Genomic DNA, 72,089 nt, shown 5'->3' on the forward strand with positions numbered 1-72,089 from the left:
GCACAGCTTCTCCAGAGCAGCTGAATGAGCTCTGTTGACGAAACAACTGTTTCATTATTGGCAAGATTTAATATGATTGTTTATTCTGACCCCTTAAGTTCTGCTAATGTTTACAAGTCTGTGTTTTTATATCATAACAGTAAAAACTTATTTAATTTAATCATAATGTTATAGCCTCCTGAGACCCAGAAAAAAAATATTTTTGAATTTAGTTTTTTTTCCATGTCATCACATTGTTTAGAACATAATAAAAAAATGGTAAAAATGGTAATATTTTATTAATATGTTATGATATGTCCTCTGTAGTGGACACCAGGACTCAAATAAAATGACATGAAATGATATGTATAGGCAAAAACAATGGGATTTTATTTTTATTTTTTTAATCACCAATACATTTTGGGGTTTCAGGATTTATTTGAACTAAAATTTGTATAAAGATGATTCTCAACTATGTTATGAAAGATATAACGGAATGAACTGATACACCATTTTACTTTATGCAATATCTAAGTAAAATGGCCATAAATTAATATTCCCATTCAATGCAATTTATCTATTCACTGTATCTAATATGCACATTAATGTATTCTTGGAGCAACATTTAATGAAAAAAGAAGTGTAATAATTGGAGTAATAATAAGCAACATTTTAATAATAATATCTAATATTTCATAGGAATATTGATGTATAATGTATTTCCAAATTCACGTGTGTCTCCCAAAATGCCTAATAAACATGATTTAAGTCCTGATGTCCTCTACAGTGGACATGTATGAAATCAATGCCCTGTTCTGTAACAGAAAGTCATTTTTTGATTTGAAACTCCATAACGTTTTCCTGAGATGTTGGTTTATGAAATACAATTTGAAAAGTAGTCCGATTTGAATTATAATTACAATATATTATCATATTTCCATAAGAGTGCTACATTTGATCACTAAATTATTGTCAGATATTTTTAAAGACCAAGGATAAGTTGTTTTCATGGTGAAACCTCCAAACACTTGATATCTGAAGTCCTGAATGTGCTCTTTACAGGACACCCAGGTCGTTACATGTGGCATGTATGGTGTCAGAGAAACTCACTCAAATATAATGTCCACTACAGTGGACAAAAGTCTATTCCTGGGTCCCAGGAGGATATTATGTTTATCGAAATAAAACTGATAAAAATATAGACCCAGTACCAGTACATTAAAGGGATACTTCAGGATTTAGCATTAAGCTTTGTATTAGTAGAAAACCTGTAGTATTTTCGAATTACCATGCTTTCCACCCTCATATCCCCCTGAGAAAAGAGATTTATGTATTTTTTGTCTGGAAAAAATCCTCCGATGACGCAAAAATCGTCATTTTGCGTCATCGGAGGATTTTCTGGCCAGAGGCTAAAGACTACAGCCAGTAGATGGCGTTGTTCCGCATGTTTTCAGCCCGCCCATAGAGGGTGGGATCTCACTCACAGAATGTATACAGTGTCAGCCGTCTTTCTTTGGAAGCTAAGCTAGCAGGCTCTTGTTCTGTGGAGAAAGCTGAATAGTAGAGTAAGGGGCTGAGTAAGTAGGGGTTTACTATCTTCCTTTTCCCGGACTTGTCCGGCGGGCGAGACCGTTCAAAATGTCCGGGATTCAGCTTTTGCGTTCTGCGGTCGCCATTCATTGTTTATATGCACACCTTTTGTTTCAATCTAACTGAATTCATTCCGATTGGTGAATCTGAATGTAGTGTTTACATGAACGCTAAACAAGTGATCGGTTGATGTGCGTTTTACCCTTGCTAAGAAAATTCCTGCTCCTCCGTGAGAGATGGGAGACCCTGCGCGTCTCTGTAATGACGCCACCGGCCTCGCGCCGTTCTCCCGCGGCCATCAGCCTCGTCCTGCTCACCACAGTAAACATGATGAATGAATGGCGACTGTAGAACGCAAAAGCCGAATCCCGGACATTTTGGGCGATCTCTAGAGATCCCTGGCAAACTCATCACGTAGGCTAAGTTAGCCTTGTTGTTTTCAACTGCGCACTCTTACCGGTAGGCGTGGCCTCCTAAGGCAGCGAAGCAAGTGCATTCTGGGAGTTGTTGTCTTTCATCCACATAAGCCAAAAATACATTTTCTGGCTTTTCTCAGTCTAGAAAGCTCCAAATTCAAAATTTTCTTCACATTTCTTCTACTTAAATGACCTATTTTAAATACACATTCATCTTCCCAGAGGTGAAGTATCCCTTTAAGTACTGAATGAAAAGTGTTTCTGTTGCTACATAAAAATGTATGAAACGTCAGAGTATTTGACAAATATTAATCGGTGATAAAGTGCGTGCAAACACTGCGTCACTACAGAAAGCAGAAATTGTCCGACTTGACGGGTTTTGTTTTCAACTCCTTTCCAGACTGCAAGCAGCAAATCTCATCGATCGGTTAAATCCAGCCAAACTCGAACCCACGTTGACAAATTCTAAATGAGGGAGCATGTGCCTACAGCTACTCATTTGCATAAAACACACCCAAACCATGTCCATATTCCTACAAATGAATATGCATATGCCTTTTCATCACTAATTCTTCACTGTGTGTCTTTAGTAAATGCTGACAGCAGTTTAACACCAAAAGAGGGTTTGCTCTGGGGCAAACTGTTAGTAAATCTGGCCTTTTCTCTTCTGCTCGCTCACGCTCTCTCATCCAAGAGCGTGCGCTGCATGAATTTCAAGTTACTGTAAGCAAACCGTGCCATTCTCAAAACATGTTAAAAGGCAATAAATAGCATAGTCTACATGTGTTTCTGATCTCTCATTTAACAGTGTCGCCAGTGCATTTTATCATGCCATTTCATTTACTGTTACTTTAGCAAAATCACTCTATTGTTTCATTTTCTGATAAAATATAAAAAACTGCATAAATTAAAAAAGTAAAACTAAAAAGGCAGGAGTATGTGGTTTCTGCACACTTGTGATTTCAGATGGCAGATTTACTGTAGTGACTGTTGAGGCAAAAGACGCAGTTTTGAATATGTATTTTTATGCACTGGCTCATTAATTCATTTCTTACAAAAAATTAAACGAGGAATCCTCCGTGGCGTACCTTAAAATGTTCATTAAACCACCAGGAGGAAAACAGAAGAGAAGTATGCACAGAAGGATGTAATGAGGGAGAACATTGACGCATATCTTAGGACCCAGGCAGCTTGAAATCTTTGAGGGAACAATTCATTCTGAGCTGAAGCTTAGTCAGTTAGAGCCAGAATTTGAGTCAAAGTTTGGCAATGACTCTAAACAGACAAGTAGCAGCTGAAGAAGCAGATGGATTTTCACATTTTGGAAAGGCATAGTCCAGACCTAAACACATCTGAAATTATGTGCCATGACCTGAAGTGAGCAGTTGATACAAGAGAGTCCAAAAATATCTATGACCTGAAACAGTTTTAGAAAGAACAGGGACAGGAACATCTGGTTGGAATCATGCCTTAAGCTCCAGCAGGTGCCACATGTTAGTGGTTCACATGTTTTTGTAGAGCCAGTATTGAATCAATAGCTTTCTTCCAAAACATTGTCAGCTACCTTGTTCCCTATTGCTTACAGTACATATGCAGCTGCATTCTAAGGTAGCCTCCTAACTACCATGAAACCTTATAAGTGTCAGTGTTGGAATGTGTTTCAGGCAGCAACTCTGCACACAAATATTGATATCAATAGGATGTATGATGCTAAGCTAACTGTGCAATACACCAAGCCTTAAATACATAATCACACAAATAATCGATATTTAATGACATACTGTTCAGAATTGAATATAATCTACATCTTTCTTTCTTCGGTCACTGTCTTGAATTTGTTCAAACAATTAGCAGCATCTTACTGTTCAGTTATTGTACTCTTGTGTATTAGCCTATATTTTCATGTTTTTATATGATTATTATGAGTTATGAGTTATAAGTTGTCAGCCTGGTCTCATTGTTAATACGTAGGTATTAATACGCAATTTTCAAAGATAGAAAACATACTTCTTGTACATTTGGATAGATGCTCAAACGTATGATATGGACATATCTGCAACATTTAAACGTAACATTATTACGATTTTACAGCTGCAAAAGGTTAAAAAAATATATATAAAATATATTTTGAGCCACTAATCCTACTCCTACCCCTAAACCTACCCATAACCATTTTTTAAAACTACGTTACGTTAGGCTACAATTATGAAGAAAAACAACAGACATGTGTAATCACAATAACTGATTTATTGCAAAGTCGTTCACATGACGATGTGTTGCAGTCGCAGTCCTCTCTGGCAGTATACAATAGTTTTGTATGAGGTACAGATCAGAATTTAAATTATTAATCCATGAAAATGTTAATCCGGTGTGGTGAACAAATGAGTCCTACTGAAGAGATGAGTCCGAGCTTAGGACCCAAGCAATCAGATTGGTTCAAAGCACGTTTTATGGGTAATCGCTTTAGTGCCTGGTTACAAATCATACAAAATCACTTTATTATAGACGACATTTGTACTACGTTATAACGAGTCATTAATGTATTTTAACTTATATGTTTCATAAACTAGTATTTAACCAAAGCTATAGATTGTGAAATTAAAGGAACCGTATGTAAGAAATGTATTTCAATTAATCATAAAATGGTATGATATGTCACTAGACATTAAGAAATCATGTTCATTTCAAATACTTATATCACTGACAACAGTAGTCCGGCCAGGATATTGTCATTTAAAAGTGAAGTTGCAGCCCTCAACTGATGTTGATGTTGTCATCTTGTGTTTTGGCCTGATGCTTCACCCTCCACCTATCTACTAATCACAAAGTCAGTAGTGTTTCGGCATCCGGGTTGCCAGCTCTGCTCTAGTTACAGCTGCAGCTACAAACGTGTCGGATAAAAAATGTCTAACGTTACGAAACCTAAAAGACCTCGTTATGAATCCGAAATACGTCATGACAAAGTCCGAACTAAAACAAGGATTTGTATAGGAGATGCCTTTGAAAGATGGAGACGGCTGAAAATGGAGAACGGTGGGGGGTGGAATACACCGCTCTACAGTAATTTGAAAGTGATTGCAGTACCAGTTTTGGCCACAATCTTACCTACGGTTCCTTTAAACATTTCTCGTTGTTAGTGTGTTTTTTAGTTAGCTTAGATAGTAGCATAGCATACAGCTAACGTTATCCGATGATCGTGCTAGCTGAGCTTTACCTGAGCTTATACTGCCTTACCGTATTCACAGCAATTCGTAATGCAATTATAATTATGTCATTATTTTTTAATCGTAATAATCAGCACAATATGTTACAAGTACACTTTTTTTAAATTAAGAGAACCATAAAATAATGTTTATTTGTGTATATTAACAGTTTAGACAGCTCACGTTAGCTACAAGTTATCAGATTTAGATCAGGCATACTACTGGTATACTAATGGGGTCCTAAGCTCGGACTCATCTCTTCAATAGGACTCATTTGTTCACCACACCGGCTTCGCCATAGATATTATATAGAGACTATATGATGTCTATGGGCTTTGCTCTCTGTGAAGGCGTGCACGCTTCTCCATTTCAAATGTAGTTCACCAACTGAAACACGGCATGTCGCAATTTGTGACGAAGCAGGGGAGAGTCAATGAGCGTTTGATTTCACTGCTGTAAAACATGTCATAATGCTTCTTGAGGGCGCAATTTTTGAATTTGAATTCATCATGAGCGCAGGATTTGACGTTTACGGTTGCTGCTGAGAATGGAGATGAAGATCGCTTGATAAAGGGCTGAGTTTGGATCTCTTTCTTGCAAACGTATGGATTACAAAGATTTGGATTACATCAAGCTAATAAAATTAATATCTTGTGTGAATTTATGTTGTGTTTTGGTGTATTATGGTTCTATAGGAGAAAACGCCTTTTGTCTCACTGTAAATAAACTAAATATTACAAAATGGTTAAGCGATTAAAGAAGGTATTTTTAAGGTTTTAAAGTGTATTCCTTTTTAACACCATGTAGGCTAATCCTCCGAAACTAGTTTGCAGCAGAAGGCACAAACAGAGCGAAATGTTATTATTTCTTAAAAGATTAACTTGCATTTAATAAATGCGACTCAAAACGTAATTGATAAGACAATTGAATGCAATATTGTCAAAACATTAATGCCACGATTTTAATATGCATAAATAGGAATACGTACAAATTTGTACTTCGGTAGAGTTGTTCATACGTAAATAATTTATGTTTTTGTGCTGTCAATACGTAAATATTTTTTATGTTTTAGTGCTGTAAATACATCAGTATTATATGTGTCTATAAAACGTAAGTAAATGTACGTGTGATAGAACTAAATACACACGTATTCTCATGAGATCACGTTGGTTATGCAGCCTGTAAACATGTTAGGCAATTCCTTTTTGCAAGATGTGTCTAGTAATGGGCTTTAATGCTACATTTGTATTTCAATGTTGCTCGATTCCTCTGCTTCATTTAATTTAGCCATAAATATTGTTGAAAATTCAGCTCTGCAGAGCTCATTATGCGATGATGGTCATCTCAGATTTTGTCAAACTAATCTAAGTTTAGACAATACTGTCTAACTATCTGTCACCACTATAGAAGTGACTGAATATCTTGACAAATTCTGGGAGAAGACAACCACATGCCTCAATCCTGATGAAGAAGATGATTGCGTAATCTTGGCAAGTCTGTCTCTTTGGCCGCCGCAGCGAGACATCACTGTCTGCTTTTCACAGATTCAGTGTCAGAGGCACCTTTCCATTCCAGCCAACGCCAACCAAACAACTTTAAAGCAGGCTATCATCCTGATAACAGATGACAGCTCAGAATTGGCAGCCTTGTAGAGGAAAACCAAAGAGCCAACCCTCTCAGACTTAAAGGTATTTCTCCCAACAGTTCAATTATGCTGTATTAGTATTTCTTCTTTAATCTGCACAGAATCAAGGTCAGTAGGTTCCCATCGCATTTCCATCCAATTCAAAACACCTGTTCACATGAGTTTAGCCCCACTGTCAAGGTTAGAGCATTTCCCATCAGAGTGTATTTTAAATTCACATCTTAATTTGTTTTACTTCTGCTTGAGTGATAAATGAGGGACCTGTAGGGACTCTTTGAATTAAACGCTTGTGTGCTTTTAGATGCCTGTGTCTATCCGACTTTGTTATAACCAGTGAAATGGCAAATACCCATGTCACTAAACAATTTGTTTACGCTAAAGAAATGAATTCCATTAAACCCTATTACCCCCAGCAAGAACTGAGTGTACCACAAAAGGAACCAATTAACATTTCACAAAGAGTGTAAAAAGGTTAAGCGTTCTCCTTAACACTCCATAATGACACTGTACAATGATTTTTTTTTAAAGCCTGTTGAATGCAGGGAAGTAAAATATAGCAGACGAGACGGTTACATTGGCGGCAATTTTTTAATGTGCCATATTAAACATTTACCATAATTTAAAGAAGTAGAGTCATGACACTTACAGTTATCACTATTTGTAAAAAAACAAAAAAAACAACAACAACAAAAAAAACCAGTCAGGACATAAATACTGAACTTACTCTGTACAATACACTCATGTTGCTCATAATATCTTTGACTGTGGTCTTGAATTTTTCATATGATGCCAGCCGAGTATTGCAGTGACATTAATGAAAAAGACAGGTGTTCCAGTTTAATAGATGTTTGTTTACTTTAAGTGGGAGCAAATGGAGATGAAACCACAGCTTTCTAAGCTCCTGCTTGAGACACAACACTCCTATTCTTTTTCTATTTAACTATCCAAACGAAGGGCACCACAAGTATTTTGAATGTAGTTAATTTCTAATTTAACAGCTCGTAATGAATAATGTGACAAAGGCTCATCTCCAGCTAAACTCTTTACTACTGGCTTATTGAGTATATTTTTTAATATATATAAAATACTGTTTCGCAAATAACATATTAAACAGCTGAGATGTCGGGACTTGAGTTGTTTATTGACAGTCTTAAAATCTGTGAATCGAGTTTTTTTTTAAAGGCTCTCGCTTTAGGACTGTAATGAATGTCCACTGAAGGCAAGTTGCAAAGAACCCAAGTGCAGTTTATTTAGAAAAACGTGATCAAACAATGGCATGGCATGGCATGGCGCTTACCAAACAGTGGTTACAGGAAACAATACTTGACAAAGTCAAGTCAAGTCAAGTCAAGTATATTTGTATAGCGCTTTTCACAATACATATTGTATCAAAGCAGCTTCACAGTACAAAGACACATGGCAAACATGAGGGCTTAAATACACAAGACTAATAACTAGACAAGGGACACCTGTGAACAATGAAACAATGAACCAATGACAACATGACAACACAGAACACATGGCAGGATCACATGACTAGAACGGGATCACATGGCAGACATGAAACAAGAACATGAAACAAATCTCATCTCATTCTAAATTATGTTTTATAAACAAAGTTCGGGAGGAGCACGTTCAAATAATCAATCCAATCTACTTGTCATCAAACAATTCAACCCGATCTCACGGGAAAACGTACAAATTCTACGAGGTGGCTAATTCGTACGAATTCATATGACCTCACTCGTACGAATTAGTAAGATTTTTGTAAAATCTTACATATTTTACGAATTGCCCAATTCGTATGAATTCATACGAATGACCTACCCCTGACCCCGCCCCTAAACCTACCCATCACGTGGGTTTAGACAAATCGTACAAATTCGTACGAGTGAGGTCGTATGAATTCGTACGAATTAGCCATCTTTTTATCATTCGTACGAATTGGTCGTGAGATAGTGTTGAACAATTACTATGTCTACCCAATCAGCATGAGAAGAAGCATATATATATTCACTCTGTCAACTCACCTAACATTCCTTGACAGTTTTTCAGCATCCCTCCACCACCCCTCCTCACTCTTGGCTCATTCTTTTACAGCCAGGAATATGGGGGGAGTACTCTGGGTTCGGGCCGAATACCGAGCCCGGAGCCCTCTCCTCGGACAGCATGCCAAATACGCTTTTATTCTATCTGACTTATTTGTAAGTGTGAACTCGTGAAGTCTGGTTCTAGCTTTCATAATAAATATTCCAACCATTAAACCTCAGGAAGAACATTGTCTCAGTTGGATGTAACTATGTTTCCTGAAATGATAATAGGTCTACTTTACACTGCTATGACTGCCAGTCTAGTCCTTAATCTATCAGCGGAGTCCCACAGGACACATGTTGATGTTTAGGTATCCTTCAAAGTGCCCTTTATAATTATTTAATGGTGCGTGCATAAACGCTTCTGCTCCTAAGTGAGTCCAAATAGCATATGGCTTAGAATGGCATGCAGTGAAGGCTTTTCTTTTCATTTCTGCTCTTATTTTGACAAAAGACAATATAATATACCACTTGTTTTTCTTCTGTCATATTTTTCAATAAAAGAACATGAATTTTGTATAGTAAAATAAGCGCTTGTTTAAGCCTGAGTGATAACAGTCCTCTTTAAAAGCTAATCCAACTAATTTGTTTGGTTTATAAAATAAATACTGAAGGCAAACACAAGCAGGTAACATGCACATATTTATGTCCATATTGAATATGCTCTATGTAATGTCTGAAGGATGACTCTCAATAACATATGTGATTTTACGAGCTTACGGCATGATTGATTATGCCTCAGAGAAATCAATATTGTGCAGTCCACAGTAAGAGAAAATGTGGACATTTTTCAGTTTTATTACGTAGCCACAGGTACTGACATATAACCAGACATAGTGGAGAAAATGTTTTTATGTACTACAAAGTCTGCCCAAAATATTGCACAGCCCTGTGATGTGTGCAATGGCATAAAGAACAAATTCATCTTGACAATGTATCAGTCCATATCTCTGATGACTTTCATGACTTTCTTATTTCAAGAATGTTCAACATAGACTATTACAGCTAACATCTATCTCGCATTGGAAAACATGTAAAAGAAAAAACAATGGAGGGAGAAAAATCAAACCAGGTCTTCTAAAACAACTTAAAATGTGTTTGTGAGTTATTGAATGATTGATGACCTTCACTGTGTGTGTTCCTTGTTCTCCATTGTAATTTAGGAGATATGGCATGCTAAGTCAAGACAATTAAATGATTGGTTGAAGGGGGTGGTTATCAGTCAGACTGGTAGAATTCCTAAAATATCCGTGTATCCATATATCCCTGTTGATTTTAGTCACTCATTTGTCCTCAAATTATCTTTTCTTAAAACCACTACTGATAAAGGCACTGACCAATAAACACACGCTACTATCTCTCCTTTCAATTACCCTGATCATTTGATGAGGGGCAAAGAGAGTCTTGATAAGGGCTGTTTTCTTTTCTTTTCTTTTTTAAAGAAAATGTAATTACTCATGTGTTTTGTTCTTAAAATCAATTTTAAGAAGCGAATATTGTTGTTATACCATACAATATAAATGAGAACCAGATAGTGACACACAGCTGTACAATTTAGCAATATTGCATCACAAGAATCATTGTTTAAAACAAATGTGTGCGTGTTCACGAGACCACCACAACGCATGTGGTGTTGTGCTGATGCAAGAGCTGATGTTGTTGTGTGAACGTGCATTGGAGATTAAGTTTAATAAACTAGTAAATTATGTTTGTTTGTTTTTTGCCAAAAAAAAAAAAAGGCATTCCTGTTGGATATGAACAAAACAGCAGCAGATCAACATGCTACTTGTTTTCTTTCCAATATGGTAAAAACAATGGTTTGAGTAATGTAAATGTAGGCTAATTAAATAAAATGTGGAGTATGTATACAAGAATGTTAGTGACAGAATGATTGACAGGCCAGTTTACGGTGACAGAATGCACGTAACAAAAAGAGTACATACTTTTAGGGCGTAGCTTAAGTAGGCAAATTGGGAGCATCAGTGTTGTATATAGTATTCAATCGTCATACTTCAATAAAAGTAAATATACCTTCATGGAAACTGACTCAAGTAAAAGTTAAAATAGCTCATTATAAAATTACTTAAGTGAAAGTATTAAAGCTACACTGAGTAGGAATATCTCCCATCTAGCGGTGAAATTGTTTATGACTACCAACTGAATATTACTTTCTAGCCCCTCCCATTCCGAGGGCTTTTAGCTATGGTGGCCGTATTATTTTAAATCTGCTGGCAGTCGCGAGTAATCTCCCCCTCGCATTCATCACGGTGCCACTGAGTGTCAAAACGCGAAAGGCGAAGCTTGAATTTCCAGGTATGTCCCTATTTGGCTAATGTATTTTCAAGATGGAGGTGCAACATGGCTGCTGCCATTCGAGCGACTCGCTTGTATGTATTCTAAATGGCAGATTCTACGCTTACGAGAATACTTGATTAGTTGGTAGAAGTAATTACACATTAATGAGCATATATCATTTTGAAAGAACAAAGTGTTTTTTGCTAAGAATCAACTTAAAAAATTACATAGTGTACAGGTAAATTTGATAAATAATGTCACAGCTGATTTTGCTGATGGCAACTGAGTAGGTCAGCTTTAAAACAGAGTTAAAGGGATTGTCCCCAAAACACCAAATATGATTGTTGTTTTTTTCATTTTTTTTTTTTTTCATTGTGTGAACCAAAAGTGTTCTGTGTTCCACAGACGCATAGAGGTTTGGAACAACGTGAAGGTGAATAAAAAAAATGGGGTTAAGTCATGAACTGCTCTGAATCTTTCAGAGATAGTGTCTTACTACAAATAAACTAACATAAAAATAACATAGCAAACTATGTAAGGAACAGACAGCAGAGAGATTTGGGAGTGGGCTTTTTTGAATTAGGCCTTTATGCAACCAACACCCTAAAAACTGCATAACAATTCAAAACACTTAGGAACATCTTAGGAATTCTAGAGCAATGTCATAGAACAACCTAGCAACAACACAGCAATAAGCTCAAACCCATTAGGAACACCTTAGCAACTGCATAGCAATGCAAACCACTCACATTTCCTTTAGAAAATGTAAACATAAATGGTTCATAGTGATGTTTAATTAATAGTGACTATTTGTGTTTAAAACTTAAAATGTAATTAAATTTAAAAAAATTAAAAACACGTTATTTGTTATACCAGGTTAGCCATGTTACTATGGTAAGTTACTATGGCGATGAACATTGCTAAAAGCCAAACCACTTTCATGGTGCCTAAAACCCAGGGTTGGCGCAAACTAAACTGAAACATACCTGGCTAGCCACCTAAACCGGCTTCATGGTATAGGCCCCAGTTGTACAGATTCAAAGGAACCGAATTGATCAAAATATTTATTTACGAACTGGATATCGCAACCGATCCGCATAGATTTTCTTGATCATGGGTGATTCTAGGATTTCAATATTAGGGGGGCTCAGTCCCCATGTGGGCATTTAAAAAAAATAAAAAAAATAAAATAAATAAATAATATATATAATTGTAATTGTCTAGATTGGCATTATGTGGGTAAAAAAAAAAAAAAAGCAATATTTTTTCAACACATGTAATGTTTTAAACTATTATTTTTTTAAACTATACATTTGTGCAATTACCTTTTAAAGAAGATCTACATTTATAATTTTCATTCATGGAGATCACATGGAAAATTGGCTGCAGAGGACGATTTATTAGCTCATTTGCCATTTCCATTCCCTTTTCTTTCCGCGTGCTTTTGGATTTATTAAAATATGAGGGCTTAAGCCAGTGTTCAAAACTATCTGCTTGCCTTAGTTCGATTCAAAAAGGTAAACTTGTAATAATGTTTTTAATTCCAGTGGTACTGGTGGATTTCCGCGGGAAATTCGAGCATATCTTTGCGTCATTACGTCACATCTGTACACATAACGAAGGTGTCTCGGCTAGTAGGCTATATTGGGTGTGAGGATGTTGGAGGTGGAGATTTATAGCCTTTTCTCACAGCACTTGATATAATTAAACTTATCAATTTGATGGCGGATCCAGAAAGGTTCAAACGAGAATCACCAGTGACAACTGGAGATTCACCCGTTGTAAAATGCAAAAGACTTTGTACTTCGAAGTGGCTATAGAAAAGAAGAGACTGCAACCGGGCCCATGCGAAAACAAGGATAAATATCGGAAGGGCATTAGTCACGCAATGCTGATGCATTAGTCACGCAATGCTGATGTTTGTTAACATTAATAATTTGAGAACAAAGTATAATTTGCACGGTTTGACGTGATATGATAAGCGATTGTTAGATTTAATCAGCGCGATTTACTGCTATGCTTTTTTCCCTTAGTTGGTCAGAACAAAAGTGAATTACTTACTTATTCAGATGACATTTTCCAGTGAAAATTCTTATGTTGGTCATACTTCCAAAAAAGTAGAATCTGTGATTCCGAATGACAGTATCCACACCGGCGCGATGACATTCTCCTCAAAACATTAGATTCATCCGCGCTGTGCTGTGCCAAGGCACAACCCACGTAAAGTTGATAATTCCGTAAATAACTGCAATTGCAGATTTCGAACAGAGATGGGGACAAAGAGGAAAAACTACAGACTGCAGCTTTAAGTACAGTACTGAAGTATTTTTCTCAGCTTGTTGTTCAAAATGTTTTTTTTTTTATGAAACTTACCCTCATTTAAGTGTTGATAAAAATAATGCATGTAGATAGAATAAAACGTTTTGTTTGCTTGTTTGTATGTTTTTGTTTAAAGGCAGCGCTTCTGTTCTTTTTCTTTTTTATTTTTGTATTGCATGTTCAGATATTAATACAACAAAATATTCTGGGGGCCATGAAAGTTTTGTGAAAATTATAAAAAAAATGCTTGCAGTGGCTGGCAACAACAACAAAAAAACGCTGGTGGGGAAAGTTAAGGGACACTTTTATAGAGAAACAATAAGTGTTCTTTGTACATTTAATTTGTCTGAATGACGCAAGTCTAAGGTATTCTTCTGATTCATATAAGCTGCAAATGTTAATGAAATAAGAGTGCTTGGTTTTTAGATTACAAAGTAATGACTATGCATATGAATCTCTCATTAGTGAAGGGATCTTTAAAGGTGAATCATGCTGTGCGATCTAATTTTTGCATGAGACTAATGATCTCAGATGCATTGTCCCTGTTGTTGCAGAGTATGACTAAGAAGTACAAATACTATAATAAAATCAATAAATATAAAATGCTTTCATCCACTAGATCGTGTATCACAGTTATAACTTTAAAAAGATGACTCCAATTCCATTCCCACTAACATCAGCCAAAGTTGTGGGTTTAATTTCACCCCTGACAACAGCTCTTCCATTAAAAGCTTCAAGCCTCCATCAGTGTCCTCACATGCCAGGATGCTGGAATTAATCACACAACTCACGAAAAAACAATTGAGTAAAACTAAATTAGCAAAGCAGTGAGAGAGGCTAACACAGCCTGTCCCATTGACACAGAGGCACTGACGTCAAAATAAACATATCTAGCGCTGAATATTCCCTTTTTGGCAGACCAAGTATTCATAAGGCTGAGCATCTGGGTCTGTGTTAATTAACTTGGCATTATCCACGTTCATTTTGTTTAGCACCGGGCTCATGGGTCTGTTTTAGAACAGTTAATTTAGGCCTGAGGAACATGGGGATGCCCGTGCCTGATTTGCAGAGAATGCAGTCAGTCCTCCCAAGTGGCTTAGGCTCTCCTGGAATTTCGCAGTAATTTAACTGTGCTGTCAATCACGGTTTGCTCAGTGTCCCTCTATGTCTCTGCAGTAACAGGAAAAGAGAATAACAGAGATGGGGAAGAGGAAACAATGGTCATTGCTCACATTTCCCAATAGCAGAACAGGTGTCTCCCTCCTAATGCCAACAACTTAATATGGAATTGGATGAGATGCAGTTGTGTCCTGATGTGGTATTTTAAACACCAACATATTTGGAAAACTCCAGAAATGCCCTTATGTTAATTATGAAAGTATGTTTCTGTATTACAGTTCCCAAACAAAAATATGTATGTTAAAATTGACAATAGTAAATGTTTCAAAAGTGTGAAACACTACTGTGTACATTATGTAAAGGCCAGTTGTTTAGCAACAAATGACCAATAATACACTCAACTTGCCTTGATAAATATTCATGTGCTTTATACATTCTTATAAAACGGTTAGTTCCAGTCCTTGATTTCGATTGGTCAATAGCTGTGTTTTATTCACAATAAAACACGGCTATGACCGCTTCACCCAACAATGTTTAAGCAAGAAGGTACAAGAGGCTATGCTGTATCTTGAATAAGTCACGTCTGAAGGGTGTTGTTAGTCACGACGTGAAGCCGTGACTTATTCCCGATACAGCACTTGGACAACCTGTCACTCGCATGAAATCACAGTAATAGCAAACCACAATTATCCAAGTGTCTAATCAATTCCTGATGGACAAAATCAAGTCCCGCCCTACATTTTTTCTTTCCCAATAAGCTGTTTCACTCAGATATGTATCACAATGCATCACAAAAGACTTTCGCAACTTCCATTTCATGCTGACTGAAGAGACCGAATGATGTTTATCATTCAAAATTAAAATTCTGAAAGACTACAAAATTTACAAGCCCAAATAATGTGCACAAGCAAGACAAGCACTTAACACATCCAGTGTGCTGTGTTCGTCCAGTCAATGATCAGCACCGTATATATGCAAATAAGGATACAAGTATGTGTATGTAAATAACCCTGGGTAAAGATTGAACCGTGTGAAAAAGGAAAAAGATAACACAGTATTCCGTTAACCCAGAGTTTAGAAAGACCTGTCCCAGGCTTAACAGTTTTAAGTGTGAAAAGCCCTAAAATCCCTAAACAGTCAAGAACATCTTGAACATTCAGGTCATAGTGATTAATAATTGTATTTAATATTTTCAGCCTGCTGCATTTCCTGACCTATTATTGCTGTAAAGATGCACTTCACTAGTCCTGGCAGGTTTTCGTGTCAATGGCACATCTCACCGTTTCTTAGAGACATGCATACTTTTGAATTTGAAGATGCAGTCAACCTATTCTCTATGAATTTCACTTTAATTTCAGCAGCTGACAATGCTGACCAGGTCTCCACAGTGGAAGGGTATTGTTAAGAAACTTCAAGCAGTGATAAGGTTAATAAATAGCTCCACGGCACTGAAATGCCATGTCAATTTGCTATGTCTGCCACATCTTCGACTTGGAAGGTGAGCTGCCTTCATATTACTTGAAAGTACAGGCAATGCCTGAAACTGGTTATAAATTGAATTTTAATGGCACCATATAATATGCTGAGCCATGCACTTTTTTGCCAGCTCTCTTCTCAACGTTGTCACAAAGCAGTCATTCTTATGACCCTGAATTATTCCCGTCATTGCAGACTTCAAAGATTTATCCAAACAACCTCTGAAGCGCACAGCACTCGATTTCCATGTGCAATACGTAAAATTGAGTTTTAATTTAGCAATGCCAAATAATTTTGTGTTTGTTAAAACCAGTGCATTTTCAGAACAATTATTTGGGGGGTGTTTTGACTATAAATCTAGAATAACATTTGTTTGTTCAGTTGTCAGGCTACCACTCAGACTATTGATTGTGTGGTTGTTTGAGAGAAGGCAGTGAACTGTGTAATGTTTTTTTTTGTTTTTTTCCTCTCTAACTCAAAGACTATTCGCCTCCAGATTAGGACCACTGTTGCCTGCCGGGTTTCAAAATTGAACAGAAAACCTTTTCTAACAGAAGTATGGCGCATCACTCCCCTATCATTTCATATTTTCAAGATTTAAATGCATCTATCTTTCAGGCAGACCTCTTTTTTTGTTGCTCCTTCTTTACGATTATAACTTGTGCTTATATGTTATCCCACTGTATAGGACAATTACATATGAAACTCTGTAATGCTAAAACTTAAACAATGCATATTAAAAAAATATGTCAGGACCACTATTCTCGATGACAATTAGCATACTGTACAGTTTGGATTGGCAGTATGGTTCTGTTCTGAGCATCCCATCCATGCAGCCAAGCATGGAAAAAATCAGGGAAAGCAGCGATAACCCCATTTTACCTTAGGGTAAACAGAAAAGAACCATCATAAATGTTTGCAGATATCATGGTAATACTGTACAATAAGGTTCATTAGTTAACATTAGTTAATGTATTAACTAACATGAACTAACCATGAGCAATCCATTTGTTACTGTATTTGTTAATCTTTATTAACATTAGTTAATACATTTATCAGCTGTTCAGTGTTAGTTCATGTTAGTTCACAGTGCATTAACTAATGTTAACAAGATTTTAATAAAGTATTAGTAAATGTTGAAATTAACATTAACAAAGATTAATAAATGCGGTATACGTGCAGTTCATTATTAGTTGATGTTAACTAATGTAGTTATTGTAAAGTGTTACCGATATCATTAATGTTGTTCAATAATTGAATGTAAAACAGAATTCAAGAAATGTGTCTCGAAGAAGAATATCAGAAGGCCAAGTCCTGACTGGATGAGAAGAGGATCTGAGGATGGAGGAGGGTAATTATCTCCTGAGCAACCCGATAAAGCTGCTGATAATACTGAATGGACCTTATATATAGGAATGCTGTGATAGGCGTCGTTTTCCTATACCGTAGGTAGACATGGATCAGCTGAGAGTCAGCTCATGCGAGTTTAACTGATGTGACCTGCCAGAACTAATGTACGCTTGATATGTAAGCCCTAAATAACAAAATATCGAAAAATAAAATAAATCATTTGTTACTTGATAAAAAAAATCTAAATCATGCAGTATTAAAATAAATGAGTACTTTAATAATACATTTTATCATGAAATAAACCATCATAAGGGAACAGAAAAGAGTTTTTTTTTTTTTTTAAATACATTGAAATTAGCTGCCATGCTGAGCAATGAGATTAATATATTGAAGATTGTACTTGAGTTGAAATCAATATCATTATATCACATCTTTAGTATATTTAACACACATCCATAGGGACATTTTACAGTCATAAACAGGGGTCTAGCAGCTTTTATGATGCAAAAGAATGGGGGAAAAATCCTTTACAACCAAAGTGTCTGCAGATTTTTCTCAGCAAGAGAAACTCAATGCCAAAATCAATAGGAACATCTCCTTTGAGGTAAACTTAAAAACAGTATGAGTACATAAAAGTAGGGAGACTTATAATGCTAAAAAAATAAATAATAAATAATAAAAACCTTCTGCAGTGATAGGAACAGATAAGATGGTGCTGTAATTCACCCTATGATATCATAATGACCAAAATGTGCTTTTCATTTCAATACTCTACCCAGTAGAGTAGTTGAGTCTATCATAAAATAAATAGAATGCGTTAATCTATCGGAGGTATTGTGTGCTTCTCATCAGCTCAGAGGGTACGGAATAATTCCGCCTGTTTAAATGTAAAGCAGATAACAACTCTGGATGGTGCTATTCTGGAAAGTGATAAACCAGGAAGAACAAACCTGGGGTGAAACAGTGCTTAGTCCAACAGAGCTAAATTAATTTTGCTAGCTCACGAAATGGAGTAACAGTATCTGAATCAACTCTCTTCTATATTCACCACAGGATATTGAGGAAGGCCAAGGTCAAATTACATCAAAATCTGAAAGCATTAGACTCCATTGCAAGAGAAAGTTTTCCAACTCAGTCAGAGATAATCTCAATCTCCAACTGTGCTCAGCAGGGACTAAAAAGCTTAAGAAACTGATAGGATCCTCAGACCACGTAAAATTGGTGCTTTAGGCAAGAAAACAGATGACTTGATTACCAGTAGAAATGCAATGGGTTCAATGAGAGTCTCAAATAATTTGCTTTTAAGATGTGATGTCATGGCTGTTGTGTTTAGGGTCTACTATAAGCACACTGTAAAGTGAACGTGATGTTTTTTTTTTGTTTTGTTTTTTCTTACCTAAATAAATTACTAAATAAAAAATAATCTAAATAAATTAGGTTGATTCAGTCATAATAAATGATGTGTTGACTTGGATAAAATCAGTTAATTTAGATGTTACCTCATGAGGACCTTTAGGTCCTTCAGGACTTTGTTAGGTTTACTGAGAAATAGTTTTCAGTGTATAAAGTGACAACTGTTGCAATACTAACTTTCCATACACTTAAAAGGATGGATCACCCAAAATGAGTATTCTGTCATAATTTTCTCGCCCTCATGTCATTTCAAGCCTTTATGCATTTCTTTCTTCAGGAGTATACAAACGAAGTTTGTTCCCTCTGTCAGTAACTTCGACGTTGTGTAGAAGTACTGACACTAGGGGTCTTGGGAGCCCCAAATACCTCTGATACTTCAGAAAAGGCCAATGAGAATCAGCGAGTGGAATGGAATTTGCATGCCATTCCCCTGTTATATGAGTATAAAAGGAGTGACGTGCATCCACTCGTTCAGATTTGTTCTTCGGAGCCAAGCAAGTGTCTTCTCTACACAAGCTCATTTCATTTACCTATGGAAGAAGCGAGTTGCTGGTGTTGCGGCGCATTTAAGCGGTCTGTCTCCAGGCAGTGAATGGATAAGTGCAGAGAGAGTTCCCCTGGGTGCTTCAACAACATAAAATAGCAGCTTTCCTCTAAAAGAGCAAAACACAGACCGATAGTACATCTTTAAAGATGCCTTTCCGACTGTGTATTGTGTATTTAAGGCTCCCACCTTCTCCACCGCCCAGAGTACGTATGATGCTGAGTTGGTGGCCATGCTTGCCCGTGCTGCCGAGAGCATCAGACAGGCCACCAAGGTCGCGCTCATCGTCTGCTCGTCACCTTGGGCCTTTGTCTGCGGCTTCCACCCCACACTGAGCTGACCGCAGGAGAGTGATGCATCCTGCTCATCAGACGAATGAGAACCCCAAGAAGGCTTATTCGAAGTGTCCCTGAGACGGGCGACCCAGGGATGGCAGGCATTGCTCACACTGTTGAACACACTGCTCCTTCCCCCGGTGCAGGGCCGGGCAGAGAATATTTGGTTCCCTTATGTTTTTGTTTTGCAGCTGTCCCAAAGGGCAGTGGTACCCACATTTTCAAAGAAAGAACAGATTCCGCACTCTCTGGGTCAAACATCTTGCAGCCTGATCATGGTGGATGCGAGCTCCCGTTGCATGTCTCAACTCACCCGCCATTTCCTTACTTTGGAGTCAGCAGCGACTAAAGACAGGTCTTGTTGTTTGCGCCCTACTGGCTCACCCAGACTTGGTTCTCGGAGCTCATGCTCCTTATGATAGCCCATCCCTAGTGAATTCCCCTGAGGAAGGACCTCTTTTATCAGGAATGGGGCACAATTTGGCACCCACACCCTGGCCTCTGGAACCTCCACCTCTGACTTGAGTGGGCTATCACCAGTAGTGATAGAAACTATCTCTCTGGCTAGAGCCCCCTCTATGAGTTGGGCCTATGCCTTTAAGTGAAGTCTGTTCGCTAACTGGTGTGCTTCCCATGGGGAAGACCCACAGAGATGCACAGTCAGGTCAGTGCTTTTATTCCTGCAGGAGAGATTGGGTGTTGGCTGTCCCCTTCCACCCTGAAAGTGTATGTGGCCAACATAGTGGCACACCACGACACAATGGATGGTATTTAGGGAAGCACAACTTGATCATCAGGTTCCTCAGAGGTGCCAGTAGGTTGAATCCTCCTAGGCCACGCCTTATTCCCTCAGGGGATATCAATGTAGTCTTGCTGGGCTGATAGGGAGCTACCTAATACCTCCAAGAGATTCTACAATCTTCCTGCGTGTTAAGTTCATGTGATGTATTTTCCAAATACTTACCTCCCTTCTGGTAGGATGTTGTCTCTGTGGTGTTCTTTCTCCCATCTGGGAGAGTGAGCACTCCTCAGCGTTCTAGTCTGCAACCGTTGTAGATAAAAAAAAGAACATAAAAACAAAAAACAAGAACAAGACCAGAAAAGGTCAAGGACGTCAGGCTGAAGTGACCTATTCCTATTGTAAGTACTGTCCTTTCAGTCCCCGAGTGGTACAAAGGACTACACAGCTTACTAACAAACTAACAAACCAACAAACCAATACTAACTATACTAACAAACCAAACCAAGTTAGGTTTTAAAATGCCAACAAACATAAGTGCATATCCACAGGTTTTACTGAAACTCTGTCAAGTAGACATATTTCAGACACTTGTGGCACTATTTGATTAATTTACGCATTAGGATAGATCGTAGTTGGTACTATAGTTTGAACATTGAGAAGCCATTTGCACTTGATTACAGTTGAAAACGTAAGAAAAACCATTAAGAGGCCTTTGAATGATGGATTGGCAGAAATACAACATTCCATCTGTTACATGTCTTCCCAAGAGCTATGACTCTAATCCTTGAAGTCCACAGATGTATTTATGTACTGGACATGCATAATCAATTATTGGGTCAGTAGAAATATTTTTTTTTGGTTGATTAGGCTAATACACCTATACACAATAAAATGAATGACTATGGCAAAAGTTTCTGTATGTAATCCAATGGCTCTGTTGCAGTTCAGCACCATGGACAGTTCCAGCACAGCGTGGTGCTCAGAGAATGTCCACTCGGGACATTGCCCATGTATCTAATCCATCACAAGCAGCTCCCTGATAACACACACAGGACTGATGCGTGTTCCAGCAGATTGCCAGAAGACAAACAATCTCACTTTGCCAACCTCTGTAATGGATTTGTGCTGCATTTGTCCATGGTTAGTGAGCCATTTTGATTGGAGTCAGCTTTGGTTTTAACCAATACTTTAACGCCAATAAAAAAATAAGTTATTCCCGGTCTGAAATCCTATTGGCTCTACATCAAAGCATGACTGTAGTGAACTCCTGCTGCTTAAATGTCTCTTGTCTTTTTCTGATTTATACTGATAGTAAAATTTGGACATTGTTGCAACAGACTGAATCAGAAGTATGATTTTTAGTTTTTGCCACTTCAGTCTGAATCACTCCTACTGCACAGATATATCGGGGCTTTATGCCAGGGATAGACTTCAGCACCCACACATGCCACTAACATTTCAGAATAACCTCAAATGAATCAGGTGATAAATTTATATGCCACTCTGTAATTTTTTTTTGGAAAATTCAGTGTAAATGCCACAACAAAAACCTGTTAAAAGCATCCTTGCATCTCTTCCTGCTTTTCAGACAAAAAGGGCTTGGTCTTTATACTACTGACCAAAAAAATAAAAAAATAAACTACATTACCATAGGAACACATACATTACCAGAGGAACAAATGGTTCCTATTAACATGGAATGTATGCCTCAATGGAAACACCGCACAGTTTGCCCCACACTGTAAAAAAGTGCTTTTGCCAATGCTGATGTTAACTAGCGGTGTCCTGCCTATTCAATCCAGCGTTTCTAAAGAGTCACTGGCATGTATTAACGACACACTGACGGGAATATTGTTCTTTGTGTTGTTTACTGTATCGCTTGTTTATACAAGGGGTTTGTTACCGCCGGCGCTCTCTGGAAGACTACATTATCCATCACTGCCTAGAACTACAGCAAACTACAGCAACTCAAATAGCTCAGAATACACCACACCTTTAGGGGTTTTTTTTGTTTTGTTTTTTTCTCATGGTGACTCTCCCTGCATTCCAAATGGCATTATGTTATGTATTTTAAAAATAATACTTTTTTATTGTGAATATTTTTTTATTTTAAATTAATTCATTAATGATTTAAGTAATAAATTAGACATTTTTTTGAAGTAGAAATCTGCTTTGAAAGTTCAAAACACTGTTAATTACAATAACTAGGTTAGCTGGAATAAATATTGTTTAAAAAAAAGGTACAAAGACTTGACTTGGACTTGGCCTTTAGGGACTTATTGTCTGGTATTAATTATTTTTATAATCAACTGTATGTTTTGTCATATCAAATGAGATGTTTGCTCATTATGTATTTACACTAGTTGAGGAGTTCAGAGAGAGATGCCTGCCGCCTGCACTTTTTCTAAAGGACGAGGCAAACCATTTAATAGCAACTGTCAATATTAATTATTATCTTAATTATTATTTCCAAAGATTTAGAACATTTTAGTAATACTTATAGTAGTAAAACTTTGTGGTGATTCCAATTGACGTCTGGTAAATTACCATTTTCATTTTCATTTCTTGGTTATTTTTTAAACTGTGTACGTTTTACATGTATTTTACATGTTCGGACTCATGAATGCATTGAATATGGAGTATCCAAAAGAACTGAAGTATACTTTCAAAGTAATTCAGAAGATTTTCACGGATCTTGGAGGTACCTTCTCTGCAAGAGTGCAGTCACTGAAGTTTAAATTTAGCTAAATGGACAAAGCCATTTTGCAAATGTCATGGCAAAATTTGAGTGACATTCCTCCACTGGACACTGTTTCTTCTATACTTTAATAGTTAATGATTAAAAAAAACAATACTGAACTAAACCTTCAGGCTAATGTTCGTTAACGTGCATTGGTAAGTATTATGCATTGAGATAACAAATTCAAGACTTGCTACTATAATGTCATTGTTGTTCATCGGACACAAACTGTAAAAAAAATAATAATAAAAAAAAAAAAAATCTGTCTCTTATTTAATTAAAGTATTGAAATAATATATAATAAATCAGTATAGGCCTATAGATAATAGGCTCATGTGTGTTCAGCCAACTAAAAATAGTTTGTTCTGTTATTCATTAGCTAAACATAATTTCTTTTAATTTTGTAATTTTTTTTTACACAGTGCAAAGTCTCTAACTTCAAAAGTCTCTTCCGCAAATATGTCTTCAAGAACAATATGATTCACAAAATACAATGATTACAAATGATTATGAATGTAAATAAAAAATAATAATATAGATACATAATACTACTGATTATGAATACTAATAAATACTAAAAACAATATTAAATGAGGAAATTTTAGTCTTCATAGTGAAAAAGTTATTAGAAGTAAAACAAAGTATGACATACCTCATAAATTATAGATTAAATCTATAAATATTAATCAATGCAATGCAATACATATTACAATAAAATATAATATTCTCTTTTTTTTAAGTAAAAACTATAGATTAGGCCTACCTTAAAATGTATAATGTGCATTTCCAGAATTGCCTGTGCGATTCATCTTTTTTTTTTTAATCAACTATATAAATTGGAATGTTTTATGCTGCATGTTATTTTATTTAGTTCATGTTTACCTTATGGCATTTTGACATAACAGTGTGCTCTGTTTTATGATAAACTAAATTTGCTGGGGAGGCTCATTTTGATAAACTTTCTGGCTTTCTATTGTACAGTTGTGTTATAAAACTACATTTTACAATAACAAACACATTTTTATAGCTCATATTGGTTATTAAATTAGCATTAAGCTATATGATTTAATGACTAATGACTATAAAATATACAGTAACCAAAATGTCATTTCACAATATGCTTGTAACATTGTCACAGCATTTTTATGGCAATGGCAACCACGGGTGGCACTTTTTAGCTGTATAATTTACAACATTGTTTTACAGTGCATTATAATTTATGCTGTTTGAATAACACTTCTTATAAGAATTATTCTATTCTATTATTAATTTAGAAAAGGAGAACACCCCAACACTGCCTGCACAAATAAATGACATGGGGTTCTAACTTGCTGACCCAGTGGACAGCTTAAGCATTTTAAACTTATGCGGAAAATTATTATTATTAATTTTTTTTTTAAAGAAAGAAGAAGAAGAAGAAGAAAAGAGAATGAAATATGAAATCGTTTTCTTTAAGCACTTACTTACAGGGATCTCTAGATTTTGGTAACAGCCTGTTTATCATTCCACCCTCGTTTCGGGTTTTATGCATGTCCTCCGAAAAGCCATTACAGAGGGCTACTTGTGTTTTAAGCATGTGACTTTGGTGAGAGGGCGCGCGCTCGCGTCTGCCAGCGTCTCTATCCATTGAAATTTGGCTCTGTCTCTCTCACACACGGACAACGATGTAGAGAGTAGGAGGGTCAAGCAGAGCTATGTGACGGGACTGACTTTATAGAGGAATATCCACAGGCACTTCAAAAAGAGACTAGGAAGCCTCAGTGTCGCAGTCCGTTGGCGGATTTTAAACTGAGCCACGCGCTTTAACTGATAGCTGCGATCTGTTTCTAACTGTCTGTGCTGCTAGTGGATTTATATTCGGCACTAAATGCGGTTATTTCTTCTTCAAGGAACAATTCAGAGCTCTACACGGATAACCTTACCATCGCTTTATAATGGGGACGATATGTTACCGAAGTTGGACTATTGTGAAGTAGCACCAATTTAAAATAGCCTAAGTGCTGCCCGAGCGACCTTTCGTCCATTTCGCCAAACAGTTTTCATTATTTTCGTGGGTATTACGCTGGTGCCCGTTAAATACTCACATAGGCTATCGAAGAAAAAAAAGAAAGAAAGAAGAAAAAACTGATTTTTTTTATTTATTTTTTTTTTTTTAAACTGAACAGATTCAGCGAAGAATGGGACCAGTTCGGATGAAGTTTCAACACTGATCTACGTTGTGGTGAGTTATTTTTGCTTTTTTAATGCTGGTCTGGTCGTGTGGACATGGTTTAAATTGTTGCCAGTTGACTATGCAATGATAATCGTTGCCTCATACTGCAGCGGGGCAACTTTGAACAAATGCAACATGATCGTCACAACGTTTCATGAATGATGAGCATGCAGCAGCCCATCAAGTCTACACGACTCCTTACACAAGTAACAACTGTGATCCCTCATGACCATTCATGTATTTATGCCATGGTGCTTGATACACAGACTCTCTCTCTCAATACACACACTCTCTCTCTCTCTCTCTCTCTCTCTCTCTCTCTCTCTCTCTCTCTCTCTCTAAACACACCATGCTGGTATTTCTGTAATACTGCCGAAATATATATTTTTTTAACTTTCTCAAACAAGATAAATTTTCCAATTTTATTTTATTTTCTTCGTTTTAAGCATAAATACTTTTTTTTTTGGTCACGTATGCTTGAAGCAAGAAAACTTAATTCAATATTATATTCTCTGAAAACAAGTCTTAATATTTTATACATTTGTGCTTCTTATTAAAGTAAATACAGGGGAGAGGAGGGGTTCAGATATTTTCCTGGAAAGAAGACAAAAATACTGATTATTTTTTTATATTATATTTTTTTTTGCACCTGTGATGCAGGTTACAGGTTATTAGGGTTAATAGGCTACTTCGTTTAATTAATATTTTACACACTAATGAGTCTTTAGCTGATTCTGTAACTGTCAGTGATGCATACAATACCCATGAACCATTTTTCAAACATATAAGTTTGCTGCCAGGTAAAACAGCTGCTAATATATTGCTAAAATGTGTGTTATTATCAACTGCACCTGTTATTAAAAATAGCATATAGCTTAATTGGAACTGCTTTAAAAGTAAATTACATTTAATTACAGCAAAATCCATAATGCGAAGAAAAAGAAGAAGAAGAAAATGTTCCTTACATGACAGCAGTTGGGTAGTAAGGGTTTTGATGAAGAAATAATGTGGTGTATGTAGTGCACAATACAGTTGAAACCACTGTGCCATTATCACTGTCTCTGAGCAATGGAGAGAGTGCAGAAAAAGCCAATGATTTTGGCAATAGTGTTTCATGACTTCATTATCCACAACAGACATGCTGTAAAGAATCTTTCTGATAGCGTATCTGCTCTTAAGTGGATAGTTCAACCAAAAATTAAAATTGTCATCATTTACTCACCCTCATGTATTTCCAAAGACTTTCTTTCTTCTGCAGAACACAAAACAAGATATTTAAAAATAATGTTGGTATGATCGCTGACTTCCATTGTAAGGACAAAAAAAAAAATCTCAAACTATATTTTATGTTCCACAGAAGAAAAGAAGTGATAGAATGACATGAGGCTGAGTTAATGATGACAGATTTTATTATTATTATTATTATTTTTTGTGAACTATGCCTTTGAAGTATGCACTTACTATGTATACTAATTAATAAACATTTTTTATTCATTCTTATTATTATTATTATTATTTTGTCTTTGTTAACCTAACTTAATCATCTTATTGCGTTCTTGAGTCTTTTTTTAATTAGTTGGATCAGACAATAGATATTTAAACTGCACATTTGGAAACTACATTTCTTACTGTGGTTCATGGAGGCACACAAACCTTATGTATCAGTTACTGCGGAATGCTGTTACCCCTGCACAGTGGATGTATTTGCAAAACACAAAACAGTCACTGGCCCCACAATACTGACAATCTAATGCTGCATTCACATTTCCCTGTGTGAAGGGTCTAACTAAGTGTGTGTGTGCCTTTGTATCCCAGCTGTCTCTCATCATTGCTATCCGCTGGCACAGTTTTTGCCATTTTCCAAAAACACCATTTAGAGCTTTTGGCGGCCACATAAAAGACAAAAAAAGACCTTTTAGCGCGCACACACACGGACAATTACACAAATAAGCACAAACATCAGCATCCAGTAGTGTGCTAGCTCAATGGCTCATTCATCCTATACTGATGTGCGATATAGCCATGGATGATAGCCCAAGAGAGCTGGTGAAACCTTTCCTAGTCTTGTAAATATGCCTCAATGGGGCCTTTTTTTTCTTCAAATGGCTGTCTGCAGGTAAAGTGGCTCCCTAACAAGTCCTCAAATTAATGAATGACTCATGCATGAAGGCCCTTCTGCAGCAATTCCAGCACATCAGAAATTTCACAGCAACGACTGATTGGTTGAACATACAGCAAGCAGACAGGCCCGAACATGAGCGAAGCTTTATGATGGCGAGCCGTAGCCCATTATTTTATGATAATGAGCAGGATCACCGTATCCATCCTGATGCTGAGATTTCAATGAGACAAACGTGTGAAAAGACAGGCGCAGGAACATTGGCTCTCTGATTAGAGCTTGAAAACAAATAGACCCTCAGGAGTATGCAGTTGAAAAGAAGGTAAAGATGTGACATGACACCTTTCAACTAGGCAAACTAAAACATTGATGCGTGTACGAAATGACAAGCAATAAGAGAAATGCAAGAAAGCAATGCTGCTAAAAGGTTTCAGCTGTCATCGGGAATTTCTTGACGCATATATATTTTTTTTGATTTTTACAAAACTATGTGTCTTTTAAACCTCAGTGTCACATTGGGTCCTAACCAAAAGTGACACAATAAAGCCACAAGCATTCACTTCCATTGAAATTTGTGTTTTTGTCCTAACAAGTGGTAAGCGTCAATTGAAAGGTCAAAATCCTGTGAAATCTTTAATTCTAATTGGCTAGCATTATGTTGCATTGCACATAATTTTTACTTTCAACGTGGACATGGTGTCAGATGTGCAAAATTGATTTATCATTACAACTTTATGTATGCAGCATCATTCAGATAATTTAAATCCTACAGATTTCTATAAATGTTTTAGTTTATGGCTTTAAGTTTAAATGTAAAGTACTTTGGAAGGCTTTAGTTTTCGTAATGGCCTTTGTTTGAAGAGGAGACTCTATGTCTGGCTGAATTGAGAAAAGAGGACCATGGGTTGTTTTCTGAGATTAATTGCTGCTTTTTTCCCTGTATTGCGCTAAGCCTTTCTCTGATATGTGGCCAAATAAAAATGTAAAATTACGAAGTTTACGATCAAAAAGGCAATAATTAAAGCAGCAATTATATTGAAGAATTGTGAACATTACCACTGGCTTGGTGCACTATTACTGTGAGGTTTATTTCTAACCTGTAATCAATTCTTTGTTGGGATTTACGGACATTAAATGGAATGCACCCCTCTGTTTAATAGCTATTATGGTTAACTGATTTACTATAAACCTTTACACTTTGCACATGTCCTAACCTGATTAGCAATAGCTATTTAAACTGGACAACTCGTAAAAAACAAGTTATAGCCTTTTACATGGATCATCCAAACAAATGATTACATGCATGATCAAAAAAATGTCTACCTTGTTGTTCATGCTTCCTAAAAGATCAAAGGCTTTATTAATATAGATTTGTATAACAATTATAAAAAAAGACTAATTATTGCACCCTAGAGATATGAACTGAGTGTTTTCAAACCCTCATATTAAAATGTGTGCCATGTCCATAGAGGCATTATACTCTCAGGGACATTTGGTATTAAATGTGTCTGCCAAAGTGTTGGTGAGCAAACAATGCTACATTTATTCTTTTTTTTTCGTTCTTGTGTTTCTTTATCTCTTTGTTTGCTTTTTCCACAATACTTTGGGTCCTCCATTGTCCTTTTAAATAATGCTCTGAGTAATGTGCAAAGACATGCATATTTATAAGATTGTCATTTATGGACCAAGAGGATGCAACAAGCATTTCTTTTTTTCTTTTTTTGACATATGAACACACAAGATCAGTTGTTTACTATTGGCAGTACACTATAATGTACCTGAACATTCACAACAGATTGATATCATTTATTATGATGTTCAGTGTTTCATCTAGAATCTGACAATTATTTTAGTTTCATGGCTTGTCTGTTCCCAGAGGTCCATTTCTCATTGTGACAGCAAGATAAGAGGGAATATTTGATTTGCATTTAACACTCAACACATTGGCTGTCGTTCCTTTTCCCCCTTCTGGTCCCATGAACTGATCTAAGCTAGTATTTCATATTTATTTTATTGCCTAGGATATTCTCTTTGATACATTACACACCACAAATCTCTTTGTACACATCCTTTTGTTCTCAAACGAAACACGGATAAATAATTATGACTTCCAGTCGCATTATTTCACTAAGAAACCTTTTACCCTCTGGCACACAATGAAAGACACTGTTGATTGTCATGGGTTAGAGAATACATATCTAATTAAGAGTAAAAGCTCATTAGTCAGCGGAAAGAGGAGGGTGTGAGGCTTATCGGTTCCTGTTGCAGATTTTGAATGTGGTTTCAGGGATGACTTGAAGTCAAGCCTGAAAGAACTAGAATTACAAATAGTGGGATCCTACTGTAAAAATTGTAATACAACCCTGTAATCAACTCTCACCCAAGATACACACTTTTGCAAACAGTCAGACAACGCTCCATCCACCCTGCGGACACAGATGAAGAGCAGGAAATATCTCAGAGAATGTAGCTTCATTTGCATGCTTCCAGCAGAGACAGCCAAAGCTCATTGCAATTGCACAGGTTGTTAATGAAAGAACTGAACAGATGCCCTGAGTCCAAAGTGCACTTGAATCTATCCTCTGAACATGGTTGACTCAAATGCCATTGAGATCTCAAGTTTGAGAGATCCCAAATCTCATCATCTTAACCTTTCAAAACAACTTCAATAATTTGAGCTTGGTTTTACTTTTAGTTCTTGTTCTTAGTAATTTAAGTTTATGGTTGGCTTTATGGAGTTGTAAATGGCAATGGAGGATTGATGGTTTTCTGAGGAAATAAACTTCTTTAATATTAAAAGGATATTCTGGGTTCAATCCAGGTTCAAAAGTTCAGTCATCAGCCTTTGTGGCATGATTTCTACAACAACAACAACAGCAACTAGAAAGAAAGAATTAAATAAATAAATAAATAATAATAATTTTCACTGGAGGAAAAAAAGGAAAAATCAAGCCACTTATAATGGAAATGTGAAGCTTATGATGTTTATTAACTCTTCTGTTTAAAATTGTTTATTTGAGCTGTGAAGCTGTTTTAATAATTTCAAGTAATTTTGCGGTTTATAGCGTTGTGTTGCAATTGTAAAAAAAACTTTACAATTGGGGGGGCTTAAATGTAGTGTAGGCAATTTCGGAGAGGCTAGCCTTGATAGCAAGATATCTGCGAAAGCATAAGATTTTCATAAGAAAAAAAAGATTTCAGCGTTGATAGTGCTGCCATAGAAACACATAATTCTGAGTCCGAGGACGTGAACAGCTCCTGGTAGATCGTCACGGGTAGCCATCTCTTAATTACTGTAATTACAACATTACAAGCAGCATAAGCTTGCTTTTTTGGTTCAGGAGGAACAGTAAAAGGTAAAAGTCTGCTTTTTGTTTGTGGCATTGGGTGACTGTCTGTCTTCTACTCTGCATAGCCTCATGGAACACGCTGATGACGTGATGTCTGCTTGAGCAGGGTGCGCGGAGGTATGGAAATACACATTGACAGGCAGGTAGGACATCCTATCATTGCATTCGGACCAAATGCAATAATTGGACAAAATTTTGTACTGAGACTTCCACAAATATGTACCTTTGAATATTTAGACCATTTCTATTATTGATTGCTATCAGGATGTGAATAGTTCCAACCAGTATAACACAAACTGTTGATTGAAAAACATTGCCTACCCTACCTTTAAGTGTACTGAACCTGGCATATTACTTTAATATCAGTTTGATAAGAATACAATTGTTTTGAACAAGCTAACTTAGCCCTTTTGTTAAACTTGTGATGATTAATCATTTGTTGACTAGTGGGTTTCAAACTAAGTTTGTTGTTGAATTCACAATTCAACATGCAAATTAATTTTACATTAATTGTCATTTCCACTGCAAAACACAAAGAAACATGATAATATAGGTCAGTAAAGCGCACCTGTAGAAATTGATACAATTCCTCAGTTAAATGCATGTTCTAAGAAATTGTGAAAGATATTTATTCGGCTAGTTCTGAACACCTGTAGTCATTTCATTCTAAAGATTCCCATTTCAGCGACCTTGCAGGGATGTTCATCTTCATTGTAGACAACAAAGGGAAGGATATAGCATTTTTAATACCTAAAATAAAAAAATAATTCTCTGTTTGGTGCTAAATGGATATTCTTTGTATTATCTGTTTGGTTTTAGTCAGTTATTTATTTATAATCCATTCTCAATCACATTATGAGTATAATCTAAAATGACTGAGTTGCACCGCTGCTTAATGAATATGACTCAATGTGCTTGAGCAAAATGGTATACCGTTTAAAACAGATTGGCTTTTTGTCATTCAGACAGCTATTTTGTCTAGTCTGTTTCTCTCTTATTACCAGGCATGGCTGTAGTTTTAAAATGATTTGTCCCTCTAGGTGAATACTCAGGACCTTGTCATATTCACCATTTACATGACAAATTACAATACCAGTGTTTGTATTGCTATTGCAAGCCCTGCAGGTTATGATACAAATACTCTTGCAGCATCTAGTTTAAATGAAAAATTGCCATGTCATGTAGCAAGGCTAAGATTATCTTCTAAAACTGTATACATAATGTTCTCTCTATAAAGGGCTTAAAATACCTTTTATTTATTTTTTTAGTTCTACAGTGGTTACACAAATTTTAATCCAACATGCCTCTAAATAATTGTTTTTCTCTTCGTTCCCCAGAAAACTAGCTAATGTTTTGATGTTCTCTCCCACCAGACCTTTGCTTAATTTGACTCATGCAGATACTTATTTCATTTCTTAATTATCCTCATTTATGTGTTTACACTTTCTCCTCCATCATTTATTTCTCTGTTCATCCCACATATTTTATGCATCAATTTTCTTTCATTCCCTACACACGTCACACTTGTCAAGTCAAGTCAAATCAGTTGTATTTGTAAAAGCGCTTTTCCTACATATTGTTCCAAGCTGTGGTTTAATCAACATTAAGTTGTGTAGGAACCAACAGAATTGTCACTTTTATGACATTTTATACCAGCCTGAGGAGATTTCAAGCCAGTTTGGTGTTCAATTATATTTAAGTGGCACCATTGGTGCTTTTCATGCGTCCGCAGTTGATGATAAAAAAAATGCATTTATCTCTCAGGCTAGATGTTTTATTTGTGGTATAAAAATATACCTCGGCTCCTCTTTCAGGGTGGATCGGTTTAACAGCATTTCATGAAGTGTATTGTTTTTGTAACCACAGATATTGTCTGATGATGCCCCTGTAAAAAGGGAATGACACATACCTCATATTATTCCTGCAAATAATAACCAAAATCCTGTTACACTGCACTGGGTGGGGTAGATAATGTGATTATAACAGCAGATTGCTTTGAAATGAACAGTGCTCTCAATGAATACATGTTTACATGTGTTTGAAGATAGCATTCAGGTAAAGATCTGAGCTGTTGATTCAAGGGTGCAGGTTTGATTTAAAAGAATAGGAGAGTTAAAGAGATCACAACCTTGCTTTTGAGTAAAGTACTTAAAGGGCACCTATTATGACTCTTATCACAAGATGTAAAATAAGTCTCTGATGTCCCCAGAGTATGTATGTGAAGTTTTAAGCTCAAAATACCCAACAGATAATTTTTTTACAGCATGTTTAAATTGTCATTTTTTGGAGCTCAGAAAAACATGCTGTTTTAGTGTGTATCCCTTTAAATGCAAATGAACTGCTGCTGCCGGCCCAGGGGGCGGAGCATCACGAGCTCGCGCTCAGAGCCAGGACAATCTCATCTGATAATATCAGAAAAGAAACTCTCAGTTGCGGTGTTCATTTCGACTCGGAGTCGGACAATAATGCCCACAGAGCTAGAGAATATATGCTGTATGGAGATAGAACAGGTATAGTTTAGTTTAATTATGGTTATAACTTATTTGTCATCTGCTTTTATCCACTATTAATATAAGCCTGCTATAGCAAACCCTGTCCGAATGATGACCAAAATATACTGATGAGTTCAGTGAAGTTTATTGTACATCACACAAAAGATGAGCGTTAGTTTTACTCCAGAGAATCACTGTAAGAGCTGAATAAACACAGTATAAGAAGTGAGCATTAAAGTCGTATCCATAAACTCTCTCTCTCTCTCTCTCCCTTTCATTATCATCAACATACACAGCGAAGTACACAAAACACTCGTTACAACTAACAGTAAACAAATATATACACACCTTTTCAGTGGGTGCTTAATAAACTGGTAAACCTTATATCCGTAAAATGACTCGATGAGCTGTCATAAAGTGCGCGCTCTCACTTTCATTTCTGCCGTGGTCAGTAACGTTAGGCCTGTCGCTCCGGAGACCGTAAGCTGGATCACAAACAGTACTGATCCATCCTCGAGTAACAACGAGAGTAAATGAAGACTGCTATGTTCATTCTTACATCCAACAACAAAACACCTCAATCGCTTAGGAGACATTCTTGTCTACAGCTGCTCAAGCGTCGAAGCAATGGCAGACTCTGTGTCCAGCTCACTCAGGGCGGGTCTATGCTCAAACTGCAGTGTCAATCAACAGTCGTGGGAGGGGCCTGTGCAAAGTGACGTCACATTGCCTGAGACAGTGCTTATGATTTATGGGGATAATAAAAAAAGCACTGGTTGGATTTTTATCATTATAGGGTGGTTGTGTACACACACTGCCAACACACATTTATGTTCAAACACCATGTAAAAGTGAATTTTGCATAATAGGTGCCCTTTAACTACAAGAAATACACTGAAATCAGTGTCTTTTTCTTTTTCATAAAGAGCTAAGCTGAAATAGCTCAACAGTACAGAAGAGACCATGAGCCAGAAGCACCATCTATCTCAAAGCTTTGCTCTGCCCTTGTGACTTACATTACACGCCTTTTAATCGTAACTTTTTTTATGTTGCCACTTTCCAAGCAGAAAAGATCAACAAAAAAAAAAAAAAAAAATGGGAACACATATAACAATGGTTTGCTCTTGGGAGAAATGTAAACAGTGATTTTACACAAAAGCAAAGCGCGTGTTACTCAAGGCAGAAAAATGGCAAGTCAAAAGAATTGCTGATGGAAACGGGGAGGTTGCGGCATTTGAAAGGCCCTTTTTTTGTGGTGCACTGTGGCGCTGAAGTGCAGAGCATTGTAAGATCCCTACTGAGTGGTTACTGTGTTCCACCGAGACGTCCTCATCAATATGCATGGAGAAGTACGGATGTCTGCGTTGAAGAATTAGATGTCATGCAGCAAAAGCCTTGCTTTTAAATCTGCTGTAATCACAGCAGAAAGCATTGTAGCCCGGATCGGAGCTGTATTCACACCGTTATGAATGTGTGACAGCATGTAACATACATTATATTCTGTGGGAGATAAGGGTGTAGATGCATCATCCAAGAATGGCCTCCCATAGGACTAAATGCCAAAGGTGGACATCTTATGATTATGACTTGAAATGTTAAGCTTGAAAATATTTAATGAGCTGATATGCTGACCAACAACTTATCCCATTACTATCTGCTCTGCAATAAATGTAGGCATAATAGCGCTTCTGTTTTGATATGCACATCACAGTAATTAGAGGTTAGGCTATACTAAGCACTGACGCACAAGTCAGTGTGGTGCATTTATATTTCATGTTACGTTAGGGTCTGTATTTTCATCTGTATTTACATTTCTTTCCACACTATTCCATAAGTATGAGTATTTTTGAACGTCGCCCACACATATGGTCACATGACACGCATGACTTGACAGACTGTCATCAGAAAACAGTAACGAGACTCTTTTCCAACATCTGGTTTGGTCGTGGCCGTGAAGAATGATTGACAGCACTTGGTGGAAATATGGAAATAATAACAGGGTTAGAACAAGGGGCGGGACTGCGGGAGATGCTGAGAACTAACTACTGAAAGAGATGTCGAAAATGTTCTCATGGCATCTGTTTACCATTGCACTGAATTTCAGTGCCTGCATTTAAACAACTGGTGCTGTTGCCTTGTTATACAGTTTGCACTTGAAGCAAAAAACTTGTGAAGTTACAAATAATTTGGATTAATACAAGCAGTAAAAATTTTTTAGGGAGAACTTCTCCATTTCATATACCAGCGCAGTTGCACAGCGGATGCTCAAATTGGAAGCATGTGAACAGGAGGATCTTATTATTTCACTTACATTCTTTTATTGTTAATTTGGTGAGACTTTGTTCCTCCGAAGTACTAAAACACTCATTAACATGCAGAGAACATTTTTATGTGAATTCATTACACTTCTCACTTACAGACAATTACTAGATTATTCCCACAAAGAATCATGGTACTTTTGTCCCCTGTCTGTGTTGACAAGATCTCTCCAGAGTCCTAAATAGTTTTTGTGGCCTCAAAGGAAACAGAATTTCCTGCTAATTGCCTCTTTTTGTTTCTCCTCTCTCTCTCTGTACACTTTTCACTTAAATGAACAGTTGTTTTGGTGAGTTTGTGGAGGTGAAGGTGACTAAGTGTTTACTAATGTATATTTGTCCTTTCTGTGTAAATCTGCCTGCTGTGTGTGTTTAGGTCAGTGTTTGTGGGGCCAAAGCCATGCTGATCTTCAGTGCCGGGTGGTGGAGTGTGGTCTTGCACCAGAGCTGAAGCCTTGTGCTGCTCCCCCATGGCTCTATGGGAGCTGTTGCTGCTGACTTTCAGCCTCCGCTGCTGGCTGACAAGCTCTGTCAGTTTAGCTGAAGAAGGCCCTGCAGGCCCCCTGGACTGGCTTCTCTCTGATAAGGGCCCCTTTCACCACTCACAAGAGTACACTGAATTTGTGGAGAGGAATCGTCAGGGATTTTCCACGAGATACAAGATCTACAGGTTAGTTGTATTTGAATTGAGGCCTGTATGATAGGTTTTACGTACGTTTTGATCACGACCCACTTTCTGATACACAGTAACAGTATATATACTGTATATTAATTTAAACATTGTGAATTTATCAGTCTAGCCACATTTAGAAGCCTTCTCAGAATGATCAGAATGACCACACTCTGTTTTTATAGAACTTTGTTTCCCGGAATGCATTGTGTGTGTTGAATTTTTTGAATCAGAACAAGTAGTAATTTCCTCTTCTTTCATTCCAAATCAATTTCCTGCGGGTGTAAACAATTAATTTAAAATTCCAACTCATGAATTGGAAGGCTATTATTTATATATATATATATATATATATATATATATATATATATATATATATATATATATATATATATATATATATATATATATTATAATTTTTATATATATATTTTTTATTTTACCCAATTCTGTTACTGGTTTGTTGTTTTATAAAACAATTCTGTTATAACCAGTGCAGAAATCAGAACATGTAAAGAACTTAAACCGTTTAACTGAAAGGAATGGGAAATTTTATTTACAACACAGAATTATCTATATAAAGTAACTAGAAGTATCATATTTGGATAAAAATACTTTACTTATTAACTTAACATATTTTGTCGTGCAATATGATTGAAGTTCTAAAATATATGATGTTCTGTGTATTTTCACTTGCTATATAACTGATCAGTCAACAGACTGATTATTATTTATTTTTATTCCCTGAGTCTATGAAAAATAAATGAACGGGCTTGCAATAAAATAAAAATAATTAGTCAAGAATAATCTGGCAATGAAAACATTACACGTATTTCTTTATTTTTTAAAGAAATTAATAGATTTTTTTTTTTTTTTTTTTTTTTTTTTTTGCATCCTTGCTGAAAAAAGTGTTTCAAATAAACATGGTTCATTTTAATTTTTTTATTCATAAAATAATCCTGAAAATATCTATCACGGTTTCCACAAAAATATTAAGCAGCACAGCTATTTGCAACATTGACAACAATAATAAATGTTTCTTAAGCACCAAATCAGCATATTAGAATGATTTCTGAAGGATCATGTGACACTGATGACTGGAGTAATGATGCTGAAAAATATGTTTTGTCATCACAGGAATAAATGACATTTTAAAATATATTAAAATAGAAAGCAGTTATTTTCAATTGTAATAATATTTCAATATTACTGTTTTTACTGTATTTTTTTTATCAAATAAATGTAACCTTGGTGAACATGAGTAACATGATTACTTCAAACAAAATCTAACCAACCCCAAACCTTTGAGTGGTAGTGTACTCTAAAAGCATTAGATTTGCTGAAGTGAACTTGTTAGTAGTAACATTATATAAAATATACTGAATGTTGCATTGCATTTCTGGTCCATTAGAAGGTGAGCAGACATTCCAGCTCTTAAATTACTGATGATTTCTCATACATAATTCCCATCATTGCAGGGACAGTTATCGAATTTTCATCTGTTCTCAGAAACCACAGTTGACATCTTCTAATTTATGGGAGCTACTTCATGGCTGCTCTGATTGGCCCTTCATCAAAACATTGGAGTTTTTTTTTTTTTTTTTTTGTCTGTTGGCTAAACCTGGTGCTCAGCGCACCCTCTGCAAGATTAATAGTCTTATCATGTGGCCAACTGATTAGTGCGCTCTTAATTCTTATTACTCGGCATTATCACCTGTTCCCTTGAGATGACTACTGTCGGCGGCAAGGCTGTGTTAGGGGAAGATTACAACCACTCCTTGATTAAATAAGTGTGTTATAACAAAATACTAATTGAAAAGGTGCAGCTTTTACATGCATGCCAGAGTTTAAGTAAAACATTTAAATATGGTAATTTCTCATTAAATAAACTATTTAAGTACAACTAGGGCAATGTTTCAATCATTTATTATATTATATTATATTATATTATATTATATTATATTATATTATATTATATTATATTATATTATATTATATTATATTATTTGTCTTATTGCAAAATGTATTTCAACTTATAGGACCATAAGTAATGCATCTAAAAGCACCGTTTCTATTATGATATAATTTGTACTTTGTTCAAGTAGGCCTAGCCTGAAAATTATTTTGCATTTCAATCCCATTCACATCCTCCCTAACATGCACTGGGCTATGAATAATTACAGTTGCATTGTTTGACAATTTGCCACTTTTATTCACACAGTTGTTGTTGATCTTGTTGTCATGTTTAGTTATTTGTTGTCTTGTGATGTCGAGATGAGTTTGTTCCTCCACTCAAAAAGATTATTCTGTTGATAATTACGCTAGCCATGCTTCATGTACCAAGTGTTTTATGAGGGCTTCATGTTTCATGACTGTTCATTTGATGTTATCTTGTGATTTAGCATAATGCCAAATTCAGACTACACAATATTTTTGTCTGTTACGAAAGTCACTGTCACTGACTTCATAAATGATTGTGTCGTGGACAAGAATCATGTCAGACTACACTTTGCTTCCCGACCAATCATCGCTTACCATCTTTAATGACGTGTGTGATGTCATCGAAAAGGTAGAATTAGTAACTGGCTTCCAGAAACAAGAACGTAAACAAACAATGGCTACCGAAGCAGCATGTTAGCTTAATGCTAATTCCAGTATTCACCGGGTTGCTTAAGCGCCTCTGCTATCGTTCTGCAGCCTTTATCTTTTTTTCACTCTGTCATGGTAGTCCCTCGTGGAAACATAAAGGCAGGTGTATTGTTGCCATAGCTCCATGAACCTTTCTTCCATTGCTTAATTCCACCTAGCAGCACCAAAACCATTGTCTCTCTTTTGTTTTACCATGTTTAAAAGCTGTGTACGGAAGAGCTTCTGAGCTCCTATTGGTCAATGTCACAAATGTGATGGAACCCTTGGTGGAGAACCGGAAAAAATAAATAAACATGCTAGTCTTTCTGGCAGGACGTTGTGAAGTGTCACAGACACAGGGTCAGTTGTTGTCTACTATGACACACTATCCAAGATAAAACGATAGATTTTTGCGGCCTGACACCAATTGTCATTTACGAATCACCACGACACCCTACATAAAACAGATTTTGCCATAATCGGGTGGATATTGTGTAGTCTGAACCCAGCATAAGAAAAAGCACTTTGCTATACATGTACTGCATTTCATTTATGCATTTGGCAGACGCTTTTATCCAGATTTTGCCATAATCGGGTGGATATTGTGTAGTCTGAACCCAGCATAAGAAAAAGCACTTTGCTATACATGTACTGCATTTGGCAGACGCTTTTATCCAAAGCGACTTACATTGCATTTCAAGGTACACATTTACATTCTTATCAGTTCTTGCAAAATCAAACCCATGAACTTGGCGTTGCAAGCACCAACGCTCTACTGTTTGAGCTACAGGAAAGCTTCACATTGCTGCACATACTGCACATTGCTTAAAACAAAAGAAAACATGAGATTAACATATTGGGTAATTTAAAACAATGTAAATAAAAGAAAAAAGTGTTCTTTTAAATCTTAATCTCAATGGTTAAACTTATGACGACATTTTCATTACAGTGAATACATCTATTTATATTGTTAAGTAATTGAAAATGTTAAGTAATTGAATTAAGCTATCCAGGGCACACAGTTTGATTAAAATCACTTTCACACAGATCTACCATACATGTTTTTAAAGGGACTGTGTGTAGGAATTTCTCCCATCTAGTGGTGAAACTGTATTTTGCATTCAAACGAATAATGCTCTCCAGCGCCTCACTTTTTCAAATGCGCGTTGCATCTACGGTAGCCGTTATGTACTAAAAAGCTATGACAGGATGTCTTATAATAGCACTTCGAGTTTTTCTTCAGGTGAACAGGTTTGTTATTTAAAACAAACTGAAACTTGAAACAACGAAAAAAAGAATGCTACAGTATGAATTACTGACTGTGAAAAACATTAACTATGGTAATTAGTAGTAATGCCTTCTTTACTCGTTATATTTTTTGAAGTACATGCATTGTTAGATATCATCATCATCAGAGCCTTCTCTAACGTTACTTTACTCAATAGCTGCTATTCATCAAAGAGCCTGTTTAACTTTTAACTATAAATGTTCTACTGTCTATATAATAAAGTACACAACCAAGCAGTGAAAAAAAAGCTTGTAATTAAGACCATAACATTGACTTACCTGTCGAGAAGAAAGCAGGCAACTTCAGGGTCTCTTTTGAAAGCTTTATCCTGCATTAGCTATCCCGACATTAAACCTTGTTTTTGTAATCTCCAGTCACGTTTCCTTTTACGGTCTATTTTGGACTTTTTCGACGACGAGGACTCCTTATCCTGTGACTCAGCATATGTATGAATGAACGGTGTATAAATAACCGTGCAGTGCATCCTTTTAAACTTGCCGCGGCAGTGACAAGCGCCTCTCACTGCTCTGCTCCTCCGCTTCTGCTGGCTTCAGTCACGTGACGCTGGCTCTGAACGAAAACGCGTTGGCCTAGTACTTTTTGTCCCTCTCTGCTATTATAGTTTTTCAAGATGGCGGAACTACATGGAAGCCTCCGTGGACCTACCCGTCCCATGTATATAAAGATAATAAATTCTTTGTTTACGAGGATTAGTCTGATCATTGGCATAGGTATTTGTACACCATTGAGGGCATATTTATTAATAAAAATATTGATTTTAGATAATAAAATACCTAAAAAGCTACACATAGTCCCTTTAAAGTAATTCATAAGCTGATCTAATAGTTATGTTGATTTGGATATCAATTGCTTGTTCTTTGAAGTGTGAGAATTGTGAACAGATAATGCACGGAAAAGATAAATGCGGCATGTAGCTTAGTGTCTATAAAAATCTCCTATTACATTTGTGACATCCGTAGATCAGATCGCATCTTTTAATGCGAGTGCAGATTCTCTGTAATATGTTGCAGAGCCTAGAGCATTTTATTCAAACAATCTATTTTTCAGTGCATTTTCTTTCCTATAACAACATATGCATGTAGCAGACCTACAGAGATTAAAAGTGGCAATATTATATTGGGGATAGCTTTTCCTCCTTCAAGCACAGCTTTGTTGCGTTGCTCGATTCAAATAATCCGTAATGACAGGTAGAAGATGAATTACCAGAAGTGCTTCTCCTACTTACAGTAGTGTGTAACACTGTCGTCCGGGTAATGAAAGTGCACCATCTCATCCCTCCTCCAATTTTCCACGTTCTTCTTGATTGAATTTGAAAGAATTTTAATGAGTTCTTTGTTGGAAATAGCTCTTTTTTATTTGGGAGATATCACTTTGTAGAATATTGGGGAAATGCCATGTCATAACATTCAAAGACGGGGTCCAAGTATACCACCTGCTTTACTGAACCACTTCCATGGGATAATTTCCAGAGATGCTGATGTGCGCACAGACTAAGGCTATTCTCTCTCACAATCTTAATAATGTAAGTGGGAAAATCATTTTGAAATTGCTTGTAAAAGGTCATTTCATAAAATGCTATTTCTTTTCATGATGACAGCTGCCCTAAATTTTTCTCTTTTTTTGGTCCACTTCCTTCTGTATGAAATTCAAATCATCTTTTTAATACTTATCTTAAAGGCAAAGATAAAAGCTTATGACATAAGCCTTGAGTACTTTTTGTTCTGCAACAAAAAGCTGAGAAACAAAGCACAGAATGCAGGGTCGGTTTCAGTGCCGGTGTGAAGAAGACTGATGATGACTACGGTCATAATGAGTATTTCATATAGCACAGCAGAAGTCCCAAAGAGTGCTTCCTAGAGAAGCCTTTAAACTGCTCTCACACAAAGCCTTACCTGATAAGACAATCCAAGCTTATCGTGCTCAGCGGTGACGGGAAAGAGAATGACAGGGAGGATTTTCCGTCTTTACTTTCCTCTTTGTGGACACCTTTGAACTCCTGAAGGCTAGCTCATCACAGTTCCCAAAGAACTGTCCAGTTTAAAAAGTGGTTTATCATGGTGCCATGTGAAATTGAGAGAGATAATTCGAAATTCAAGCAAGCAGTCATCGTCCCAATTGCTGGTATAGCACATGCCAAATGCAATATTACCATGTTTTACAGCAGCTGAGGGCGTAGCTCATGAAATTACTGACAATTATATTCTGACATAAATTCAACAACAGCTTCAGCCATACATTAATAATGTGTATTTTTGTGACATAATTTTGACATAATTCTATCACTTTTGCCCCTTATGAATTGCAAAACAGCAGATGGAATTAAGGGCGTTTGCTGGAATGAATCAATCAAACATCTGGGTCGGGAGGCCTCTGTCATTACTCCTGATTTAATGTGATAGATCCCCTTTCAGAAGGCCACCCCAGCTCCATCCATCACCTGCGCATGAGGTTACTCACTATTTCTCAGCTAACTGAGAGGACAGGCTTTTATAGAAGAAAGGCGCATAGTGACTGGAGGGTGTTTTGAAATACATTGAGTGTGAGATTGTGCCAATGCCTTTTGAGGCATCTGCCTATTTTAGCGTATGCATAATTGCATAACGCAGTGCTTAAAAATAAGGACCGGGGGTTGAAAGAATTATAGAGACAAAAAGCTTGAATATTTAATTGCCTGTAACTGCATGAATTAAATTTGTTATTTTTGTATGCATTGTGAGTTGCTGCTGGTGAGACAAAGAAGAACATTAGTCTTGACCTGTCACTTAAGAAACGAAATAGTTTCTGTCAGGGCTAATTAAAACCAAGGTTTTTTTAATTGCTTCATCAGCTACTCATCTTGCAATAAATGGCACAAATGCTTTTAGTATTTTGCTCTAAGGAAGATCCTTTGGTCTACTAGGATGTGTTTACGTCAACTACTGGTTCCAGTTTATTAGCCCACATACCATTTTTCAAACAACAATTTATGTCTACTTTAAAAGGTGACTTGGCGCTCTAATGTATGTCTTTGCATTAATGTCTCACTACAAGATATATAGTTGAATTAAAGGCCTGTTTGTTTTCATTGTTTTCATTGCAGTTTGGATTGCATCAGTCGGCTTAAATAAAACTGTGTTAAGAACTCATTTGGCATATAAAATGTAGGTGCACAGAACAAGCTAAATGTTCTAAATACAAGCCAAGCCTGCTGTATCCTTTCATACTTTCCATTAAAATACATTTTAATCATATATTTCATAGACTTTGAACAAATTGATTTGATTCATTTAATATGTAGACATATGGATCAGCAGTTAATTTATGTCTGATTGACTACTCATAAAAAATATCATTAATATAGATTCAGAAACATTTGTTTTTCATATGTATGGTATATTGAGTCAATTATATGTCATGTGGTGCTCTGGAGGAAACATAGGAGTGGCACAAATTACAAAAATGCACGAGTCACCAAAGCCTGGGGTATTGTTTGTCTGTCTTTTGCCTTGAAGGATTTCAGAGCTTTGTGGCAGGTTTTTTTTTTTTTTTCATTTAACTTTTTTTCTCCTCCTCTTTTTTATGAAAGGTATTGGTTGTCACCACAGGGCAGGCTTCTATGAGTCTTTCTGTCAGGGCGGATTTCTGTCACGAAGTGTTTATTGAGCGTAGCACCTGTCAGCTGCACATTCGGAGGCAGCTCCCAACGCATGGTATTCACCCCCCAAATGAAACATGCTCTGAGAACCTGAGGCTAGAGATGCAGCTTGGCAGGGGCACTGGTTGCCCTGCAGGCTGCCTCCTATCATGTCCAAAACAGTCGAGAAATGTTAATGTAAACAGATCATTAGGGACAAGCCTGTTTACTGTCTCTGTTTTTCTCATGCAGGGAATTTGGCCGATGGAAAGTGAATAACTTGGCTGTAGAGCGACGGGATTTCCTGAACTCCCCCTTGCCTCTCACCCCGGAGTTTATAAGGAACATTAGACTCCTGGGACGCAGACCCACTGCCCAGCTAATTACTGACAACCTGATCAAGAAATATGGGACCCATTTTCTACTGTCAGCTACACTAGGAGGTAGAAATTTATATTTTTTTGTGACACAAAGGTCATTACCTACTTTGACCGAGCTTGAAAACCAACTGGTGTTTTCTTTTCTTTTTTTCAAAAGAAACACTGATAGATCTCATGCACATCTCAATTTCTACACTTATCAAGCCAAGGAAAATCACTTGTGACATGTTTTGCCTCCTACTGCCTCATAATGTATTACTTCTTCCACTGTGTGTTTGGAAGGGGGAGGCAGGTGTAAACAGAAGATATCTTGTCCAGAATAGGTTATCTTTCTGAAATCCGCACACATTATTTCGCTCAGTTCTCAAACTCGTAAAAGCCTACACTTACAAGTTGCTTCACGTAATGCAACACTATTGGCTGTACACAACTGATGTGGCTTTCACTGCTCTGGAAAACAAGTAATATTGTATAAGGTTAGAGCATGAAAATGGAGATGCAAGTCCTGGCTTTGCAGCAGAGATTTGTCTGGAATACAAACTGGCAGAGAGAATCACAAAGCATAATAGAGTATAACCATAAAATCACACTGATCTGCTTTGTCGTATAGGACTGGGAACTGATACAGATTTCTGATACTGATTTAATTCTGCTTTACAAGCTCTCAGTTCAATTTTGCTCTATTTATAGAAGTTAAAATGTCCATTCTGCTTACATTATCTGCCAGTGCTGTAAATGATAAAACACAGTGTTTCAGGCTTATTCAAACCGGTAACTCGTCTTTTTTTAACTGTTCATTAAAATAACCAGCTCATAAGAGTCATGTGTTTTGGGAATCAGGCTACACTTGTTGTGCAAAGGTTTATGATTCACTAAAAGAGCCAGTTCATAAGAGTCATTTGTTTGTGAATCAACAAAAGAACATTTCTAGCCATTCATTTGTGGTACAAGGTGTTTTTTATTGCTTTACAGTCAATACAAACTGTGAACTTACATTCCAAACTCAACCCAAGATAAATTATGATTTCCACTGCCATGGTGCCGAAGATTCAACTGGAGTCTTCAATACTGAAAAGCAGTGCTGGATACACTGATACTTGATACACAGCCACTGAAACTAATTGTAAGGAATGATCTTGGGATTTGAATAATCAACCTTATGAAATAATAAAGGATTGTTCAAATGAAGATCATGGTTAATTAGAAAATTATGATTTTTGCTTTGCCCTGTAATAGTTATCAATCAGCTTAGAGGAACAGCTTAAATCAGAATCCATAATACATTCTGCAGGTGCACAAAATAGATCATTTCTTACTGTAAAACATTTTATATCAATAAGCATAGTCTCTTTCATTTTGTCTAGGAGAGGAGGCTCTGACTATATTTGTGGACAAGAGGAAGTTGAGTAAGAAAGCAGAGGCGAGTGACTACACAAGTAACAGCACGGCTGTGACTCTGGAGGCCCTGCACCAGCTGGCTGCCTCCTATTTCATAGACAGAGAGAGTACTCTGCGAAAACTGCATCACATCCAGATTGCTTCCACTGCCATCAAGGTAAGTCATTAGTCAAGTCAGAGCCCACAGCTTCGTTCTTTCAACTCCTCAAGAATAATAATGTTCAGCGTAACAAAGTGCATTTTATTTCACTATCCCTGTTGCCATGATCTTGCTATGAAAAGTGTCATATGCTATGAGTGGGTATCTAGAGTTGTCCATTCACTGCTGTCTCCTGGGACCCCGGAATAGACTTTTGTCCACTGTAGTGGACATTATATTTTAGTGAATTTCTCTGACACCATACATGTCACATGTCACGACCTGGGTGTCCTGTAAAGAGCACATTCAGGACTTTTCAGAGATACCAAATGTTTGGAGGTTTCACCATGAAAACCACTTATCCTTGGTCTTTAAAAATATCTGACATTAATTTAGTGATCAAATGAAGCACTTTTATGGAAATATGATAATATATTGTAATTATAATTTAAATCGGACTACTTTTCAAATTGTATTTCATAAACCAACATCTCAGGAAAACGTTATGGAGTTTCAAATCAAAAAATGACTTTCTGTTACAGAACAGGGCATTGATTTCATACATGTCCACTGTAGAGGACATCAGGACTTAAATCATGTTTATCAGGCATTTTGGGAGACACAACAAGTGAATATGGAAATAAATGATACATCAATATTCCTATGAAATATTAGATATTATTATTAAAATGTTGCTAGTTAATTATTACTCCAATTATTACACTTCTTTTTTCATTAAATGTTGCTCCAAGAACACTTTAATGTGCACAGTAGATACAGTGTATAGATACATTGCATTGAGTGGGAATATAAATTTTGGCCATTTTACCCACATATTGCATAAAGTAAAATCAGTTAATTCCGTTATATCTTTCATAGCATAGTTGAGAATCATCTTTATACAAATTTTAGTTAAAATAAATTCTGAAACCCCAAAATTTATTGGTGATAAAAAAAAAATAAAAAAAAATCCCATTGTTTTTGCCTATACATATAATTGCATGTCATTTTATTGTTTAAACAACTGAGTCCTGGTGTCCACTAAAAAAAGACAGCATAACATATGAATAAAATATATTTAAAAAATAAATAAAAAATCACCATTTGTTTCTTATGCTCTAAACAATGGGATGACATGAAAAAAACGAAAAAAAAATAATAATCTGGGTCTCAGACAGATTCTGCGATGTGAGAAAGGAAAACTAGCTCTGGTTGTACATGTTATTCAAGAAAGAGATTTACATCTGGCCTACAATGCTGAGTATGGAGTTGTTTATGGCGTTGTTTTGAAATTTAAAAGGGCTTTAGTTTTTAGTAAATTATTCAGCCAACTTACTAATGGATTGCCCAATAATCACATTGTCAAAGAGTTTTCACTGACTCAGATGAGAGTTTAAGAGATTTTGATCATCAGTCTTGACAAAATGTCTGGTTACTGCATTTTGCCTTTACATAGCAGTATTTTGCCTAATTTTACTGTATTATATGGAAGCTTGTTTCCGCCACAGAATAAAACATTTTAAAAGATAATTGTGACTTTTTATCTTACAATTGCGAGATGTAAACTCACAATTGTGAAAAAAAGAAAGAATTGTGAGATAATGAGTCGCAATTACCTTTTTTCTGTGGCGGAAACAAGCTTACATAGAATTATGATACAGAAACAATGATGGATTTGTATCTTCTACAACCATCTCTAGATGGTCATCTTAAAAAAAAATATATATATATATATATATATATATATAATTTTATAATATTTTTAATATTATTATATATTCAGTTAAATAAAAGCAAGCAATATATTGCTTGCTTTTATTGAACTGAATATATAACAAGTAAATTATTAAGCTTTTGTAAACGTGCCTTAGACGAAAACATTATTAGTGAGCATCTTGCGACAAAACAATGGCACTGACATATTTTAAGGTATGTCAGTGCAAGTTGCTTTCAGTTAAAACAGCTCAGCCATGCATTTTAGTCTGGGTCTTGTCTGTGAAACCAGGGGTAAGTGTACTGAAAAAGAAAGTAACAGATGAAAAGATAAATACAAATTGAAGAAAATTAAAAAATAACTTTAATAATTTGCCCGTTTTTAATATAATTTCCTTTATTACGTCTTGATATCATGTTTGCCAAATGCCATGCCTTACTTCCTTAATTTTTATATTAAGATAATAAAAATCCTCACAGGTCAGCACAAACTAATTTTAATACCCAAAGAAAGCTTTATGCTTCATATTTGTCATATTTAATGATTCATTCAATGCACTACTTGCAGTTGCTGTTACACTTTTGCTGACTGCCATTAAAATTGGTCTCACAAAGCTGTACAAATCCCCCAAACAGACATTTACTCTATCACAGCAGCGCACAGTTTGACACATATATTCCAGACCACACTTTGATGATCCCCCCCCCCATCCCATTATATACAACAACGCTTTCCCTCGGCACACAACTGCTGCAGTGCTAAGACGGTTTTATTACAGTTGGGAGGGCAGATCTCAGGTGTCAAGGCTATGTTTGTCTATTGCTGGTGAGAAAAGCAAAATAGCTCTGTGAGTGACGGAAGCAGCCTGCCAAGCAGGACGGTGGCGCTCCAACCGTGCAAGAGAATGAATCGCAGAAGCAGCAGGGGCCTCTGACACACGCATCATTTCCACAGGGCGTTGACCCATGTCTACATTTCACGGGACAGACAGAGGCGAACGTTCCTCCATATGAATTCCAGATTGAAGAGAGCTGGAGTACAGAATGAGGTTTCTAGCTCCCCCCACTGGGCACAGTGGTGGGGAAATTTTTGCTATTTCCTTTCATTGGAAAAGCCTATTAGTTCGGCGGTATGCTGGGACTGTGAGAGGAAAACACAGGAGCGAAGCGCTTTACAAAGTTAGGCTTTATCCCACCTTTGTGGTTCTGCTCAGGTTGTTTGTCTAATGCGTGAAATCTCAAGCCATTCTGCAATCGGCGAGGATAATTTTGCTCATGATTTGACAATTTCTTCATACCAGATCATCTCTATGCCAAGCCAGAATTGAATTTACAGCTGCAATACCTTCTGAAACACGCACCACATCAGATCTGTAACCGCAGGGAGACACAAACTCTTTAGCAGAGAATTAACTGTTGTGTTCTGTTATGAGTAACATTTTTTGAAGCAAAACCATCCATCCCATGAAACAGGAATTTTGGCTAATGTTCTGGCAAGGTGCTCTCAATGTAATGAACAAACATTCTTCCAGTATTGGTAATATAATGTTCATTCAAAGTTGTCTGATCTTTAATAATGTTCTCAAAACGTTAACATAAAAACACAATTTATACAACCTTCATGGAACGTTTTACTTGGACATTCATCTAACTCAACGGTTTCATAACCAAGGAACAACTTTTTAATTTTTTTAAAAAAAATTAGACGTTTTGAAAGTTCAGATAACTTTTTCAGAAATGACGTCTTCATAACTTAATGTGAATTTTTGCAAAATGTTCTCAGCACATATTTTGTTAGCTGGGATGCTACTCTCAGCTGACGTGCCCCATTCTATCCAGTTCATTGAGACTTCATTTTTCCAGTCTGTTTTTGTGTTTGAACAGCATATTCAGTCAGGTCATTCCGTCAGGTGGTCTCTTCCTGTATCAGTGAGCAGTTCTTAACCAAAGTAAACTGCATAGAGGACCAAACTTTTGCCACAGGTCAAAACCCTAGCTGTGCGAGACCATCCATTGAAAATCTGGATATGTAGTCTTGTCTAGTGGTGTTTTCAAAAAGAAATGCTGAAGCTGTGGTATTTGTCCATCTGTGAAATTGGAGTAAAAAAGAACAGAACCTATAAGCAAAACTTGGTAGCTTAAACCTCCTGTAAGAATATTGTTTGAAGTCTATTGAAATATTTGATTGATCCTTAATAGCTGCTCGCTATGCCGCGTGAGAATCAACAGCAGACTGTTGATGTTTCACATTAAGCCAGAACAGCAGAGGATCACGCAAGTCCAGGTGGCCTATAATTTGCCATTACAAGGTATTTTGTGACATGCAAAATATTTGCTTTGAATAACAGCTGTTATCTGTAAAGGAAATCTAATATCATGCTCCAGTTGTTCATCAATCAGTACTCCTTTAGCATATGGCACATCATATGGTGCATTAAATAATGAAGCATAGATGTATCATCTGATTGTATCAGGTATGGTCATTGTAAAAAAAAAAAAAATTCAATTGCTGCTGAGCTAAGCTTAGTGCTTTATTGCAGTTCAAGCTTTTATTCATGCAATGGATTCAAGCCATATATTCTGTGGTAACTAGGATTTGGTCAGGATAGTGGAGTACTTGTCTCTCTCTCTCTCTCTATATATATATATATACAGTGGTGGTCAGAATTAATGGCACCCTTGGTAAATATGATCAAAAATGGTTGTAAAAAAATAAACCTGCATTGTTTATCCTTTTGATCTTTCATTCAAAAAATTTGCAAAAATTGAACCTTTCATTGAAGTAAAAGAATTGAAAGTGGGGGGTAAATCACATTATGAAATAAATGTTTTTCTCCAAAACACGTCGGCCACAATTATTGGCACCCCTAGAATTTTTTATGAGTAAAATATCTCTGAAGTATATTCTCATTAATATTTACCTTTATTTAGCACAGGGTGACTAGGAACATGAAATTGTCCAGCTATGACTTCTTGTTTCACAGGAGTTTAAATATGACAAATACACAAAGGCCAAATTCCCTTGCTCATCCATCACAATGAGTAAAACCAAAGAATATAGTTCTGATGTGCAGCAAAAGATTGTTGAGCTTCACAAAATAGAAAGTGAATGTAAGAAAATAGCAAAAAAAAAGGGCTTTTTGGCAGCAAACCCACTAGATGTGTTTGGTGCAAACAGGGATAAAAAGTACCCCATGCCTACGGTTAAATATACTGCTGGATCTTATATGTTGTGGGCCTATTTTTTTGCTGGAGGTCCTGGACTTCTTGTTCAGATACATGGTATTATGGATTCTAGCAAATACCAACAGATAAAAAATCAAAACCTGTCTGCCTCTGCTAGAAATCTTATAATGGGCCGTGGTTGGATCTTCCATCAGGACAACGGTCCAAAACAAACATCAAAATCAACACAAAAATGGGTCACTGAGCACAAAATGAAGCTTCTGCCATGACCGTCCCAGTCCCCTAAACTGAACCATATATAAAATGAGTGGGGTGAACTGAAGAGAAGAAGCACCAACATGAAATTGTGAATCTGAAGGATCTGGAGAGGTTCTGTTTGGAGGAATGGTCTCTGATCTCTTATCAGTTATTCTCCAAACTCATCAGGCATTATAGAAGAAGAGTCAGATCTGTTATATATATATATATCTTATGCATTTTTATTTATTGCTTTATTGCTATTAATTAATTTAGTCAACTGTATTTTTGTGAAATATGAATACATTTTAAAATGTAATTTAGTCCTGCAATGGTAAAGCTGACTTTCCACTATCATTACTCCAGTCTTCAGTGTCACACGATCAGAAATCATTCTGATATGCTGATTTGCTGCTCAAGAAACATTTATTATTATTATCACAGCTGAAAACAGTTCTCTGCTTATTTTTTTATTTTTTATTTTTTTGAAAACTGCATTTTCTTTTCAAGATTCTTTAGAAAAATAGATTTAAAATGTGCATTTTCTTTTCAAGATTCTTAAAATATATATATATATTTTTTAAAAAAAAACATTTTTTGATAACAATTCAAGAGTCTTTACTGTCACTATTAATCAATTTACTGTATCCCTGCTGTGTAAATATATTTTTTTAATGATGATTTCTTTCCAAAATAAATCTTACTGAACCCAGACTTTTGAACAGCAGTGAAAGAGTACATAAGGTTGTATAACCCTGTGCAACATTAAAGGTCAAGATTGTGTCGGAAAAAAACCTTACCCCAAAAATCGAACACCCATATAGTGCAAATCTGCTTGCTGCAGAGTTCCCTGTTACCAACGCTGGACTCTTCAGTGGGTTTGTGATGGAGTGGCAGAAGACAACCTTGTCTTACCTTGTCTAACTGTCAGCCTGGAAAAGATATCGTCGGACAGGCTGAATCGAAAGAGATCACTGAATTGATGAAGGTTCACTGGCACCATAAGAGAGAAAAGTGTGAATCAATTATGCGTGCTTCTGTGTGTCATGAAGAGAGAAGGATGACTAGAAAAGAGAAGGAAAAAAATCGAGTGTGATCTCTTATTGCAAATGCGAATATTAGTGGGGCTAGCTTGCAGAAAAGGTCAATTGAGATGCCCAGTCAATAGGGCTACACAGAGTCTGACCATTATTAAGTACCCTCAGCTAAGGTTAGATAATGTTCTGCATTGTAGAGAGAAATGGACTTCTGTTTTCTGTGTGGGTGTGAAAGGATCTCTGAATAGGGAAGCTAATCAATTAAACATTTCATAACGGAAAGGGGAAAAAAGCATTGCACAACAGCTTGCTTGGCTCTCTCAGTAAGATGAGAAGAACAGTAAGTGATTATCTGTGAGAGGACCATCACTGCATGTGCATTATCACCATGTCTGAGGCAAGTGAGTCAGCAAGCACAGGAAGTTCTTATAATGCATCTGTTCACAGCCAGGCTGCTTTATATCTCTTTTAACAAGGAACACAGGGGAAAGGAGTTTATTTTTCATGTAAAATACCATGGTACAGTAACCGTATGATGAAACTGATACTTCTGTGGACTAAATTTTGTTTCCCAGGTAACTGAAACAAGAACTGGCCCTCTCGGCTGCAGTAACTATGACAACCTTGATTCTGTCAGTTCTGTGCTGGTTCAGAGTCCCGAGAACAAAGTCCATTTGCAAGGTATAAAATAATTTGTTCAAATCTAGTATTTTAAGTTTTGATACTGTGAGAGACATTTTATTTAATGTGAAACACAAAAGGCTCTTTCCAAAAGCTAGGGAGCTCCCGTAAAATCATTGCTCTGGACAGGACAAATCATAGTGTAAGATACCTGATTTTGCTCATAACTACATTTTGACATTGTGTAGTGTATGCATATGTCAGTCTGGGAGGCAGCTCACTAGGTTTTGGAACAGAGTCAAAATCTTTGTAATAGCCAAAGTACTTGTTAAAAAGTTTTGGCATGTGCCACATTTCACTTCCGTTCAAAAGTTTTAGATCGGCAAGATTTTTTTAGGTCTTTAAAGAAGTCTCTACTGTATTGTAAAATTTCATAATATTACTATTTTTGCTGTATTTTGGATCAAATAAATGCAGCCTTGGTGAGCCGAAGAGACTTCTTTTAAAAAACATAAAAATCGTATAGATTTAAAACTTTTAAAAAGGTAGTGTACGTATGTGTGCACTAGGTGACCACATGACCCTCTTTATCAAACCACTTAACTCAGGTGACCCAGTATTCTCATAACAATCTTTCTTTTCTTTGTATCTTAAGGTTTACAGGTCATTTTGCCAGATTATCTCAGAGACACTTTCGTCCAAGCAGCTCTTAGTTACATTGCCTGCAATGGAGAGGGAACATTTGTCTGCCGAGACAATGACTGCTGGTGCAAGTGTGATCCCAAGTTCCCAGAGTGCAACTGCCCCTACATGGATATTCAGGCCATGGAGGAAAGCCTTTTGCGAATCTCTGAATCATGGGCTCTTACCTACAAAGAGTTTGAAGATTCAGGTAAGAGATTAAATTCAATCATATTTCAATTGAATAATTGAACTTTTCATTCAGTTTCATTTGTCCTAATGAAGAAATGTCTCAATCACCAGCCCAGCTAACAAAAATATGTTTTAAAAATGTTTTGCAAACGTTCCCATTAAGTTATGAAAGTGTTATTTCTAAATGTTCTCTGAACTTTCAAAACACCCAGTTTTTTAAATGTTTTAAAACTTTTTTTGTTTTGTTTAAATGACCATTAACATTACAATTGATCATTTTGCAAACAATTTTGGAACATTACTTTTAAATGTTCCCTGAACATTCGGACACATGTAGTAACATTTTTAAAAAAGTTTGATGAACATCCAAAGTTTTACTTTTCAGGAAAAAAAAAAGAAAAAAGAAAAAGATAAATATTGTTTTTGTGCTTACGTTTTGAGAACATTATTATTATAGACCAGATGACTTTGAGGGAACATTCTATTAACGTTATTCAGCAAGGATGCAATAAATTGATCAAAAATGACAGTAAAGTTACAAAAGAATAATTTTGTTCAGATTTGAGAGAACCTTGCCAAAATTTTAGTCAAAGTTCTGAGAACATTCCCTGCTAGCTGCACATTCTTTGACCTAAAGCAATACATTTTTATTAATTGTAGTGTATTATAGCATATTTAGAAATGTTATTATATAATTATAAATATTTGTTATTGTATTTTATATAATTATGTAATTTACTCCTGTTCAATCATTGCTAATTACTTAACTAACTTAACTAGTACTTTCAATAAAGTGTAATTTCTATGTAATTTGCTCTATAGGCCAGACTGATGAAACATGTGAATCATTTTAGTGAATCCTGACATTCGCCACGCAATGCCCTTCAGAGACCACATTGGATTAGAAAAAAGATCCTGCTCAACATATTGCCTTACAGTATGTTGAGCAGGATTAATCACCCATAAAATGCTTTATTGCCCATCCAGCATCTTTCATCAAGCGTATGAATGAGAGCACTTAGCATAATGTTTAGGTACTGTATTACTGCCTGTCGAGGTCAACCCACAGTGACCATTAATGCTTGAGCAAAATTGAAACGCATGGATTTTTTTTATTTCACACTCTCATCTTTTTTCCGACTTCCCAAAATAACCCTGAGTTCAATTACTTTCGACGTTTATGTTATTAAAGCTATCAGGAAGGGCCAGGTATACATACTTTCTCAAGTATCATAGATGTGTCCTTCTGTTAGGGGCATCAAAGGCATTCAGCATTCTTCCCCATCAGCTAAAATGAAATGCTTTGAAGGAACTGCTCGAAAAATGTCTCTTCAGTGAAACGATTCCTTCTTATTGTCAAGCAGAGTGAAGTATAAAGGCAGCGCATCCAGGCATTTACCCATTGTTCAGTCAAGTTTACATGACAACACTCCTATATCTGAAAGAACTTTTCCTTTTTTCAACAGATGAATTCAAAACATTTCTGATGAGGCTCCCGCAGAATTTCTTCCTCAACTCCTCAATGATCCAGCATTTGTGGTCGCTGGATGGTGTGTTTCAGCGGCGCTATGAGCAGCTGGAAAGCAGCATGAAAAGTATCTTCAAGCGAGCCCAACGAGTGGTTTACAAGCTCTTTAGCCTCAGCAAAAGGTGCCAAAAGCAGCCCCACATCAACTTACCGCGTGAAAGGTGAACACAACAGACTCATTATCTCCTCATTGTTGTGATGATAAATACACTGATACTTAATTCCAAAATGGAATAGTGTCCCCATTTACTGCATTAAGAGAGGAAAGTCTTCACATAGTGTTTATCATCATTACTTGTGTTCTTGAGTGGCCCGCATTTCAGACTCCATGGGTTGCAGAGAGGAATGTTTGTCAGCGTGCTTCGGAGTGAAAAGAAGCACAAGTGTTCCTGTCTCTTTTGTGCTTACCCACGATCAATAAGACTAGAGCTAGTATAGTGGTTCTCAACTGGTTTTGCTTCAGAGGCTACATTGGATACTTCACACCAACATAGTTTAAACAATATGTAATCTAGATTGTATTTGTATTTGCATTTGCATTTGATGTCATACAGCCTCTGACATCAACAAATGATACAGGAAGTGTTTTCTCCTCCCTTTTCAAATATTTACAAGCCTAATTATTGTGCTATCCAAACTATACACCGTTATATGGTTAATAAGAAAAATGTTAAAGGGATAGTCCACCCTAAAATGAAAATTAAATCATAATTTACTCACCCCGGTGTTGTTCTAATGTCGTATGCCCTTTTTTCTTTTATGGCCCAGAAAAGGATTTTATTTATTTATTTATTTATTTCAAAATTTCATGTTGCGTTTTTGTTCATCTTGATTTCTCACAACTTGTGTTTTTTCTGGGCGACACTGAGTGAACTGCGTCACTAATAGAGTATCACGAATGTGCACGTCGTGCAGCCATGCAGAGAAGACCAAACCCATAAAAGGTCAAAAGTTTTGTTAAATAATACATACAATTTTGGTTTGTTTTTCACAAAACCCTATCTTATATCCCCAATTGGAATATATGGCACGTGTCGTATGGGATCATTCTGTAATACTTGTGCATCTTTAAATAAAAAAGTGTAATGCTTATTGCTATTCTCTGCCATTGTATTGACTTTTTTTAAAAAATTCTCCTTTTGTGGTCCATAAAATAAATAAGGGCATACTACATTAGAACAACACCAGGGTGAGTAAAAACCATTTTAGGGTGAACTACGCCTTTAACTAATTAAATCACAGTTTTCTGTGATTAATCACAGATTTAAAATTCATAAATAAATCCTAAATGTACTATTTACATATTTAATACCCAAATCAGTTAATCTTAGAATTATTTTATCATTTAAATTATTAATTCAAATTATTTTATCATTATTGTATCATTGCCACCCATTTTTTGAACCCACCAGTTGAGAACCTGCGGTTTAATGCAGTCTTCAAAATTTTTAGGCTTTCAAATTCCTTTGGTATCAGAACATTTATAGGTTTGCAAACATAAAAGATGAAGCAATTGTGAGATGCTAAGTAACATTTTCGCCAAATTGGCACCTTTATTAAAAGGAACAATATATGTCTGTACTTGTCTTTCTTTGTAGACAAAGTTTTATTTTTGTGGAACAGAATTATGTTTGTGCTAGTTTTAATCTTGCCATCTGCTGCTGTACCGGTTTCGGATACATGACAATTTAATCTCCGCAATCAGCGTTTAGGCAGACTAACTGATTTTTATATTATCTTTCCTAAAATATAGGCCACAGTCGTATTGGCTGAACTACTTCCAGTCTTTACTATACTGCTCTGAGAACAACCATCTAGGCTCCTTCTCAGAAGAGCTGCACACCTGCATTTGTGCATATGACCACAGTTCCTGCCAGGTACCTACACCATGCTCTGTGGGTGAAGGTACTGATTGCGCTGTTTGTGCTAGTGACAACCATACTCGCTGCGGCAGTTGCAATGTCGGCTACATGTTAAGTCAAGGGTCCTGTCGACCAATGGTGGCGGATTCCACAGAGAACTACCTGGGCTTTGAGACTGATCTTCAAGATCTGGAGCTACGCTATCTCCTACAGAGAGCCGATCGACGCTTGGAGGTCCATGCTATCTTCATCAGCAATGACATGCGTCTGAATAGCTGGTTCGATCCTTCATGGAGGAAGAGGATGCTGCTAACACTAAAGAGTAACAAATACAAATCCAACCTAGTCCATATGCTCTTAGGCATCTCCATGCAAATTTGCCTTACTAAAAACAGCACTCTGGAACCTGCACTCACTCTCTTCATCAATCCCTTCGGAGGGAGCCATTCAGAGAGCTGGTTAATTCCTGTGAACGAGAACAATTTTCCAGACTGGAAGTCTGCTAAGCTGGACCTTCCGCTTGAGTGCTTTAACTGGACCTTGACTTTGGGCAACAAGTGGAAGACCTTCTTTGAGACGATCCACATTTACCTGAGGAGCCGCATCAAAACTCCAGGTGCAGGGATCAATGACAGCGTTTACCTGGAGCCTTTGGAAATGGCCGACCCAACAAGAAATCTGGGATATATGAAGATCAACAGCATTCAAGTGTTCGGTTACAGTATGCATTTTGACCCGGAAGCAATACGGGACTTAATCCTGCAGCTGGACTACCCATACACACAGGGCTCGCAGGACTCGGCCTTGCTACAGCTGCTGGAGATCCGAGACCGGGTCAACCGACTATCCCCACCAGGCCAGCAACCTCTGGACCTGTTCGCCTGCTTATTACGCCACCGTCTCAAACTGACAGCTAATGAAGTGGTCCGGATTCACGCCTCACTCCAGTCCTTTAATTCCCGTCTCCCCAATTCTCTGGATTACGAAACCACTAAACTCTGTAGCTAACGGCTAAAGCATCATAGCAGAAAGCAATAGAACAACTGTAAAAATGCAGAGTAGACTCTTAAAGTCAAAGCTGCAATGACTTTCAGTGCTAGAGACACTTTTGGACACTGACTAAAGTTTTTTGTGACTTAACGTTCACTAGTAGATCATCTTGCTCAAAAGAACAGACTCATTTTTATTGTATAGTACACTGAGATCAAAGAGGAGGTTTGAAAAATATATGGAGTGTTTGTTTGTAATTTTTATATGTTTTTTCTTTCTTTCTTTTGCTTCAGTGACAGTGCACTTTCCTTGGAAATAATACAGTGATGTCAGTCAATTTTGTAGATAAATTGTTATTAAAACATCATGGTTGTAATGGAGTAATGGTTGCATTATTTATCAGCATATTTTTATTGCTATGTGACAGTTTAGTTTATTGGAAAATGAAACACATTTTATATTTGCAATTGAGTGCACTTAATGAGGAATTAAATACATTAAACATGACATACAACTTTGATAAAATAATAATGAAACAGATTTATTAATATAATTATGCTTGTTAGATCCATGTCTCATCTCTCATTGGAAGAGAGAATGTAGTTTTCTTTTAGCCTACTCTAAGCATTACAGTGTGTGTGTTTTTTTTTAATTCACTATAGAAACAATGTCTTGTACATTAGCAGTAGGAGTTTTTTATGTTGATTTTATTAGATGTTATTTTATTGATATTTTTTCCCCTATATTATATGTCCCATCTGAACCACATTGGCATGTTACTCGTTTATAAGTTTTTTTCAAAAAGTTCAATAAAAGACAGGCGCTGTGTCCGAAATCGAATACTCCCCTACTATATAGTATGCAAAAAACAATATGACAAAAGAGTATGTACATAGTATTCGAAAAACAGTAGGCGAAAAGTACACGAATGTCCTACTGCTTCCACCAATATTCTGCAGTGCGCATTCGATTTATGAATTTCAGCGAAAAGAGCAACTTGATGCTTGTAGGTCATGTGACAGCAACATGCCAGATGAAATTCATTCATACTACCCATATTCATAGGCCTATAGAACATACTTTTTAACGGTCACAAAGCAAATTCAAATTCAAATGTAGTACCTACTCAGACAGTTATGCGATTTCGGACCCAGTGAAGGTATAGGTAGATGTATTTGTTGTTGTTGTTGTTGTTGTTGTTTTTTTAATTAGGGTCATTTTTAAAGGCATGGAGGGTGGTTCAAAAATATAAAGGGGTCTGTGAATATAATATTTGTCAAATTTGAATGGAACCACATATATGCAATGTTTGGGGCTGTATGTTTTTATTTACATTCTAACTAAACCTTGTTTATTTTCACAATTTGGAATTCAGGGTTTGTATTTGTCTAAGTATGTTTTCATTATTTTTAATTCATTTCTTTTCATTATTTTTAATTCATATCTTTTCATATCTTTCATAGTTGAAAATTGGCTTATATTTACCATACTTTGTTACATCAGAACTTTTATCAAAGCCGTTTCTCTGAACCATAATATATATATATATATGTGATTACAGATGAGCCTTACATTGGAATGTAACAGTGATGCCAAAATGGGGCAAAGATTGTGGAATCCAGTGTGCCTTTGTGAATACACAGTATACAGTTTTGCTTTTCTTATTTTATAATGCATTTTTTTTTTTTTGGTTCACGCTTGTCAGAAATGGAAATCAGCTATTTCTCACTTTTTCTTGCATTACATTACATTCATTTAGACAGTGTGAATGCTAATTAGTTAGAATCAACACATGATGACAGATTATGTTAATGCCAACAAAAAAGTGTCAATCGCCTCTTCATAATCTGTGTTTGCACCTTTTACCTATTAGCACAATAAATAAAATGAGCCTTACCTAACTCAATTAGCTACATCCTTTTTCAAAGTTTACATATTATTGTGCAGAATAATAAATAAAATGTTTCAAGAACAACAACATATAAATTGCAGACAAAGGAAAGTTTTACATGTAGAAAATCTGAGATTTACACTGTTTGCATAAAGGTCAAAGGATTGTACGCCAAAGGAAATCGAATGTGCCGTTTGAAAAGATCTTAGATGCATAATAAGATCTTAGAGGCACTCTGTAAAATCCAAAAGAGTAAATGATCTACAGTTGTGCTTCCAGAGAAAAGAAGCTTCTTAGAGTGAAGAACACTAATTTTATGTCTTCCTCGAGCATCTAACCGCAATGCAGCTACTGCAACATTTTTACATGTGAAACACCCCACGCTGTAGCAATTACTCTGCGAACACAAATGACCAAGGGAGCAGTTACTGCCAGAATGCATACACAAATCACCTGCGCGCTGCACCGAGAGCCTGTAAAATGAGAGCTTGTCAGTTGTGCTGAAATGAGTTGACACGTTCTTGTAATGACAAATATGACAATAAGAAATGGCAAAACATTACATAGGCAGTCGGTCTTTCTCGCAGCCTGACAAACAATTTATCATGCTGCTGCATTTGTAGTGAAAAAGCTGTGGAAAAGAAAAGACTGAGCATTGCATTATATTTACTGTGCAGCTCCTCTGATGAAGATGGAAAACTTTCCAACACAGACAGAGATTAAAGAAAGAGCATACATCAACTCAGTAGGTTAGCTCTTTATTCACTAAGCACTCTGAGGCAGTGCGCCAAAGCTTGATCAATAGTGGTCGTGTTGCCTCCTTGATCTCTTCAATGTAAATAGTGTTATGTTCTTGTGATTCACAATGAAGATGCATTGCTAACTTGACAAACTTTATCTTGGGCCTCACTATAGGTTTCTAGAGGGCCTGATACTGCAGTGAACAGGAGGCAGGAAAAAGGTAGCTGTCTTCTGCCAATAAATCAATGTGCAGCTTTATTACCTGAAAGAACAAAAGGATCTGCAGGGAGATCAATGCAATCAAGAACCACCGACTCACAAACCAGTGGCATTTTGTTGTCCAGGACCACATCAACATCAATTTATTACTCACACTGTCCTTTCACTTGATGTTTTTATGAACACAAATCAATCCCGATTTTACATCAAATTAAAATTTACCATTCAATTGCATCATTGTTGTAGTCCCTTTGCTGTCATTGTGGCAGAACTTTATATGCACACTCTAAACATAATGTTTAATTAAGGATTTTCTCATAATAAAGCAATATCATTCAGGGCAGTTAACATTGAGAAACATTTTAAAGTCATATTGCTCCTCCACTGAAAAGTTCCAAACAAGTCACAGCAGAATCAAGTTAAACATCTGCAAGTAATCCGTGTATCATTTGTTCAGTCGTTTTTTGATTGAATATTGAAAGTAGAAAAATGAGAAAACAGTTCCTTTTTCGTTTTTTCAAAAAAAAACAAGAATTAGGGTTGAAAAAACAAAACAAAAAAGGAACTGTTTTCTCATTTTTCTACTTTCAATATTAAATTGAATTTCAAATTGTCACAAACAGAGGATTTAAATAGATAACATGACTAATACAAACTACTTAGGTTAACAGTGAATAAACAAGACAGTCTTAAGAGCTAGAAGACAGAGAAAGAGAGAGGGAGAGAAAGTATTATCCTTAAACACAAAGTTAAGAAAATAAGTTATAGAGGTCACTGATCTTAGATACACTGAAGAAATGTATTGCCTCCAAAAAAGCCATTTTAGAAATCCAGGGCACTCTGCTGGCTGACATAAACAAGTAAAAAAAAAAAAAAAGGACACCACTGTGCTAAAAGCTGTGGTTAGTTGGACTTGAGAAAAAAAAAAAAAGTTACTTTGACAACATTCCGCTATCAACATTAAAATCCAGCTACATATGCAGTAGGTCCAAAAATATATTTATGCATAAATACATATATATTTATCTTTTTGGACCTAAAGGGGTTCCCAACCTGCACAATTTTATCTTTAAACTACATCCTCTCTAGTTTCTCTACAGAAAACTAAAATGTTACACTCCTGAAGGATTATGTAGTCCTACATTATCCCTCTTGATCACAACAAGTGGAATCATTCCCTTAGGGGAGAGCCTACACCTGCTTCAAACTGAACTGTTTGATGAGCTTTGCTGTAATGAAGAGCCTGAGGAATTAGAAAATTAGCATACAGTTCCCAGAATGCAACTGCATCAGAAATTAATTAAATTAGAAATAAAGAGTAAGGCAGATTACGTATACTTAACATACTATATGCACTCAACAAAAAGTTGCTTTATGGATTTATGCATTCTAACTCATCATTCCAACAGGCATGACCATTGAATCTTTTCAATTAATTGCATTTTCATTTAAGTTCTCCTGGCGCTATGGTTATGATAGCCTGCTAACCTACTAAAATCAGACGATTTAGGGTTCTTTTTGTGAGCGGAAAAGCATGAGGTCTGACCCACTGAGTTGTTGGTGAGCCAAACATCTGATTCTGGTTGCTGAGGAGGTGATCGTAAGACAAGTTCACCCTGACAGAAATAAATAGGACCCATTAAGTCCCAACTCACAAGAACCAATCTATGCTAGATTTCAAATTGCCAACGAATTGCTTTTGGGGATCCCTTAGCTGGGTTCTAAATGCATCTCTTATTAGATAATCCTCTTATACACCAAATACTCATTTGGGATTTTTAGTGGTCAGAGCAGGAGCCGTTTATGACATGACAGGACTAAGGCACATTCTAGAAATGTCTTTTATCAGGGGTCCTGTTTGAGACTTCTGTGTCATTGTGCATGTGCATTAGTATATGAAAATTAGATTCAATAAAGCACGATGGTTGAATTGTGAAAGAATATCGGCTTTAAAAGACAAACCATTTGCCTCACCAAGCATACTGTGCATATTTTAATGGTAGGTTGGAACAACAAATGATGCATAAACACAATATGATGGCTTTATAAATTCAGTGGAATATCTGCAGAGTCTGTGAGAATACTCAAGTAAATAGACAAGTAAATACTATTAAAGAACAAAACGTTCTTCTTGAATTTCTGTGACTTATACTCACTACAGAAAGAAATTCAAAAGGTCTAAATTGATAATTTATTGTGTTCCAAAATGCAACATCATTTGATGATGACACCACAGGCACTTTGGCACAAAAAGCAGATTATTGTTTATTTCACTGATATTCAGGCTGCAGGCTGAATGACATTTCAAAAAGACATTTGTTCATTTGTTGTTATACTCAACAGGATCCAAGAAGCACATTGTCTTAGATTCAGCTTTTCATGAGGTGCTTCACATGCATTTAAAATCAAGTTAATGATTTGTGAAAAGATAATCCTAGATTTAATTAAATTAAATTGTAAAATAAAATTATGAACAAACAGGCTTGAAAGACTTTGTGAAAATGCTGTTCATATTACTGATATTACTGATGTTATTTCAAAGATGCCACCAAGCATGTGCAACTATTGATGACATGTTGACTCAAATCGAAGGATTGCTATTATTATTAATAATACTAATAATTTTATTGACAAATCTAAAGACAAGTAAATGAATTGCCTGAACAGGTTTAACAGATATATTAGCATTAGTACTGTCAAAGTTAATGTGTAAAAGATGCAAATAAACACTTTAGTAAATGCCATCAATGCATTTATTTAATTTGGCATTATAAATGGTTTCAGTCTGTTCTGTGTGATTTTTATAAGCTGATATCGAAACCATGTTCCATGCTGCTAGAGGAGCATTTATTTATCACTAAAGGGAGACATACAGTATATTCTTTAGATATTTAGAAATCAGATTTATGAACTCGGTTTAACAAAAGTGTGACAAAAAATTCATGGCAAAAAAAAAAAAAAAATGTTGGCCAAACTTTAAATGAATCTTCAAAATTTTTCAAATCAGCGGTTCAGAGCACAAATCAAAATTGGCAAATCATGTGATTTCAGCAAACGAGGCTACTTTCGAACCTTGGTTTCAGAATTCTTATGGTTCACCGTTAGAGGGCAATTATAAACTAGTGTCTAAAATATGGTTTTAACTGTTCAAAAGAAACATTATAAATTAATAATGAAGGAAAACATATCATACAGACACTTCACAAGTATTGGTATTTGATGCAGACTGCATTTAATAGATTCGACTTTTGAGAAAACATTTACAACTGGTTTGAAAAAGGTGTCTTTATTCATGTTTGGGCAGAGCTTCCGTTGCATTTATACATTTTGGATCAGCGTTTGCATTTGTGCGCATTTTTGCAAAGCAAGTGGTTGACAGAAAACAAAAGAAAAGACTAGTTATGGTGCTAGTTGATATATTTACAAACTAACATCTTATTGGGTAAAGCAACATTTAGCAATAAAAAACAAACAAACACATTAAACCATTATCAGTGCCACTCTTCAGCATGATGTTAACTACCAACATTATCAAAGTCCTAACATAACAGAACATTTAACACTACGAATTTCCCTCCCTTTTCATCTTGCTCAAAACATAAATAACACCTGGTTCAGTTAATGATTTTGTCCCAACACAAATATTTTAGGTAAAACATCTCACTTACTGGTGTAACCCTCATTTCGTGTTGAAATACAGACACTAGGGGTCGTCCTTGAGAGCCCCAAACACCTCTGATGTATTCAGAAAAGGCCAATGAAATTGGCGTGTGGAATTTGCATGCCAGGCCATGCCCAAGGTTATGGGTAAATAAGGCCAGCCTGCATGCACACACATTTCAGTTTTGTTCTGAAGAGCCGAGACAGCGTCTCAACCCCCAGTGACAGTGCAAGTTGTGCCAGGATCAACGTCTATGTTTCCTCTATCAGGGAACGAGGGTTATACCAGTAACCTAGACATTCTCTTTCTGTCGGTCACTTTCGACGTTGTGTCAAAATACAGACACTAGGGGTCCCTATACTAAATGCCACAACTTGAACTGTGTCACAAGGCATGGGGGTGCAAATGCAAATGCTGTTGGCAAGTGCAGCTACACTAACTCACAACCTTCCAACACCCAGGGTAAATGACCTTGGGTCTCCTTCTCAAGGGGACCTAATGACCTCGGAAGAGGTCACTGCAGGATCAACATATTTTGTTGATCCTGGAACAACATTCCAGTCTGAAAATGTTGTCCTAACCCTATCCCTATCCCTACCCCTAAACCAAACCCTACCCACAACTTTTCTTTAAATTCAGAGGGAAATGATAGGTGAATAGAATAACACTGATGTAGAAGCATTGATGTGGGGTTGTAAGGCTAAACTTGACATAAACTGTAAACTTGCCCCTTAAATCTGATTGGTTGATTGCAATGTTGTCCCAGGATCAACAAAGATGTTGATCCAGGAACATGTTGTACTTGGTGAAATAATGTTCACCCTTACCAGATGATGTTTTATAAACAAAGTTCGGGAGGAGCACGTTCAAATAATAAATCCCATCAACCCATCAAACAATTACTATGTCTACCCTATCAGCATGAGAAGAAGCATATATATATTCACTCTGTCACCTAACATTCCTTGACAGTTTTTCAGCATCCCTCCACCACCCTGACTCCTCACTCTTGGCTCATTCTTTTACAGCCAGGAATACGGGTTCGGGCCGAATACCGAGCCCGGAGCCCTCTCCTCGGACAGCACGCCAAATACGTTTTTATTCTATCTGACTTATTTGTAAGTGTGAACTCGTGAAATGGGAGTACACCACAGGAAAGAGTTCCTGTGGCGGGCTCCACCTGACTGGAAACTACTGGCTTTTCAGCGAGTGGTGGTGGAACTAGCTTTGTCCAGGGGAAGACACTGGGTTCACCACTAGGATAACTGAACTGTGGAAAATACATTGTATGGGGTCACCGTTAGGGAACCAATACATACGGAGCACTAGCCAGGTTACAAGAGCTCACCGTTGTAATGCCCTCTACTGTAACTATCTGTAACATGGCCTACCTCAATCTGCACTGTCTCGGTTACAGATGGTTCAAAATTCAGCAGCCAGATTGTTAACAGGAACTAAGAAAAGGGATCATATCTCACCTGTTCCCTATCAGTCGGTCACTCTTGACATACATGGGACCGACTAATAGGAATTTCGCTATAGTCCAATCTACTTCGAGTGAAACTAAACAAGCCAATGCACATTGGCGTGCAATCATTTGCATCAGCTGTTCAGCCATGCAGCACGGGTATTTAATGAGCAGAAGGTGCGATTGCATTTCAGCTTCTTGCTTCGGAGCTGAGCGTTTCGATGCTGTTTAATCTACTGAGTGATCAAACAACGAGCAAGCTCTTCAGGAGGGTCTCTCGTGTCTGGTGTGGGCGATACAGCGCGACAGCTGGGTCGACTTTCTTTCTCTCTCACTTTTGTTTTTGTTTTGGTGTCACTGAGCAAAACAAAAAGGCTGTCACAGCTGCTAACGGTGCGCCAAGAGCGCTGAATAGCCGTTCTTACGGCTGGTAAGGCCGCCGTGAAGAGAGACAGCGCACAACAGGTTGCACATTTCCTGCCTGTGTCCGCTGCGACCGTTCCCCTGCATGCTTCAATTCCAAGGAGAGCATTCCCCTGAAAGAGCTTACATGGGTGTGAGTTGCGTCTTTCTAAAGATGACATTCCACCCTTGTGTTTCTTGATGCGGTCGTTTCCTGCCCTCACTGACGGCCACAATCACTGTCTCACATGCCTGGGAAACATGTGAGACTGTGTTTGTGGGTGGTTCATGTTTTCGCACGGGAACATGACCACGTCAGCATGCCGGTTGAGTCCCCTCTGTTGTTGGCCAGCTGCTGCTTGTGTGTAAAAGCACAGCTGCAGGTCTGCTTGACACTCTGGGAGACCGTGGAGATTAACGAGAGCTTCCGCCAGGCAAAACTCAACGGGTCTCTCGCTCCTCGGTGTGTCGTGTGCCGTTGAGCTGCCGGGCTGCAGCGCGGGTTGTCACGGCTGTGCAGCTTCTGGATGGGACTGCTGGTCCTTAGCGTTTCATTCAGGGCTCCAGCTGAGGGCAGATGTCGATTGCTGCATCGGAGAGAGGGGCTGTTTCGTTCTGGAAATGAGAATAATGCTGAGTTCCCACTGTAATAGTGTGTGTGCTTTATGCTGAATCAGATTCAGAGCTGACAGCCATGCTTTCCCGGGTCTTTCTCGAATGTGCATTGAAAACTTGCAGTATAGAGCTATATTGGTGCCAAAATGTGGAACGCCAAAAGTTCCAAATTCTGCATAAAAGTTTTCACCTCTCTCACTACCCTTGATGGTGGGGTGTGCCTCTGGCAGGCCACCTCTGCCCTGCATGTGAGGCCAAGGCACTCTTATTACACAAGGGTAGTTCTGAGCCGAGGTTGAGCTGCGCTTGTTGACTGACCATGTTCAAGTCACAGTGCACGCCCTCGGTCAGACGATGTCCACCTTGGTGGTCCAGAAGCGCCCCTGGCTGTCATTGCAGAGGTGCAAGAGGTCGTCAAAGTATGCTTTCTCAATGCTCCCATCTCACAAGGTGGCCTTCTTGGCGACACCTGGACTGGCCCAGCAGTTCTCCGCAGTCAGCAGCAGACTGAAGCGCCTTCCCCGACGTACCACCAGAGTGCCTCATGTAGAACCCCACGTTCCTTCTTGCAGCAAGGGTTGGAATGAAGGCTGTCTCCCTCCACCTTCAAAGTACATGCTGCCGTTATTTCAGCAAATCACGACCACATAGATGGCAAATCAGTAGGAAAGCACAACCTGGTCATTAGGTTCCTTAGGGGGGCGAGATGGTTAAACCCTCCTCGACCCCCCTCCATACCCTCTTGGGACCTTTCCCTGGTGCTTCGAGCACTTCAGGATGTTCCCTTTGAGCCTTTGCAATCAGCAGACTTAAAGCTTCTCTCCTTGAAGACTTTGCTGCTGATTGTACTGGCCTCTATCAAGAGGGTAGGGGACCTGCAAGCATTTTCGTTGACGAATCATGCCTTGAGTTTGGGCCGGTTGACAACCATGTTATACTCAGACCCCGGCCTGGCTATGTGCCCAAGGTTCCTACCATTCCCTTCAGGGACCAGGTGGTGAAACTGCAAGTGTTGCCCCTGGAGGAGGCAGACCCAGCCCTTGCTTTGCTCTGTCCCGTTCGCGCTCTGCATCTGTACGTGGACAGAACTCAGTCTCAGGACCTCAGACCAGCTCTTTGTCTGTTACGGAGGCCAGCAGAAGGGAAAGGCTGTCTCCAAGCAGAGGATGGCCCACTGGATAGTGGATGCCATCACCTTGGCTTACCAAGCTCAAGGCGTGCCCTGTATGCTCACTCCACGAGAGGCGTTGCATCCTCCTGGGCACTGGCACGTGGCTCCTCGCTAACAGATATCTGTAGAGATGCGGGCTGGGCGACACCTAACACGTTGGCTAGATTGTATGGCCTACGTGTAGAGCCGGTCTACTTCCGTGTTCTCACCCTAAACGGGTAGAAGCACTGAGAGGCCCGGCTCTGATGGCTTGCTGCACCCTACTGTGCTCCTTAATGCTCTAGAGTGAAAAACCTGTGAGTCCTCCAACACCCTCGGCCCGGACATGGCAGAGTGTCCGGTGCCAGGCCTTTATCCGTTGAATCCTTGAGAACCGGGTCTAGGCTGGGTTCCATATGTGTCTTTCCCTTGGGCTAAGTCACCCAGTATTAATATGCAGGGCTAGTCAGGCTATTCCATATGTATTTTTTCCAAATAACTCCTTCGAAGAATGTGGCTTCCGCAGCGTTCCCCTTCCCATAGAAATGGCATGCTTTCCCAGTGTTCATGGAACAACAGTGACAGATACACTCTGTGTAAGCCCTCTCCTATCTTCCTTCCAGGCAAGAAGGGGTAGAGGCTTACACAGGGCGCTGGATGGGGTGCAGCAGCTGTGGCACTTTGGTAGGAATTCCTATTAGTCGGTCCGATGTATGTCGAGAGTGAACCGACTGATAGGGAACGTCTCGGTTACATACGGTAACCCTCATTCCCTGAAGGAGGGAACGGAGATGTACGTCCCGTCGCCACATCTGCTGCGACCCGCCGGGGCAGCCAGCTCATCGGCTCCTCAGCAAAAACTGAAGTGCAATCGCACCTGCTGCTCATTATATACCCGCGCTGCGTGGCTGAACAGCTGATGCAAATGATTGCATGCCAATGTGCAGTGGTTCGTTTAGTTTCACTCGAAGTAGATTGGGCTCTGCTGTAGATTCCTATTAGTCGGTCTGACGTACGTCTCCGTTCCCTCCTTCAGGGAACGAGGGTTACCATATGTAACCGAGACGTTCTTGCCTCATTGCATTTGCTACCAATAAAATTTAGAGTCGACTTTAAGATCCTTCTTTTTGCATACAAAGCACTGCACAATTTGGCCCGGATTATATTTGTGATCTTATTAGGCCATACACAGCCTCTAGGTCACTAAGATCGTGGGATCAGCTACTTTTATCGGCCTCACGTTCTCATTGTAAAACAAAAGGTGATCAAGCTTTCTCTGTAGTCTGAACATCAGGGCCTCTTTATCACTAGATGCTTTTAAATGTAGTTTAAAGACTTATTTTTACTCTGTAGCGTGCAAGGGATGCTGTGTATGTATTTTAAATAGCTGTTGTTCTACGTTATGTACGTATGTATGTATCACCATTCAAGGGAAACTGTAACTGGACCTGAAAAGTGCACAGTATTACCTCAGAGAGGGGAAAGGTGCTAATGCAAGTACTACACCCAACCAGTTTGTCCGTGTTTTACCTGTTACCTAAGACTCAAGATAAAACTGTTTCCATGCGTAGATTATAAAATCTCGCAAAAGTGTTGGGTGTAGCCCAGCCCGCAGCTTTACATATGTCTGCCAATGAAACACCGTTCGCCAATGAAACACCCTCACTCCCAATGGGCACGGTAAATCCTGGGCCTGATAATGGTATCTACAATCCAATGGGGCATTATTTGTTTAGAGACAGCCTTCCCCTTCTGCTGACCTCCAAAGCAGACAAAGATCCTCACATCACCCTGAGAACCAGAGGTTTCTCTCTTTCTTGCCAGGAAAGAGAAATGCAATTGCAACTTGGCATGGTCATGTTCTCGCAGTGAGAACATGAGCCATCCACGACAGCTTTCTCAGGGTGTGCCCAGACACGTAAGGGCAGCGATCGTGGTCATCCGAGGATGAGAGATATCGACTGCACCCAGGAAATACACAAACGGAAATGCATTTTAAAAAAAGATGCGATCCGGCGTGTATGCTCTTTTAGAGGAATTTGCTCTTTATTATGAAGGGAAATTGATGCACCCAGGGGAGTTCTCTGCACTTACCTGTGCTGACCACTGTACTGTGCTGAAATCCAGCAACAGAAGCTCTATTGCAGAGGTGAAAGGATTTGCTTCTCTTGTGAAGAGATGCTGGCTTAGGCTCCAAAGAACAAAGCGGAAGTGTGTGTGTGTGTGTGTGTGTGTGCAAGCCGGCCTGCCTTATATACCCGTATGTCCGGGGGCGTGGCCTGGCATACATATACCATATGCCAATTCCATTGGCCTTTTCTGAATACGTCAGAAGTGTTTGGGGCTCTCAGGCAGGCGACCCCTAGTGTCTGTATTTCAACAGCATGTTGAAAGTGACTGACAGAAAGTTAATTCTGGTTAACAAATTTAAGAGAATTGCACACAATAAAATTGAAATGTTATCAAAACGTTTAAACATGTAGAAATAGTATTCACTTTATTATAACATTTTCTGAAAGTAAACCTTTCTTTCTGATTTGCATTACTGGGTTTTCTATGGAAAAAAATAATAATAATGAGATTGATCCAACCCGATCTCATGGCAATTCATACGAATTTTACGAGGTGGCGAATTCGTACGAATTCACACGACCTAACTCGTACGAATTTGTACGATTTTTGCTAAATCGTACATATTTTATGAGTTGACCAATTTGTATGAATTCGTAAGAATGACCTATCCCTGACCCTGACCCTAAACCTACCCATCACGTGGGTTTAGACAAATCGTACAAATTCGTACGAATTAGCCACCTTTTAATCACTCGTACGAATTTGTATGAATTGGTCGTGAGATAGCGTTGGATTGATCATGATTAAATGTTTGACAGCCCTAATAAGAATAGTGTTTGAGTTGCAGTGTATAAAAGTCTCATTACATTTATAAGTCATGCTGTAAAGTAAAGCCACCAGTCTGCTGCGGTGTTAAAATGTTCCCATGTGGTGAGTCATCAGCGACTCATACTTTCAACCTGCACATAAGTGCAGGCACGGCGCCAGGATTTTTTCTCTACTGGTGCTAATGGGGAGCTGGACCGATACGTGGGGGTGCTAAGAAAACAATTGATTTTCATTACTTAAGTTACTCTATAATATAGAGGTTCTCGTTTTTTCAATAAAAGCAGCTATGATACACAGCACTTTAACTGGATTTGGCCAAAGAATAGTCAACAAAATAACTAAGCCTAAAATTAAAAACGTTAAATAAATAAATAAAAAACGTTATCCAATCACTGCTTAACTGCTTAAAAAATATTGACTAATATAGCCTACTGTTATATTAACTGTGCGTATACATAATATAGATTTTAATAGCTTGATGCTCTTTAAATATTTTGTTACATTATTAAAAGTTTCGGTGCATAGGACAGACCTATCCGCGATCGCTCTCCATGGTTCTGACCAAAGAAGAGCGCTTTGGAATCTCCATTACGCATCATATGCATCATACCTGGGCTGCATTTTCCGATAACATTGTCTCTTAGCGCGCTACGAAGACTCTTAAGGTATAGCTTAACTAAAGGTATACTACCACTAAAGGTATATCATTGCTAGGCGTCTTCAGGGCTATCATCCACTCGCGAGGCAGAGGCGCTGGCGCCCTCCTAGCAACGGCGCTGTTTTTGGTAAAACATGATTTTGATGACTTCATTACGTTTTGATTTATAGAAAACTCTTTTTAAAAGATTTTCGTTTTGTATAAATTGTATCTTAATTTTGATCAATGTTTTATCAATCAATTGCCCGTATTTAATGAATAAGAATCAAATATATAGCAGACAATGTAATAAGGCACCAGCACGATCACTTGCATTGCTTGTGCCTCACAGATTTGAGAAATATAGGCTATATATTACAGAAAGTTTGAAATGTCTACTTTTAAACGAAAATATTCAAACCCAAATAAATAGGCTGCTCTCTGATTATGTAATCCAAATGAAATGTGCATTTCTC

The 72,089-nt window shown here is 37.3% G+C and overlaps 1 protein-coding gene across 2 annotated transcripts; it reads left to right on the forward strand.

Annotated features, from left to right (window-relative positions):
- The first annotated feature begins 24,712 nt into the window (after positions 1-24,712).
- On the forward strand, positions 24,713-58,308 carry brinp3a.2 (bone morphogenetic protein/retinoic acid inducible neural-specific 3a, tandem duplicate 2). Of its 2 annotated transcripts, XM_084129015.1 has the most exons (9): positions 24,713-25,477; positions 31,003-31,080; positions 36,121-36,414; positions 44,217-44,407; positions 45,709-45,899; positions 52,630-52,735; positions 53,331-53,567; positions 55,015-55,237; positions 56,830-58,308. In XM_084129015.1, the coding sequence occupies exons 3-9, from the start codon at positions 36,215-36,217 to the stop codon at positions 57,944-57,946; spliced, it is 2,265 nt and encodes a 754-aa protein (XP_083985141.1). In that variant the 5' UTR covers positions 24,713-25,477; positions 31,003-31,080; positions 36,121-36,214; the 3' UTR covers positions 57,947-58,308. The 2 variants fall into 2 exon arrangements, with proteins under 2 accessions (XP_083985141.1, XP_083985140.1); XM_084129014.1 differs by lacking the exon at positions 31,003-31,080.
- Positions 58,309-72,089: the final 13,781 nt, after the last annotated feature.

This window comes from Abramis brama (genome assembly GCF_963993115.1).
Source record: "Abramis brama genome assembly, chromosome: 11".
Lineage (NCBI taxonomy): Eukaryota > Metazoa > Chordata > Actinopteri > Cypriniformes > Leuciscidae > Abramis > Abramis brama.

Bases quoted from the DNA above. Each gene is read 5' to 3' on its own strand.
- brinp3a.2 (XM_084129015.1), top strand. From the start codon at position 36,215: ATGGCTCTATGGGAGCTGTTGCTGCTGACTTTCAGCCTCCGCTGCTGG. The intron at 52,736-53,330 runs GTATAAAATAAT...TTGTATCTTAAG, and splicing joins GAACAAAGTCCATTTGCAAG to GTTTACAGGTCATTTTGCCA. The intron at 55,238-56,829 runs GTGAACACAACA...CCTAAAATATAG, and splicing joins ATCAACTTACCGCGTGAAAG to GCCACAGTCGTATTGGCTGA.